At 37.1% G+C, this 71662-nt stretch overlaps 4 protein-coding genes across 7 annotated transcripts; 1 reads left to right on the top strand and 3 right to left on the bottom strand.

Moving 5' to 3' along the window:
- Nucleotides 1–4889: 4889 nt before the first annotated feature.
- Nucleotides 4890–9923, bottom strand: LOC107829859 (cytochrome c1-2, heme protein, mitochondrial). The gene is made up of 8 exons (XM_016657328.2): nt 9785–9923; nt 9473–9547; nt 8343–8563; nt 7136–7415; nt 6989–7060; nt 5631–5747; nt 5477–5542; nt 4890–5394 (listed from the first exon to the last, which is right to left on the bottom strand). The coding sequence occupies exons 2-8, from the start codon at nt 9530–9532 to the stop codon at nt 5278–5280; spliced, it is 933 nt and encodes a 310-aa protein (XP_016512814.2). The 5' UTR covers nt 9533–9547; nt 9785–9923; the 3' UTR covers nt 4890–5277.
- A 6553-nt stretch (nt 9924–16476) lies between these two features.
- Nucleotides 16477–21253, top strand: LOC107829850 (kelch repeat-containing protein At3g27220). Its single transcript, XM_016657317.2, has 7 exons — nt 16477–16963; nt 17455–17640; nt 17757–17986; nt 18856–19026; nt 20020–20125; nt 20239–20445; nt 20838–21253. The coding sequence occupies exons 1-7, from the start codon at nt 16763–16765 to the stop codon at nt 21006–21008; spliced, it is 1272 nt and encodes a 423-aa protein (XP_016512803.1). The 5' UTR covers nt 16477–16762; the 3' UTR covers nt 21009–21253.
- A 181-nt stretch (nt 21254–21434) lies between these two features.
- LOC107829841 (COP9 signalosome complex subunit 3) lies at nt 21435–27618 on the bottom strand. Its single transcript, XM_016657307.2, has 11 exons — nt 27247–27618; nt 26554–26669; nt 26210–26456; nt 25527–25584; nt 25310–25399; nt 24774–24839; nt 23252–23341; nt 22925–23083; nt 22726–22847; nt 21949–22021; nt 21435–21870 (listed from the first exon to the last, which is right to left on the bottom strand). The coding sequence occupies exons 1-11, from the start codon at nt 27441–27443 to the stop codon at nt 21802–21804; spliced, it is 1287 nt and encodes a 428-aa protein (XP_016512793.1). The 5' UTR covers nt 27444–27618; the 3' UTR covers nt 21435–21801.
- Nucleotides 27619–35545: 7927 nt separating this feature from the next.
- LOC107798511 (sister chromatid cohesion 1 protein 2) lies at nt 35546–42221 on the bottom strand. 4 transcript variants are annotated; one of them, XM_075250568.1, is made up of 14 exons: nt 41795–42182; nt 40670–40737; nt 40452–40582; nt 40283–40320; nt 40172–40215; nt 39535–39593; nt 38935–39458; nt 38611–38722; nt 37974–38110; nt 37407–37897; nt 37195–37231; nt 37060–37081; nt 36791–36923; nt 35546–36035 (listed from the first exon to the last, which is right to left on the bottom strand). In XM_075250568.1, the coding sequence occupies exons 1-14, from the start codon at nt 41916–41918 to the stop codon at nt 35913–35915; spliced, it is 2043 nt and encodes a 680-aa protein (XP_075106669.1). In that variant the 5' UTR covers nt 41919–42182; the 3' UTR covers nt 35546–35912. The 4 variants fall into 4 exon arrangements, 2 of the variants coding, with proteins under 2 accessions (XP_075106669.1, XP_075106668.1); XM_075250567.1 differs by having other exon boundaries at nt 40452–40737; nt 41795–42221; XR_012708163.1 differs by lacking the exons at nt 37060–37081; nt 37195–37231 and having other exon boundaries at nt 36791–36953; nt 37392–37897; nt 40452–40737; nt 41795–42221.
- Between the last annotated feature and the right edge of the window lie 29441 nt (nt 42222–71662).

A 71662-nucleotide genomic window follows, 5' to 3' on the forward strand; every position in this document is an offset into this window, starting at 1 on the left:
TAATGAGGTTCTTCTTAGATATAAAAATATTCTTGCTTTTCTTTTTCTAAAAACTAGTACTACTATTTAATAACTTATCTCTAGACCCTAGGAAATAAGATTGTGTCCCTCTCTTCTTCTTTTTTATCTCTCTTAATTTTCCATAGAGTAGGGATTTGAACAGGAGCGGAGAGGGCCGAGCTCAATAACTTTTGCTGAAATAGTGATAATTTTAAAAAAAAAATATTATTAATTATGTACAAATATTTTAGCATTTGAAGTTATTATTTTAAAATTTTAGTAACTCATAAACTTGAAGTTCTGGCTCCGTCCCTGAATTTGATTGGTTAATAAAGGGTGAAAAACAAGGGAATATTGGTACTACTATTTAACTTCCATGTGTAACTCTGGTATGAGATTGAAAAAAGACCCAAAATCATACCCCTCCCACCGTACTAGCTAGCATGGCAAACAATGAAAAAAAGTGTCTGTAGCATACTGAAGCTGGAGAATAAGAGAATAGGCTTTTTCTATATGGAAATTTAATTCGTACAAAGTATCACGAAAGCTGGAAAAACATTGGAAATGAAAAAGAAAGCTCAAAAGCCGGATAGAGTACTCGAGCAAAAGAATCTATAACCCTAATATTATTCTACAAATATAGATAATTAAATGGATGTATGAGTACTTGTTTATTTGTTTCCCATATGCATGTTCTGAATTATAGTTAAAAGGTATCAAATAAATAACATAAATATATGTAGTAAAAGAATGTATATTGCCTAGGCCTCAGTCCTTACCCCGATTTCATAAAATGTAGTCTTAGAGAAGGTTACTTTAATTTTTATTTTTTTTATGTTTCTGCTGAGCACCATTAAATATACGCGTCAGACAATTATATGTTCCTTCTTGTGCTCCGGCTTTTCCCCCACTTTACATATAATGGAAACTTAGTGTACCGGGCTACCGGTAGTTATGTTCTTGTTTGTTTGTGATACTCTATATGGCTTTATGATATCTCGTGATCTGTCGTTGAAAACGTAGGAGTAGAAGTAATGACAGTAAAACATGTGGTTGGGAAGGAAAATTAAAGTATCTGAGGCTATTTTCTACAACAACTAATTGGCTTGGGTTTGTTTCAGATATTATAATAATTGTCCAGTAAAAAGAAATCTTGGTTTTCTTTGGGTTAATTATAGCATGCGAATATCTATATTAAAAAATAATAATCAGTTTTACTACTACTAGTCTACTAGCTACTACAGCTGTCCCTTGGACAATATTAATGGATTGTATTTTAAGGCAATAAGATGTTGACTAAAGACTGTTCCGATAAGTTTCAGCGTCTAAAAATAATGTGAAAGTGCTTTCCAGTTGCGTATATACAAGTCTTCCGACCACCAAAGGATGTGGTGCAGCTGATGGGGTTGCTCCTCCCTAGACCATAGGGTCTCGGGTTTGAACCCTAAGTATAGAAAAATCTTTAGTCGGGAGCGCTTCCCCGAATGGGACCCTACCAGACATGAATCCGGATATAATCGGGCTCCAATGCGGATACCAGGCATCCGGTGGGAAACCAAAGAAAAAATCTTCCGAATCCTTTACCAGCAAAAGAATGAAGGGCAAAATGACATATATATATATATATATATATATATATATATAGGATATGGGAAAAGGTTACGGCGTTATATACCTGAACTTAATGGCTCTGTTATGCTGTTGTGTATTCACTTCCTGAGTTTCTGCTGCTGCTGTCTCTTACTGCATATATATGAGCTTTATGAGTTTCATTCAGGCAAGTATATATGTTGCGTCCAGCACTCTTTGGGTATATAGATATAATAACATGATGCTTCCTTTGAGGTATCCACATTACACATGGCACAATTGTAGTCTCTAGAGAAATGAGCAATTGCTTAACAGTTTTACTTCATCCTTTCTATTTTATATATATTACGTTTTCTTCACTTTAATTTGAAACATTGTACAATCACAAAACTTTAAAAGATTCTCATTAAATTTTAATAATCTTAAATTCTGATATGATTTTTTTTTTTTAAAAAGTGAGACAATAAAATCCAGAGGAATTGCTGGTAAAAGCCTATAGGCTATCTCTTCATATGCAACAACAGGTGTCATCCCTTTCTCAGTTCCTTAATTCTGTGGTCCTCAGAGTGAAGCCATCAATTTAATTTCTCGACGCTCCTTGCGCCATTACCAAAAACTGGAATAGTTTTCAACTATGTGATATAGCACCTTGTTATTTATATATACTTTTACCTAGCTCTGGAATTTTGGTTACATGACTCCTTGAAATCATATGCTTGAGAGTTGTGGGTGGTCAGACAAATACAAATAGTACGCGCGGGTCCGGGGAAGGGTCGGACCACAAGGATCTATCGTATGCAATCTTACTCTGGATTTTTGCAAGAGGTTATTTTCACGGCTCGAACCCGTGACCTCATGGTCACATGGCAGCAACTTTACCAGCTACGCCAAGACTCCCTTTCATCCTGAGTAATTGTTTGCACTTAATGGAGGTTTGAATCTTAATCATTCAGATCTCAGCCGTTAAGTGCGCTTGTTTTTAAAGTCTGAATCTTAATTATTCAGATCTTAATCATTAAGTGTATTTGTTTTTTTTGCTTCACAATCACTTAATGGGTCTGAATAGGTCTGTATGATTAAGATCTATAATAGAGACTTAATTTCATTAAGATGTTATCCCATATTCATTATTAACTACCGCCACTGCCTACCATTATCAATAATCGCCACGCCACCACCACCACCATACTCAACCATCACCACCACTACTACCACCACCACCATCATCATCCTCAATCATAGTCGCCACCATTATCAACAATCACCATCCACCATCCTCACCACTTCGACCACCATCATTCTCACCAACAGTCAATACTTATCCACCTCAACTACCACAACCAACCACTCCATCATTATTAACAACCACAGCAGACACCGCCCATCATTATAACCTATCACCACCTTCCTCAATCACAAACCACCGCTCGTCATGATTAACTAACACCACCCACCACCACCATCCTCAATCATAATCGCAACAACTACCAAACACTACTAGCTACTAGCATGAACCACCATCATCAACCAAAACTACTATCAACCACCGCCTCTAGTCGGTATTCACCCGTTAGCCATCACCATCAATAACTATCATATTTTAAAAACTATATATTTTATTGATAGAATATTAGATTAGTTAGTATTTCATTTGAATTTTATATTTATTATTTTTTAAATAAAGATAAATTTTATGCATTCAAATGTTAAAAATCAAACAGTCTTAATTTTTAGTATTCAAATCTTAATACACATCTTAATATATTCAGATGTGTATTCAGATTCGAATATCTTAATCTTAATACACATGTCAGAAAACAAATGAGGTCAAGTGTGTTCGCACTAATTTCTGCGACGTGTTAACATCCGCCAATGAATTAGCATCTCCATTCAATATTTTTGACTTTTGAGTTACTTGTTTTAGTAAGAGGAGAGAGTCATGTTTTTCTTGAAATTGTGTTGTGGCTAAATTGTGGACGCCAAGTACTTGTCGGGTTGTCGTTTACGAATTATCTAAGATAGGAAATCTTGTTTTATATTAAGATCAAATCTCGTACCCCAAACCTTTAACTAGCCAATCTGTCGATGGCATGTATGGTCCCTCCAGTCCACAATAAACAACTTGTTTTTCCTTCAATCATTCATCGACAGCCAATCAAAATATCTAAGGAAATTCAATTCTTCTCTATTCTCATTTCCATATGATATTGGCGAAAGGACACGTACTTGGACAAATGGGAGTATAATTTTAGTTTGTGGAACTTGGCTATTGGCTAGTTTCTAATTGGTATTGATTGGTACAAGTTCCTTTCCCTTTAGTAACCTTTTCTTAACAAATTGATAGAGAAGAAAAGGACATGACTCACTGAGTTTATTGTAATATATACTTTGAATGTGGTCTCTTAACAACTTGTAAATTGTAATCTTCAAGAAAATCCCATTATTTGGCAATCTCACAAAGTGGGGTCTGAGGAAAGTAGTGTGTACGCAGACCTTACTCCTAACCCGATGAGGCAGAGAGGCAGTTTCCGATAGACCCTCGGCTTAGGAAGACGGAAATAAAACAAGAAGAGATAATACATCAACAACGTCAGCAAAAACCATAGAAGCATAAAAACCATAAAATAGATGACACGCAATAACAATACCGAGTAATTAAGGTCCGGGGCTATGATAATCAGAAGGATAGTGTGGACTCAACATTAACCCCTAACCATATAAGATCAACCCTATCAAACCCGCACTCACCCCCGGTATGAAGTAGAAAAAACTCGATTACCCCCTAACCTACAACACTAATGCTTGACCTCCAAACTTTCCTATTAAGGGTCATGTCCTCGAAAATCTACAGTCGTATCATGTCCTGCCTGATCACCTCACCCCAATACTTCTTAGGTCGCCCTCTATCTCTTCTCTTACCCACCAAAGCCAACCGCTCACACCTCCTCACCGGAGCATCAAGGCTTCTCCTCCGCACGTGCCCGAACCATCTGAATCAATAGTAAATGGCAAAATCTTTGCTGATTAATATATGTTAGGCAAGAAGTACGCCATGTTAATAAATTCATTTCCATTAAATAGAATTCGACGAGAACATAGCCAAGCACTTTTATTTGCCAGAACCAGTTAATAATCTATTGTTCGATAATACATGTAACACACGTAAAGTGCAAATCCGCTAATCCAATAGCAATAGACTTACCATTAAATTTTATTCAATCAATGTTGTTTGTGCCCCTTGGAATAGGATTTTAAGTGCAATATTGCAACTTTGACAAGTTTAGTCGTACAACTACAGATGCAGCAAGGAAAAGTTGTGTAAAATTTCACAAACAGTGAACCACCAAACAAGCTGCATAACATGTGTTACAACCTCCAAAACAATGTCGAAAAAGAAAGATGCCTTTTGGAAAAACGAGGTCACTCAGAAACCTGGGAATATAGCAAAACCACAGGGGAAGTTTGAACAAGGTGAGAATGTCTCCCCTATAAAAGCCAAACTTAAATAACTAAAGTTACAGGAGCTTCTTATTCTAACTCCAAATAGAAGAAAATTTTATAGCCTGTTCGCTTCGCCCAAGAAACAGGCCATTCCAGAGTAAGACGTAAAACAACAAAAGTATTTTGAGAAAGAAAATATTATTTGCCTGCTCAAGTCTCTCAACAAGCATTCGAATAGGGGATGTTCTAATTGACAACATCAAGGACCAGCTTCCGTGATTTGAGAACAGACCACCTCAAACGCCTGTAGTAAGCAGCTTGAAGTAGAGCAAGGGACAACACAAATATCCACTTGAAGCCCATCTGCAATGCAATACAAATATATCAGAAACTACTACCAAAATTAGCACAAATATCATCTGTACAAACACCAAAAACAACAAACCAGTTTTCTCTCCTCCATCTCTGGTTCAGCAGCCCAAGTCAAAAACGACACCACATCTTTCCCCATCTACAGCATAATATAAGGACAAATTAGTATAGCCACAGCTGTGAAACTAGACACAGCCAGCTCCAGTAAAGTGACTAGGAGATCCAACCTGAGCTTCAGTTGCAGGGGTACCATCTTCATATTCAACAGCGCCATCATTAAGCATTTTAGGCATCGCGATAGCCCCACCAGGGAAGTAAGGATTGTAGTGAAGTCCTTCACGAATCTACAGTATAGTTGAATCTTGACAGATCAGTCAAAGAGACAAGATACACCAATTTCCTACTCTAACAAAAGATAGAAAGAAAGCAGAGAAAAAAATGAAAGGGGGAAAGGAAAGGAGGGCAAGTGTGACCAGTAGTCTCTGGTAATTCCAATTATCTTCTAATTAAATGGTTAACTTTAATTAGATAATGCTCGTAGTAAACAACTACAAATAGGAGAGTTAAGTAAACAAATCAACAAATGCATCAAGCATGTTTTTAGAATGGAGATTAGGATCCAGTGATTGGATCATAGTAGGATCGTAAGATCCAAGCAAATATGCAAAGAACAAAATAGTATACATTTTATATTTGATTTTTTATTCTTTTGATACGGCGGTGTCTGAGCCAGCTAGGGTGCACTTGGACTATTCCACCAAATACTTGTTACCTCCCACCAGCACAAGTATCGGGTAATTCTGCCACCTATATTTAGTCAAAAGCTAGAAATGAGGTTAAAAAACAAAGTTGTAATATACACATGGGTCAATTCTTTTGATAAATGGTTTATTTGCACCCATGGTCCTGAATTTTGTCGCACAGCCCGTACAAGTGAACAACATACAACAAAAGACCCATAAATTGACAAATTAGTAGCATCACCGTAATTGCTAAGAAGTTTTAAGATCTACAGTTTAATACAATACTACAATCAAGACCCTAAATTCTCATACAAAAATCGATATGGTCCTATGCAAGTAATTGTGAACAAACATAAATCCTACTCTAATCCTCCCACTTCTCGATTCCACTAGCGATTGGTTAAGTTATACACCCTCCACAGAATGAGAAGCCTAATCAGTGTCAAAGCAGTTCAAACGCCCTGCCCCCCCCCCCAAACCCCCACCGCAGTATCGAACATATCACACAACAAGCGCTGGAAAGTTATCCTACTTCGGTTACAGAAGGAAAGAAGAAAACACTTTGTCACCATATGCGTCATATGTTAGGGGTAACTTCCCTAGAGACAAACTAGTGACTTCAAATGTTATGAGAGAAACATGAGAACAGAGAAGTAATCCCAATTTACATAGTTTCTCAGGCCACTTAGGCCGCAAAATCAGCTACATAAAGCAAAAACAAAACAAAAGGAAGATAGGGAGAAAAACATTGCATATGTAAACCAGTAGCACAAAAGCTATAAAATTTCCAAGAAAAGAAATTAGTGCCTAGAAGAAGATACACAAAGGACACTGATACATACCGAAACACCAGCAGGAGGATCACGATAGCCAGTTAGAAGGGCAAACACATAGTTTTGACCATTATGACGTGCCTGAGAAACAGAATGTAAGAAAGTTGGGGCTGGTAACAGTTATTACTACAAATAGAAACAGAAGGGAGGCAATACTTTTGTAATAAGACTTAAATCCGGAGGGTAGGCTCCCCCATTAGCAAATCTAGCAGCTGCTTCATTTGTATATGGCTGAGGAAAACGATCACTCAGTTTACCAGGACGAGTGAACATTTCACCCTCATCATTAGGCCCATCAACCACCTCAATCTCAGCTGCCATTGCCTTTACTTCCTCCTCTGTATATGCTACCCCAACCAAGTCACGATATGAAACAAGTGACATTGAATGACAAGATGCACATACTTGTTGATAAACCTGGTGACCACGACGAATCCTATTTGCCAAAAGAGAACCCAAAACAATTCAACTAAAATAAGATTATACAGCTCACTATCAACAAAAAAAAAAAGGAGACTGCAGCTAGTTGAATTCTGTAAGCAAGGCTCGACCACTTTCTTTTAATCCCAGCAGTATAAACTTAAGCAATGTCGAATATCTCATAAATGCAAAGATGCAAAAGGCAACTACTATGATGTTCTATAATTGGCGTCTTGAAATTACAGAGACCAGATTACAATAGTCACCAAATGACAAGCAGTAATTTTCATACTTGATGCTGGCAAGGAAATGATGCCACATTTAGAACACAACAGCAATGTGATGTTTGGATCATGAAATTCATAAAAACAATATCGTCACGCTACGTCCTCTTTTCCACTCCTTTGTGTGGGTTGTAAGAAAGAGTAGGAATGGTTATGCTAGGGAAAGCCCTTTCCAGCCAAGTCCTACTATCCTCTAGCCCTCTCAAGGAATGCTCATCCTAATCCTTTGGCATTTTTTTCATTTCATATATGAAAATTCCATGTGTTTGGGCCAAACATGAGAATGGAACAACATTTCCACTCTCTATCTGGGTGGAACAGCACTTCATTTAGAAAGGTCATTCTATGCAATGCCTCTCTCTTCTAAACAAAACCACACATAAACGCAAACAGAATGTAGTGCTCTTTAAGTGATTGAGTCATATAATTGTTGGATTGCACCTGTCAAAATCCCTCTACACAAAATCCACAGAGTCACCGAAATCCTTATCATTTTCTTTAGAGGGATGGAAACACACACTTCACAAAACATTCTTTATCAGAAAAACACGTAGAAGTCTGAAGTCCTTATCCTTTCTTCCGAAGGGACAAGGAAAGAGGGTGAACAAAAAAAGATAACAGAGAGCCAAGAGGGAATAGGAGATTCAGGAGTAACTCACGAAGCATGATCATATGAACTAAGAATGCCTGCGTGAGGCCAAGGATAGCTTGGACATTCCAATCCGTGTTCAGCCTCATCGGCAGATGCTACTGTCGCAAAACCTAAGAGTCCAGATACACCTGCTCCAATTAATGCCAATGATCTGAGGGACTTCATGCCACAAGATCCAAATTCTTCTTGAGCTTGTTTGGAAGCAATGGATGATAAAATTGGAGAGGCCTGAAATTCATGTGGTTTAATGAAAGATTTTGAACATGAAATTTTGATAGGACCCAAGTCTTTCAACTAAATCAGCAACAATCATAAAATCTTCCACATCAGCTATGAGCTTTAAGACAAACACCCAAGATTTCTCAAGCTACCTTTTGGCTTATATGAGACCAAGCAGTACAACACTTATACCTATATAACTTCGTACACAAGCAGGACAATGCAGACCCCATTGGAAAAAAAAAACAATCAAATGCAAGTTAACAAAATGCTTATCCTCTTTCCCATTTGCATTGTCCCAAAATGCTCACCAGTTTGCTCGATTGAATATTTTAATACAATCTAAAAACACTTAAATTTATACATAACCCACTTCTACTAGTCTTAAGAACTTCAATCCACAATTATATTTTATTCTTGTACATACACAAAAGTCAAAACATAAACCAACATCTTTCTTTTTTATGACAGTAGTGTCGGGGCCAGCTTGTGCACACCCCAACCATTCCACCAGCTACCTGTTACTTCCTACTAGCCCGAACACCGGGTTACTCTGCCCACCAAGGTTTAAAAGAAATCATCTAATGTTTTTCTTGTCTCAGCTGAGATTTGAACCTGAGACGTCATGGTTCTTCGTCACACTTCATTGACTACTAAATCATACCCTAGGGTGCAAGAATATGACCCAACATATTCTCGAATAAAAATTAAACAACTGTTTCCAGAATGGCCAATGAAATGCAGTTCAAATACGAGACATCATTGCACAAAAAAATCGGGAGATTAAAAGCAATATTTGAAGATATTAATTAAGGTATGCATTTGAAGGCAATAACGTCTATTTATTTACATAAACCAACAAACAGGAATATATACATCTGCTAAAAAGTAAAACCAAAAAGCAAAGTACAGCCATACCGAGGATTCAGAATGAAATTTCCTGCCTAATAACCGATGGATTGCTCTACCTCCCAACATTTTTAGTCAAGCCCTCTGTCAGTGCACCAAAAAGGTAATAATTTACGAAATAATAGATAAATATAAATCAATGGATCTGATTATTATACTCCAAACTCAATACGCTTACTATGATCTGAATTTGTGTTTTTTTTTTTTTTTTTTCAAATCAACGTCAATAAGAAAGGCGAATCCAAAGATGCTTTGCAAAATGAAACAAGCAGATTCTTAGAGCTTCGAAGTATTTGAGGAGAAACGAAGGAACAAGCTTACCGGACAGGGATTGTAGAGAGAATTGATCGACGGCGATAGGACAGCAGGGCCTGCGAGATCCGGAAAACCAGACTATTCTTCGAAAAAACTCAGAATACAAAGACGAGGTTTGGCTTGCTCCAGTACGAGCTGTTCTATCTTTTCTCGTTGGGCCGTCCGAGAATTAATGGTATTCGGCCCAAATAAGAAAACAGCCCAGCTAATTTGATTCAGTTTGGGCCTTTGGATGATCAAAGGAATTTGGCCCAAAGGAATACCACCTCTTTACGCAATAGCCGGCTGAATTCACTATTACTTTTACGGAATTTTTACATTCCTATACATTATATGAAACTATATTACTCTCCCTACTCAAATTTTATTATAATTATATTTTATATACTCAATTACCATTTATGTACATTTTAAGGGAATTAATAATAATCTTAGTGCCCTAAAATTACTCTAACATATCTTCCACTCCCCACGTTTCTCTCTCCACATCCCACCCCCTCTCCACACGTATCTTGCACAAGAGAGCAGCAATTCCACCATTGACAACCATTAAAAAGCTTTGAAGCTTTGAATTCGAATTTGGGTTTTCAAAAAACATTGTTTGTTTGGATTGGATGTTGTTGCAAAGAATTGAGAATTCTCTCTACGTCTCTCTCTATCTCTCAATCCCAAATTTCAGTAATGTAAAGCAAAGGAAAAGAGAGCAGCAATTCCATCATTGACAGCCATTAAAAAACTTTGAAGCTTTGAATTCGAATTTGGCTTTTCAAAAATCATTATTTGTTTGGGTTGGGTGTTGTTGCAAACAATTGGGAATATGGTTTGGAATTTATAACTCAATTTTGAAGGGTTTTGATGATGATTAGACTTAGTTTTGGCTGGAAGAAGAAGAAGAAGAAGAAGAAGAAGAAGAAGAAGAAGAAGAAGAAGAAGGGAAGAAGAAGAAGAAGAAGAAGAAGAAGAAGAAGAAGAAGAAGAAGAACATGACATACATTATACTGCAGAAATTGTAGTAAAATTATAGAAAAATTATAGAAAAATTGTATTATGTTGATTATATATTTTTCTTTTATTTATTTAGATATTATATGAAAGTTGAACAATATTGTATAAAAATTATATTTAAGTTGTATGATATTGTAGTTGTATATAACTGAGTAGAAATAATGTATGAAAATTGTAGATAAGTTGTAGATGAGTTGTATAATATATAATTAGTTGTATAAAAATTATTTTTACTATGTATAAATTAGATACAAAATATACAAAAGACATATTGTATAAAATTTGTATTTAAGTTGTATGTTATTGTAGTTGTATTTAACTGGGTAGAAATAATGTGTGAAAGTTGTAGATACGTTGTAGATAAATTGTATATAAGTTATATATCATTAATCTGGAATCTGACTTATCATATATATTGTTATTGTTTGAGTCATGGCTTATATTTAAAAGCTCGGCTTATATTCTTACTTTATAGTAAACCATAGTTCATTATTATTTTATTTGAAGAGTTACACAAGGTTTTGAAAGTATTTCCCTTTTGAATCAGCTCTTCATGGTTGCTATTAATGCCTGTGTTTAGACTGACACACTGAGATAGTCTATTTACTGCATGTAATCTCACTTTTCATATCTGTTACATCTGTTTTTACCCTTATACAGTGAGCCTCTAGGTTAAAGCAACATTTAAATATCCATAAGATTTGGCGCCTTGGATGCATTATTCTTCAGTTTCTCTTATTTTTCAGTGAATACTCATTTCTGTCATTTGAATCATCTATGCTTTGCCACTAATAAATTGGACAAGATAAGAAATGACCATCTCAAAATCTGATTACATATCTACAATGTATATAGGAAGATTACTCAAACAGAAACAATATATATAGGAATATTATGTATTTTAAGGCGGAGGAAAAATATGGAAATAGAAGAGGAGAAAAAATAAGAAAAGGGTGTAACTAAATCCCTTAATTGAAGGCACTAATAATAGATTGAGAGCCTTTTAAGGTGGAATGTATATATTTTGTAAACAAAACTTGTGTAGGTAGGGTAATTTACTAAATATGAACATTTAGGGTAATAAAATTTCTAATAGTGTATAAGAATGAAAAAATCCCTACTTTTAATCCAATTATACATATATAATATATTTATCATATACGATTATACATGAATGTTAATTACACACTATAAATTCAACTACAACTATCAATTTAAGTAGTTGGGTTGACGACTATTCAAGTTAAATCTTCATTTTAACGGATAAATAATGTTACAATTCCATCTTCTTGATTATACAATAACAACAACCACCCGGTATATTTTCACAAGTGAAGTTTGAGGAGGGTAGGATGAACGGTAAAAATTACATGTGGCGCCCTATTTGATCGCCCTATACCCATATTTTTAAAATTATTTAACCTATACCCTAATTTTGACAACTTCAGATCTTGCGACTTATGCGCTCATTTTTTCCTCCTCTTCTTTTCTTTTCTCTCTCAAACGTGTTATCCTGTAAGTTACACATGTTATCGTTTCTGTAAATTGGACAAAGGGACAAATCAAGAAGAAAGAAAGACTCGTTACTGCCTCTCAAACATATTACATCCCAACACAAAGTACGTAAATAATAAAATAAGAGTTTATTGTCAAAACTTGAAGAAGCATCAACTGAAGATTGGGACTGCAGGGACAAACTTCAGACATTACCAGGTTAAATTTTGTCTGAAGTTTGCAACTATCATGCCAGGAAAAATTATCTGAAGTTCGAATATAACAAGCTGATTTTGTCTGAAGTTTGCACTACAAACTGAAGAACTTCAGACTAATTTGTCTGAAGTTTGCACTATGAACTGAAGTTTTTTTAATTGTTTTTGCAAGTTAGGCCAAACTTCAGACGAAAGTATCTGAAGTTTTACTTTGATAAGGTCACATTTCAGGCAAAAAATTCTAAAGTTCAAACTTTAGACATAAATTCTTGTTACTTCAGATCCCGTAGGTCTGAAGTTACCCGAAAAGTGGGTACGCTTGCAATTTTTTTGCAAAACGGGTATAAGTTAAACTGTGACCCAAAACATGAGTATAGATGCAAATCCCCGGATGTACGCAGCCTTAACCCTTTTTGATTATACACTGTGGAAAAATAAATACTTAGTATGACTTGTGTAGTTAAATGGTACTCCTCTACTTCATTTTGCGTATTTCTATTTCTTTTTCCTCTGTTTAAAGAGGAAACATGTTTTTATATATTTAAACATAATTTAATTTTTAAATTTCTCATTTTATTTTAGCTATATTTATTGTCATCTGAATATTATGGAATATTTAAAACCATAATTTCAAAATTCTTTCTTTAAAAAATTATTATTTGGATTAAAAAAATAATCTTACAAAATCTCATGTTTATTTTATTGTCGTCTTCTTATGTTTTAGCATAAAATTTTCAGATCATATTACTAAAAAAACATTAAAAATGGACCATATAACTACCTTGACAGATTTTTTGGGGGATTTGCATCTATACCTGTTTTTTGGGTCACGTTTTAACTTGTACCCGCTTTGCAAAAAAAATTACAAGCATACCCATTTTTTTGCGTAACTTCAGCATACGGGGCTGAATGGTTGTTTGTAATTCAGCCCCGTATGCTGAATAGTAGCTGAAGTTTGCTGAAGCAGCAAGTGTGCTGAAGTTTTTGTTTGTAATTGCTCAACTTAAGCATAGTAGCTGAAGTTGTATTCTCTATTTGCTGAAGTTTTTGTTTGTAATTGTTGAACTTAAGCATAGTTGCTAAAGTTTTGTTCTCTATTTGCTGAAGTTTTTGTTTGTAATTGCACTAAATAAGCAGAAATTTTTTTGTTCTGGATTCATTAGTTTTGTCATTAAGCTTTTTCAAAAACTTCAGCAGAAGATGCTGAAGTTATTTAGTTCATTTATAAAAACTTCAGCACTAAATAAGCTGGAGTTTTTTTTGGTCCTGCATAAGCTTTTTCAAAAACTTCAGCAGAAGATGCTAAAGTTATTTAGTTCATTTGTAAAAACTTCAGCACTAAAAGCTGAAGTTTTTTTGTACTGGATTCATTAGTTTTGTTATAAAGCTTTTTCAAAACTTGCTTTTGTTAATTTTTTCTAAATTGTTGTAGATAATATGTATAGCATAGTCAGTCAGTGCTTTGAGAGATCAGCCCATCATACTGCTATAATCTTCTCCTACATTGGAAATTATAATTTCTGGTTATCATCTAAGCATTACATTTGAACAACTCTTACTATTTTATTATCTCTTGAAATCATGTACTTCATAATCCTCTCTTTTTCTTTTATATATATTTGGGTTGGGGGTTTACTAATTGTACAAGTAATATAGCTTTTTCAACAGCAGCAGAAGAAAGAAGACGAAGAAGAAAATGAAGGAGGAGATATAGGTTAAATGGGGGCGACCAAATAGGACGCCCAGTGTAATTTTTCCAATTCTTTTATATCAAGGAAATGATGGATCTTATAACCAATCTACCACCCACAATTTTAAAATTATCATGCACGTGATTTATAGTACTTTTTGTAGGATTGCGTATAGGTGTTCGTAACACACAGCGGAAGACAATAACAATCCTAAGAAGATTTTTTCGTGTTTAAAATTTATTTACATGCCAAAGATCGGATCTAAGACGTACCTGGTAAAGAGTGTCTCGTTTCAAAATTTTTTCGATAGTGCGAAGACTCTATGCGTATCCACACCGAGACCGATCCTTGCTATCAATTCTTTGATCAATGAAACCCGCGAACAAATTAAACGAAATATTTTGTTGAAATTTTTCTCAAAAACTTCAACTAAAATAGAAAGAACAAGAAACTAAGTTTTCTTGTCAAGAATATTTCTTGGTTTTTTTGTGTGGCTTCTTAAAAATTATATCACTTGTTCACCTTTTTTATTTTGGGTGAAGTACGATATCTATATATATATATACTCAAGCACCAAATTATTAATTTATGTTAAGAAACACGGGAACACCGTTGAGGATCAAAAATCAAAATTGGATTCTTATAATTTTATGTTGTAAAATACAAATCCTATTCATAATAGGACAAAGTAGCCAACAAATCCTTTTGACCTTATACATAAACTACTAATCTCATTCTTTGAATTTGATAGCCGACGTGAAGATGTTGTCCAATTCTAAATTGGACTTTTCTTTCCAAAAAAAAAAACGAATCTCATTCAAATGGGATTGTGGCTGCCGAAAAATTAGACTTTGCATATTCAATTCCAATTTGGATTCTAAAATCCTTGTTGGTATTTTACTATAGAAAATGACATCTCATTTTTAAAAGGATATCACGTTGCTGGCGAGTCCTTTTATGGACGTTTACTTTGCTAATCCAATTCGAAATTGGATTCAATCAAAGACTTCCATTAATATTTTATATAAATAAATATTTGTTATATATATCACATATATATTTCAACCAAGAGATATAATTTAATTTTTATTCCAAATAAAAACTTAAATTTGTTCACAATATTAATTATATCCTATGTGCTAGCAAAGAATACAATAATATTTCATTTGGACTAATAACTAAATCTATTTGACTAATTAAATTCCTTAATTTAATTATCAAATAATAAGTTAATTAATCCTTTAGCAAAGATCAGAACACTAGTAAGTGTGCGACCCCATAGGTTCAATACTAAACCGGTAGTAAATTGATCACATCAATGTACTAATCAAGGGTGGCGTCTAGTAACACTCCTTAACGACCGGATAGTATGAAGTATACAATTTACTCTCAAGAACCAGTAGAAGAATAATGTACTAATTCCTTTTGTCCTTATAGCTCTAGATCACCCTAGGATATGGTTCAACTGTCAAATCCTAATAGACGACCAACTATGTGTTCATGTCAAATATAATCGATCATTGAATGACTTAAGAAACTCATTTCTTCTTTCATTCAATGCCCTGGCTAAGGTCTTAATTTGGCCGTTTATAATTCATGACAACATGGAGCTTAAACTCATTACCAAGAGTTGATAGATTCCATCTTGATCCATCAATAATTCTCCAAGTATTTAATCGTACCCAATATCCTTTCAACTATCGCCCTAGGGCCATAGGTGTCTGGTATCAAAGCACAATAAATAACTTGTCAATTACTACGACGATCTCAGGTCAAAGGAAACTGTTACATCACATTCTTCAAGAGAATATCTTATTGACAGTTTATGGTAATTCTAACCATTAGGATTTATCCACTGAATCGGTTCAATGATCATATCTCTATATGCATCATCTATCTATGTGATTTAGTTAATAAGATCAACTAATCTTTATCCCATAAAGACGATCACATAAATATTGATCTAACCGGATTACTAATGTCCAAGTTAATAATCCTATGATCAAGAACAAATTTAGATTAAATTATAAGAGACTTTGCTCTCATTATCATGATCTCTATCACGATGACAAATCTCAAAATTTAATCAAGGACCTTATCAAATTAATCAAACAATTAATTAATAACTATGATAAAAGAATATCAGGTGCCATATATATTTCATATCAAATAATGTTCACAAAAATATGTTCAAATCATCAAATATGATATTGGATCTAGGCATATCTACTATATCCCTAACACTTTCACCTGTGTGGTTTCTAAATATAGAATTTTTTATGTAATAAAGAATAAGATAAATTCTATGGCAAGGAATATTCAGGTAAAAGAGGAAGGAGGAAGATAGGCAGTGAACCAGAAATAAACTAAAGAAAAAGAGAGAGAGAGAGAGAGGCTGTAAACCAACGGTGAAGCAAACAAGCAAAAGAGAAAAACCATTAGCGCTCGCGCTTCTTCCTCTTAAACAATCCTTTACACTAATTATCCTATCAATATATCAATGCTATCATCACAACAAATAATGGCTAATTCCATTCCCTCAGCTTCTATATTATTACAACATAATAATAATAATAATAATGGTAAGATCAGTAGGAGGAAAACACAGTTTCTCAAAACCCATTATTCTTCTTTTAGCATTTGTTGCTCTTCTTGGAATTTCCTTAACAAGGGATTTTCGTTCTGCTTCTTCTTCTCCTTATATTTCCCTTGCTAGCTCTTGGGCTCGTGATAAATACCGTATTGTTACAGCTAATGTCTCCAATAATGGCTCTCCAAAGGTTAGTCTACAAAAAAAATGGCTTTCTTTCTTAGGATTTGGGTTGTTTTTACTTTGTCAATTTTCTCTGTAAATGCCAATATTATAAAAAGCTGTCATTTTTCTGATTTGGGTTTGTCATTTTTCTCTGTAAATGCCAATATTATAAAAAGCTGTCATTTTTATGATTTGGGTTGTTTTTAATTTTCCATGTTTCTATGTGAGTGCCAGTATAGTAAAAAGCTGTCATTTTTGGTGCTTGGTTGAGTTTAATTTGCCATTTTTCTCTGTAAATACCAATATTGTAAAAAGCTGTAATTTTTATTATTTGGGTTGTTTTAAATTTGTCATTCTTCTTTGTGAATGCCAGTATTATAAAAAGTTGTCATTTTTATGATTTGGGTTGTTTTTAATTTGCCATTTTTCTCTGTGGAATGCCAATATTACAAAAAGTTGTCATTTTTAGTATTTGGGTTGTTTTTAATTTGTCATTTTTTTGTGTTTGTAATTCAGGAAGTAGGAAAAAGTAATAGGGATCGTTACCCGGAGAGAGCATTAGCCATGACCTATGCTGATTTGCCTGCTCCTGAATTAAAATGGGAACAAATGCCATCTGCACCTGTGCCTCGTTTGGATGGGTACTCAATTCAAATCAAGAATTTGCTTTATGTTTTTGCAGGATATGCAAATTTAGACCATGTAAAGATTCCCCCTTTTTTTCCTTTTCCTTTATTTGTGGTGAATTGGTAGAGTTAATAGCTTGAAATCTGAGAATTGGGAAGTTAATATATACTATGTTTGTGTGCTTGTTATAGGTGCATTCTCATGTTGATGTGTACAACTTTTCAACCGATTCATGGACAGAGAGTTTTGAAATTCCAAAAGATATGGCGAACTCACATTTAGGGGTGGCTACTGATGGAAGATACATATATATTGTGACAGGGCAATATGGTCCGCAATGTAGGGGACCTACTGCAAATACATTTGTTTTGGACACAGAAACCAGAAAATGGGAAAGCTTGCCACCATTGCCAGCACCGAGGTATGTCATATGTGTCCTCACTGACTATGAGCAGAACACCTATTTTATTGATAGAGACACCCTATGTATCATAAGTTTGTTACCTATGTGTTTCTTTTTTTTTTTGATTTGCACCGGGTGTCTGAGTCTCTAAGAGCCCCGACTAATCCCGGGGGTGCACAGGCCCTCGGCAAGGAGTTTCCCGCAAGTGCACCACGGTTAATTCAGGTTTTACCCAGACCGATGACCCTTAATTCAGGTTGTTACCTATGCGTTTCTTTTGTAACATTAAACCTAGATAGTCCTATCTTTGGTGATCACAATATGACAGTAAATAGGGGTTGTTGATATAATATCAAGGCGCCTAATATCAATCTTATTATCATTTGCACGAGTAAGAAGCTGATGTATTTACACGGATTTCACTCGTTCGGTGTACAAAAATAACAACTATGCCTCGTCTTAAACAAAGTCGTGGTCGGCAATATGAATCATCACTTCTTTCTTTAAGCTCAACTCATATCATCATCATTGCCAAAATAAAATAATAGAAGTGAAAATAAGTTAAATATATATAAAAATGATAGTAAGAATATTAAATAGTCATAACATTAAAGGTCCTCTTAACAAATTTAAAGGCTATTCCTAACTAGTAAGTATCACCTATATGGATCTTTTTCTTCCATTGTGTCCTATTTCTTACAAATTTGTTGATTAGCATCTCGAGCGGGCTCCTTTGTTTAGCATAAAGAAATTGTCTTTGTAGCAACCACTAAACTATATTTCAGGATCCTAATTAGCATCATATCATAGTGATATAATATTGAAGTAATAAATACTTTAAGGAAGTTTGATACTCAAAAATAAAGTACTGAATAGGATATTTTCAGGTATGCACCAGCAACTCAGCTTTGGAAAGGCAGACTCCATGTGATGGGTGGCAGTAAAGAGAATCGTCACACTCCTGGGATAGAGCATTGGAGTCTTGCAGTAGCAAATGGCAAAGCCTTAGAGAAGCAATGGCGCACTGAAGTACCCATTCCTCGTGGAGGACCACATAGGTCTGTTCTGTTGCTTTTTTTCTTACACCTTCTTATGCCAGCAAGTATCACTTAAAAAACTAAGGCTAATGCCCCTTGTTCCATTTAATCACGGATTTTATGAGGAGATTTAAAGTTAATACCATGTTGAGAGGTCAAATGTGTTTCAAGATTGAGTTTGAAAATGTTCAATAACATAAATTTTGGTGGTCAATCATATTGTCTAACAGGTCATATTGGTTCATCTCTTCTTCTTCTTCTTCTTCTTCTTCTTCTTCTTCTTCTTTTTTTTTTTTTTTTTTTGCGTAAAACAACAACGACCCAGCAAAATCCCACAAAGTGGGGTCTGGGAAGGGTAGTGTGTACGCAGACCTTACCCCTGCCTCGATAGGGTAGAGAGGCTGTTTCCGATAGACCCTCGTCTCAGGAAGACGGATATAAAACAAGGGACAATTCATCAGTATCATCAACATAAACTATAGAGATAGTAACAACATCATAAAAATCATAAAATAGATGACATGCAATAACAATAATCAGCAATTAAGACCCGGGGCTATGAAAAACAAAAAGAATAGCGTGGACTCAACATTGACCACAAACCGTCTAAGATCAACCCTGTCAAACCCGCCTCATCCCCGATATGAAGTAGAAGGTATCTATATTAGTTCATTCTCTTGCATAATATCTAGCACTTAGTTTGCATTTTGAGTAAGAACCCTCGTGATTCACTTGGAAAATCTTAGGGATGGAAGTAATGTAAGTTCTTAACATGGAATGATTTGTCTTTGTTTGTGCTATTTTCAATTAGAAGACGAAAATGTGCTATATCATCTTATTGTAAGAGTTTATAACTCGGAACAGATGCTGCAGATATCCATTTGTTCTTATTTTACATGAAAGACATAATTCACAATGTGAGAATCAAGGTCATCAAGTTTTCTTCAAAAATATAAATCCGGTTTCTGAAGTGCAGTTTACTTCAAAATCTGATTATGAAACTATTCCGTACAGGGCGTGTATTGCTGTTGATGATCATCTTTATGTAATTGGTGGTCAAGAGGGTGATTTCATGGCCAAACCTGGCTCCCCTATCTTTAAATGCTCACGAAGGTTCGAGGTATTAAATCTTTCGTATTATTATTTCAGTTTGATCTGCTGGTTTTATCTTCCTGATTTATAGTGAAAGTTTTTTCCAGGAAATCACTTTAATTTCTACATCTGTGGCTTCAGGTGGTTTATGGTGATGTTTATATGCTGGATGAAGATATGAAATGGAAAGGGTTGCCTTCTATGCCAAAGCCGAATTCGCACATAGAATGTTCTTGGGTTATTGTAAATAATTCTATTGTTATTGTTGGAGGCACAACAGAAAGGCATCCTGTGACCAAAAGGATGATCTTGGTTGGAGAGGTGTTCCGATTCGACCTAAACACACTGGTAATATTCACCTGCTTTGTACCACATATAGCGTATGTTCATCATTTGACTAATTCTCATGCAGAGGAGGATCTAGAATTTAAATTTAATGGGTTGAACATTTAAGATTGTCAGCATTAAAGTCATTGTACTATTAAAATTATGGGTTCATATCTAATATTTATTAAAATTTTTAGGAGATATCTATATTGTGTGTCGAAAGTTGTGGGTTCAGATGAACCCGTAGCTAAAGGGCTACATCCGCCCTTGTACTTATGCTCGTTCCCGCCTATACTTAGTCTTACATAATTATGAGAAACATCTTTAATATGTTCATTAATCACTTGGCACACTTACTTGGATAGTAAAATCAAGATGAATTTGTAACATTGAGTTCTTTACTATTTCTACAGACATGGTCTGTCATCGGAAAGATGCCATACCGTGCAAAGACGACATTGGCCGGTTTCTGGGATGGATGGTTGTATTTCACCTCTGGACAGCGGGATAGAGGACCAGATAATCCACAGCCCAGGAAAGTAGTAGGAGATATGTGGAGAACCAAATTGAGATTGTCGCACTGATAACTGATGTGCTACCAATTCCTAGCGGCCATGTCGCTTTTCAATTTTATTGAATGCAAGGGTACCTTCATTCAGTGCTAAAAGGAAATGTTAGATTTGTTGGTTAGTATCATTTTGCCTTTTGGATTTTATGTAATGTCAATGTTAGGCTTTTACCATCGATGAATGTGGGGGATGTCGCGAGTGTAAATCCTAAGGAATTATACTAGGGTTGTTGTTTGTCATTTCAAATTATACGGTTTCCTAAACTTAATCTTTGAAAGAAAGATGTGAAAATCTGGACCTCGAGTTTAAGCCATGAGAATGATTTTTTTTTTTGGTAAAGAGCACTTCCTCGCAACACGACTCATAGTTAGTCGGGACAATTCACATTAACTACCAAATCATTACCCAAAAAAAAAAAAAAAAAGATATGACCTACCCATGTCTGTCGTAACCCAAAATTGGTAGATCTTTAACCATTCAGAAAACTACTACTTGAGATACTAGAACATCAACGCCCACCAGAGAAAATGAATCTGATCCTCCTAGTCCTAGGCTCCCATTGCAAGGAGAGAGTATCCTTCTTGTCAGATCAAAAGAAACTAGAGCAAGCAGTGCAATCTGCCCCAACAAAATGAAACAAAGCGACAGAGCAAACAAGCTTGATACTTGCTAACTGAACCAGGAGTTAACTACAACTATTTTCTCTTACTTTTGGTGAGGGACACAGGAAATAGAATTTGCTTATACTTCAAATGAACAGATCTAGCATCATTTGCCATATTTACTCAGAAGCTGAACTTCGCTTGTCTCACATGGGGAATTTCTGAGGAACACTATCAAAATCATCAAAATCAAATCTCTGTTTCTCCCTACCGACCTGCATAGCAAGTAAACACAAATTAAATTTAGAGAAAATTACAGAGTTAGTGACAGAGGATTTTAACAAAGTCTCTACCTTTGCTAGGTACATAGGATCACATGACATAAGTTCATCCATAGAAGTCAACTTTTTCGACAGCACCATAATTCTGCAATAGAAAACAAAAGGCATACATCACTGCTGTTTCAGATATCTTTGTATAGCAATTGATAAGAACACTAATAATAAGCAGGATTCACATATTGTTGGTTCTTCAAAACATACGTATGCAGGGTGAGAGATGTCTATGACGAAGAGTATCATAAGTCGATAGAAAAACCTCATCCTATGCACTGGATGAAAATTCTTTACCTCAACCTACTATCAGTAAATGATGCAAATTTCAATTCTTCTCCTATGTATACCCACTTCAACTACAAAATTTCAATATCACCCTCCCCTTACCCACTAACTTTAGAAATGCTTCCTTGTGTGGGCGAATGGTGCAGATATACACGTGATGGATGGAAATCGTTATCCCTCTATACACATCATATCATCCAACATTATTACCACATGCAGAAGATTAACCTCATTCCAAATCTATTGGGAAGTTCTGATTAAACTGTATTTTAGATGCCAATCAGTATTCAGTAGCAGTCGCCACCACATTGAACAGAAAAAATGACAGCCTAGTTACAAGAAAAAACATAGACTTGATTCTGAAAGTAATCTAAAAAGGAATATGAGAACATATCAAGTTCTTAAGAGTCATAGGCGTAATTATTAGGATACATCACCTAATGAGCTGCTTAAGGGAAATTAAATTCTTGGAAACTCGATTTCCAATGACCAAAATAACATTAGTCTCACCTCTTGATTGATGAATCGATGTGTTCAATCATTCCACATGTTTTATACTGCTCAGGATCCTCCAGAAATCTAACCATACCATCCTTCTGGTTGATCGTTGCATATATCTCACCATCTTCAATCTGTAACCAAATGCAAAACATCAACATTTCAAGATTCAGCCTTGAAGACTAACACAACCCAGTAGATCTCCACCTACCATCTGAAGCACATGCATTTCTGCCTCTTTAGGGCCTCTTAGCTGGACAGTGTTAGCAATATCATGGAGGGAGAGTGTTAGGTATGTTTGAGTTAACCGCTGAATATTGCGCTTATACATAGAAGACACTACTTGCATCACTAATCCGACATTATTGTCCTGAAAATAAGGAAAGGATTATCGAAATTTACACCTTTCACCAAAGATAGACTCTCATGAGGAGTATGAGCTGAGATACCAGATAAGAGAGCCTTACTATGCATCCATGCTTTCATCTTAACACCTCGAAGATAAAGAAATGCACCAGTGTGACCTCAGAGAACTTACAGTTTCAAACTTTTCCTTGTTTGTCTGAACAAATGTTTCAAGCTCGGCGATTTTACCACTGCCATAACTACTTGCCAACTCCAGGTAGGGCTGCTCAAAAGGGAAAAATAAACAAATAAGCAGATCATACCAGGTGTAATTTTCCCCAGAAAAGCGGAAGACTATTTAGACAGACAATAATTATAAGTAAAAGCCTGCTCCTAGCATAAGAGGTGACAAATCTTAATATAAGAAACAAAAATAGAATTCCGATATCCATAAAGGTTAACAAGTCAGAATTGCAATGCGGAAAGTGAAAACCAACTAAGCAATTTTAGCAGACAAAAAACTTAAGAAAATGTATGCTTACTAGTCCTCCTTATAAGACTTCATAAAAGAAACGTAAGATTCTCCCGATGTCATTAGCAGTTAATAGGCCAGATTACAACAAAAATAAAAATTAATTTAGCTGGTATTTTGAAATACACTCACTTAGGTTTTTTGTGTTCCAAAACAAAACAAAGGCCAGCAATCTATTTTTCTTGCATTAACTGCCTAATTAACATCTTGGTAAAATTTGAATCACACTACAGCAACTAAAATTACATGCAATGAGTATGTCAACAAACCGAATCATTAACTTAAATGTAACATTAAAAGGAAGTGCATAAGCTTGTCCATGTTATATTCTACACAAGAAGAGCATACATGCCAGAGAATTGGCCTAGATCTTGTTGTCTGCTCAATCTCTTTCCAATTATACCCTAATCAGATTTCTACCACTCTCACCTATGATTTTTTTTTTTTTTTGATAAATCAAGTTTTTATTGTATTAATCACCAAGATAGCGCCAAAGCATATGTACTTGTGAACGTAGAATATTCTCGGTCTCCTGTCAAGCCTATCCAAAAATGAGTTATTCCTTTAAAGCAAAAAAATAATTAATAAAACACAAGGAACGTGTTAAAGGTCTTAAGTCTCTCATTTCGTCCAAAAAAAGAATGGCAGACTAGCTCTCCGTGCTGCTTTATTCCCGCTCCCGTTATACCTCACCCTCCAGCTTGCTATAGCTTCTAAGAGACTAAGACTACCTTTAGGAGGGCCACTGACTGTCAAATAGAGAAAAGACTACTGCCTAAAGCTGTTGCAATACCAACTCAATAATGATTTGAAAGGAAATCTCATAACTTGAACTAGCTATACATACAAGCCAGCACAGTTTTCCTAAATGCCATGAGCCACGAAAGGTGCCACTTCTTCAAGCTCCTTAATTTATTTTCATCAGTTTGACTTAATGTTGTTAATTTGAAAGCTCTTGCTGTATGTTCTCGTTTCAATTATCCCCACTAATACCGATTTAAATGCAATGCTTATATTTTGAAACATCACCCAGATCAATACATCATTTCTAATACCAACTGTGTGTGCTCAACAGATCTTGCATTATCCAAAATCAAACGAGGAAAAAACACAAATTCCATTCATTGTGCTGCGAGCAGATCATTGCTACTTGGATCCAATGTTTGCACAATGACATAATTACCTGAGCGTAGGTCTTTAAATTCCTTTGAGCCACGGACGAAGTGTACTTCGGAAAGCTAGTAGAGAACTGCCAGTAGAAGTAAACATCAATTTAATCAGGACAATGAAAACCAGGCAAGATGAACAGCACAAACATGGTCCCTCAGATTCTCTTTCTTTTATTGGTGTGTGTGCGTGTGTGCAGAATGACGATGAGGACGTGAGGTGGATAGGTGGTGTTTACATGAGATTTTCTAAAACATGTTTTCATATCCAATCTAATCACCAATCAGTTCTCACTACATGGCCTAGAGCCCTAGACTACCCTAGGCACCAAAATGATGACTCTTTCTGTTACACCTAAATAAGATACACGAGCAATCGTACCATGTCTTGAAAAAAGAAGGTTATATTTGATGCCTGCTCCATCCTCAGAAAAGAAACCCACATAAATCTTATAAACTGCCCTCCAACAGAGATGTCTCAACAAGATAGTATATTGCTCACAGGAATTATTATACAATTTAAAGCAAGTAAAAACAGTCGCAAAAAATGAACCTGCCCAAGATGAATCAGTGAAACCAAAATGTACTTTTTGTAAGCTTCAACGGCTATTGCATTCAAAGTAGACATAGGTGCTGTCACAACCTAAAAGCAAATATCAGCAAGAATCAGCATAACTAACAGTCATATTCTACACAAGGCAACTTGAGATTATGAAAAAACAAAAGCAAATACCAATAAAAGAAATTGGAACGAGAAAACAATCACATACATTGTGTAAGAGTTCCAATGCTTTGCGGAACTGCTTTTGTCCAATGCAAACCATCCCCCTGTTATTATGTCAAAATTATAAGACATATCGACAACTGTAAGACATAAATCCATAAATATTGCATGAGTAACTAAAAGATCATGTATTAGGGAGCATTAAATTATAAATGTTTTAAGTAACTCCGTGTCATTTTCAAATTGGTGCATTCATTGTGATTCACATTCCTTCTCAAACCCCACAGTCTCCCCCTTGCCATGATGCACTTAAATGAAGGACCTCTAGTAATGGTGACATCAGCAAAACACATGATTGAGGATGGGGGTGTTAAAAGCTTTGTTGTTGAGACTTGTGGAGCTACACAATGTCAAGAGAGACAGAGGTAAATAAGTAATTCCAATATCATAGCACATCCAACACATAATTTAAGTTAATGCAACAAAGCCCAAAGCTGAGAATGACAAACCCATTTTGAGCACTATTGAATTCTTTGGGAGATTGTTGAACCAAAAAATATTTTGGGAGATAATTGACTGAAGTACATCATTTTATCCTTAGTAGACGGGGCCCATTATCCACCGTGTTCAGAACCGAGGGCCAGAAAAGAAAAGGGGAAATTTTAGCAAGAGGGAAAGGACACACGAAGCCACCACAACCGAAATGAACTCAAAGCTGAAGCTACTGACCCGTAGTAACAATAAAGGAAAAAATCCCGTGGCTGATCAATCTCATATATGTCATCCTCCAGCACAGTGATTCCGGTTTTATAGCACTTTGCTAATACGCAAAGAAGAAGAAAATCAGGATGCAATGTCGTCAACTGCTCAGATGAAGATTGCAGTTTGCGAACAGCAGTCAGCATTGAAGCCACACCACGAATTGGAGCTTCCAGCAATATAACTTGATCCTTAAACCTTTTACAAACAGAAATGACTGGAAGCACAAAATAACGGACAAGCCTCAATATAACTCATTCCATAAACAGGAATATTCACAAAAACAACCTATTGCAGAGATCAAAGGAATTTACATTTATCAGGCGCCAAACGAATTTGCTCTGCAGCACATGAATTGATAAATCTTACGACAGAAACAAGCAATTCATTAACTTGCTCCTTTGCAGCTGGGAAAGACATGCACGCCTCCCTGTTATAGTTAACAAACATAACCATATGAGCAAAACACACTGGACAAAGTACAAGGGTTAATTTCACCTATAGTCACTCAACTTTTTGTTTATTGCACAAATATCACGAAACTTTTTTTGGTAACAAACAAAAAGAACAGTCAACTTTGCCCAAAGTATCACAGAAAGTCACTGGACAATTTTTTTGGCAACCAAAGAGTCATTCAACTTTGCCTAAGTATAACATAAAACATCTCTTTTGTTACCTCCAAATGATTTTCTGTGACACTTAGGCATAGTTAAGTGACTTTCTGGTTACATAAAAGTAGTATAGTGACTTTCAGTAAGAACTCTAGTTTTAGCGACTTAGTGCAATAAACTGAAAGTTGAGTGAACAATGCCTGCAATATTGCTGTTAAACACACACTGCGCACTATCCCACAGATGGTTGAATTCTGTGATAATATAGATTACGTAATCAACTAATTAATCAAGTCTGCCTCAAATCCAAAATTAATAAGGGAATCCTCAAACCCTAAAATTTGGGAACAAACACATAGTACTCCTAACAGATAAGGAGGAAAAAGGGAAGTTTACAGGATATAGAGGAAGCCGAGGGAGTGAGTGTTGGGGTCAAGTTCAGCGAGCGAAGAGAGCAGACGAGCGAAGTCGGAATGGAGAAGCTCTTCCGATTGTTTGAGGAAGTTGTGAAGCTGAGTTACGTCTGATGCATTGCTCGATAGCCCTTGGATTTGAGCCACCAGTGATTCTACTGAATTCATGTTCAGATTCATCTCTTCTTACCAACGAGCTATGCAACCAACTGATCAAAGGACGATATCAGCGGATTTTGTTTTTTAACTCTGTGATTTTAAGCTTAAGTACCGAGGCTACAATTGGGCCTAAGAAAGGATTTTTTATTTTTTATTTTTTATTTTTTATTTTTTTATGTCCGGAGTGTTTCACAACAACAACAAAAACAATAATCCAATAAAACTTAATAAGTAAGGTCTAGATGCGTGTATGCAGACGCGAGCGGACAAAGAGCCTATTTTCAAAAGACCCCCGACAACTATAACTTTCAAGAGAAACCCTCGACAACTATAACTTTCAAGAGAATACTACTTGATTGACTATTTTTAAGCATGTACAGAACTTTTATCTTAATAACATAATCTTCAAATGGTAGATTGTTGATGAGAAATGCTAATGAAGTGGTAAGTTTTTTATTTTAATAGAGCAGTTTTGAAAATATCTTCTAGAATTTCCTATAAGAACATCTATACAAGCTTTGCATAACTATCATTTAGAAAATTAACATATACTCATAAGAATTTGCTTCTAGTTTGACAGTCGGCTAATTAGCTTTTAAAAGCACAGCTAAAACTTTTTTTTGGTTAAAAGGGATATTTATATATAACTAGTTAGCAAAAGACATTATACAGATGAGGCATTGTTTGGGTACTGGAGTACTTCTATTGCAGAAATATTTTCTAGAATTGTTTCCATATTACAATCCACAAAAAATCTAACCGAATCAGTTCCTAGGATGTCTGCCCAAAATACATCATTGACAAACATCGGAGGAACTGGTAGAATACTAGATCTGTTCAAAAAGGTTGCCTTTGCTGCTTCCTTAGCTAAAGCATCTGCCACCCTTTTCTGCTCCCGGTAAGTGTGCTTCACCACGACCCTGTCCATCATGCATATTAATGACCTACATTACAAATTATAGGATCATAAGTGAGGTTACCTGTCATTAGCATTTGGATAATTTCAGTTGAGTCAGTATTGATTTCAAGGGGAACCAGGTTATTTTGTTCCGCAAGTTGGAGTCCTTTTAGTAGGGCCTTCAATTCTGCCATAGTATTGGTTGTACGGGGGATATTCTCAATAAACCCCATTATCCAATCTCCATTGTGGTTTCTAAAAACTCCTCCTACTCCTCTTATCCCTGGATTCTTTTTTGCTGCTCCATTTGTGTTCAGCTTGTAGAATCCTCTTTTTGGTGGCTCCCATTTGGTTGTGATTTGATGAGTTATCTTAGTGGAACCATTTTTCGTCAACACGAAGTATTCAGTGGCTTTGGAGATGGTGTTGGAAGAGTTGGTAAGTTCTTTTTTGTTGTTAAAGAGATTGTTGTTTCTAGTTAACCAGATGTGCCAGAAACATACTTTCCCAGAGAATGATGCTATTAAAAGGCATATTCCTAATTGAATTCCAGGTTGTTGGCCACTGGAGGACAGAGAAACTTGCTCTCTACTGTCTATTTTCATTAGAAACTTTGGAGAGGAGGTCATTCCAAAAGAGTACTGCATTAGTACACTCAAAGAAAATATGGTCAATCGTTTCTTGGCCATTGTTGCAGTAAGAGCAACAAGGATCACGGTTGACCCCTATTTTGTGGAGGTAGCTCTTTGTGGGAAGTCTCATATGGGTAAGGAGCTAGATGAAGTTTTTTATTTTATTGGGAGCTTGGAGCTTCCAGATCCATTTGAAGGAACCTTCTTCATCTGTATCAAGGCTGTTGGCTGCCTTGCTTAGGAAAGAGTAAGTAGAACTGTTTGAGAAGTAGTCACTAGAAGTTAAACCCCATATGAGAGTGTCCTCCTTTGTAGGATTTGGGGGAATGAAGACAAAGTTTAACAAGTTTAGGATGCTGGGGGGATCTATTGTTAATGTGGATAAGTCCCAAGCCCCTGAATTGTAGATTGAGTTTACCTTGGCATTTACGTCATTCTGAGTTAGAGGGCCCTCAATCAATTCCCTAATTGCCGGATGGTTGGGAATCCAGGTATCATTCAAAAAACTAACCATATTTTCTTTGTGAACTACCCATCTGCTTGCTTTGCAGCAAGTGTCACATCCCTTTAGAATGCACTGCCAAGTAGGAGACGGGGGTACCTAGGATATCTAGAGGTTCTAGTTATCCAATGAGTGTGGCTCATGTTGTAGTGCTTATGAATGAGGATTCTTACCCATAAACTATTAGTATTTTGGAAAGTCCTTCATGGAAGATTTGTGAAAGCTGCTTTGTTCTTAAGGTCAGCTTTTTGGATCCCTAATCCTCCATCACCCTTCTTTTTGTGACCTTATCCCACTTGATTAGGTGCAATTTTTTCTTTTTAGGGGTGGTGCCCCATAGAAAGTTCCTTTGGATTTTATCAGTTTGTTTGGTAACTTTGGTGGGCAGATTGATATATTGCATGACATGACTAGGAATGCTATTTAAGGAGGTCTTGGCCAGCACAGTTCTACCAGCTATGCTTAGGCAGCTTGTTTTCCATCCAGCCAATTTGGATTGCATGTTATCAATTATTAATTGAAAGTCAACACTGGTTGATTTTTTGTGGAAAATGGGGAAACCCAGGTATTTTCCAAAGGATGTGGTGACTTGAATGGACAGAGAGTTGGTGAGGTTCTCTAGAGAGTCCTGGGATATAATGGAGGAGAAGAGAACTTTGGACTTGGTAAGGTTTATTTTCTGGCCTGACTGATCATTGAAATTTTGCAGAATAGAGAGGATAGTATTGCAGTTTCTGTGGTTTGCTTTAGCAAAGAGGGGTGAGGTCATCTGCAAAGAAAATGTGAGATATCCTAGGGTCAGATCTGCTGATACTTATGGGTTGCCACAGATTGTCCAGGAAAGCCTTATCAATGGACCTGGATAATCTTTCCATACACATTATGAAAAGGTAGAGAGATATTGGATCTCCCTGCCTTATGCCTGTAGTAGGCTTGAAAGATTCAATTTTTCCACCATTAACAAGAATGGAGATGGAGGAAGAACTAATGCAGGACATAATGAGTTTGGACAAGCCTGGAGGGAAATTAAAAGCATGAATAATGTCTCTTATAAAGGACCACTCCAGCCTGTCAAGGGCTTTTTCAAGATCAATTTTGAGGATCTTGTTGCCCTGATTCCCTTTCATTTATCTAAAATGAGTAATGTATTCCTGGACAATGATGGCATTGTCACAGGTTGTTGGATAGGAAAACTGGCTTGGCTAGGCTTAATGATATGAGGCAAAAGTGGTTTTATTCTGTTGACAATAATCTTAGTAGTGGTCTTGTATATTATATTACATAGACCAATTGACCTAAAGCTTTTCAACATTGATGCTTAAGGATATTTTGGAATGAGACATAGTAGGGTTTGGTTCATGGTTTCATTCATGGAGATGGAGGAAAAACACTTCTTGCAAAATTTGTGATAGAGTTTCCCACTATGTCCCAGAATTTCTGGTAGAAGAAAGGGTGGAGGCCATCGGGGCCAGGAGATTTGAAGGGTTTATGGGAAAAGATTGCTCTTTTTATCTCACCTAACTCTAGAGGTATGTCTAGTATGTCTCTTTGGGAGTCAGACAGAGTATAGGACATAGTGAGATGACTGGTGGTGGCCATTGGGGCTTGGGAGTGGGAGGGGGTGTAGAGATCTGTGAAGAAACCCATTATGGCAGTTTGGATATCATGCTGATCATGGAGCCAGTTTCCATTCTCTTCTTTAAGAGAGATTATTCTATTCCTTCTTCTTCTATTAAGGGTGGAGGTGTGGAAGAATCTTGTGCTAGCATCTCCCTCATTAAGCCAATTAATCTTAGATTTGAGCTTCCAGAAATCCTCTTCATTTTTGAGGATTAAGTTAAGCTCACTAGACAAATTGGTTTCTAGGTTTAGCAAATAGCTACTAAAATTAGTAGTTAGGGGATCTCTGGATTCCTGAAATTCTAGCAAGAATTGATATCATGCTGATCATGGAGCCAGTTTCCATTCTCTTCTTTAAGAGAAAGGATTTTGTTCCTTCTTCTTCTATTAAGGGTGGAGGTGTGGAAGAATCTTGTGCTAGCATCACCCTCATTGATCCAGTTAATCCTAGATTTGAGCTTCCAGAAATCCTCTTTATTTTTTAGGACTAAGTTAAGCTCACTAGACAAATTGGTTTCTAGGTTTAGCAAATAGCTACTAAATTGGTAGTTAGGGGATCTTTGGATTCCTCAAATTCTAGCAAGAATTCTTCTCTTCTGATGGAAGATGTTACCAAAGGTGTCTCAGTTCCATTTGGTAACAATATTTTGAAAAAATCAGTGTATTGGAGGAGAGTAGAGTGGTCAGAGAAAGCCTTATTGATGATGTTAGGGAAAGATGAGTGGCTAACCCACATTGACTCAAATCTAAAGGGCCTAGTCAGGTTGTTGGGTGATGATCCTACCAGGCTAACTTGGATGGGACAGTGATTAGAGTGGGTCCTAGGAAGGTGCAAAACAGTAGCCTCAAGGTACTGTTTGATCCAATTTTTATTAGCAAAGCATCTATCTATTCTTTCCAGGATAAAAGAGGCCCTATTACTGTATCTCTTATTTGACCAAGTGTATTTACTCCCTTTGTAACCTAAATCTAGAAGATTACATTCATTTATACAGTTCCAAAATAGGTTACTGCGACTAGGGGGTTTATGGGATTGCCCCCAAATTTATCCCTAGCCTTTAAGACTTCATTGAAGTCTCCTCCCACAAACCAGTTGTTTGTGAGATTTTTGGAGATTGAAATTAAGTTCTCCCACAGAATTTTCCTATTAGCTAGAATATTACTTGCGTAGATTGTAGAGAAAAGACATGGAGAATAATTAGGAACTACATTCACCATTGCATGGATACCTTGGGGAGTGGTGGCCACCTCTTCAACACTCACATAGTCCTATTTTCATATAAACACAATCCTCCCCCCAACATGCCTATTGCTGGTGACTGGATAATCATGTCGAACTGGAGCTCCTATGCCAACTTCTTGTGCTTTGCCATTTTGGTTTCAAGAAGGACGAGCATGGCTGGCTTGTGCATCTTCACCATTTCCATACAATACCGCTTGAATTCAATATTGTTACCACCCCTAACATTCCATAAGATATAATTTATTAAGGGAGGTAGGGGTTGGAGGTGGAGACTCTCCTAAGGGTTCCCTGTTCCTTGCGGACACCTCGATGAAGACGGAGGGGTTTTCCTCTTGAGGCTCAAGACTAGGGTAAAATTCAGAAGAGTTTTGATAGGAACGTGAGTTTGGAGGGACACTAAGATCATTCCACACTTGACCATCGATTTGGGACATAGAACCACTAGCACCTCGCTGGTATTGAGACTAAATTCAATTGTGCTGACTAAGTCTAGTAGGAGCGAATCTGTTCGTAGGGGGCCGTAGATTTCTCCTTCCTCATCTAGCGTGCTTTTCTTTTTGAGGATTTCTAGGGCCTTGGAGACTCCCTTTTTGATGTTGTTGAGGGGCAGAGAGGTTCTTTTCTCTCGTGGTGCAGAAGATGATGATATTTAGTGGGGTTGGGGGTCGAACGTTACAAAGACTGGGTCCGCCGTTGGGTCCTCCGTCGCTAGATCAGGGAAAAAAGGTAGGGATTGGAAAGTTTGAAGCATTTGGCTGTTGAGTGTCTGGGGGTCGATGATTGGTGATGCACTATCTTTGTTCACCATCGTCTGCCATAGGAGAGGACCAAAGGCCGCTAGGGCTTTGTTCAATGCTTCCACAGTAACCCTTGCTAGGTGAGCTGAGTTTTGAACAATCATAGTCACCTTCTGGTTTCCCAGGGTGGAACTGTAGGTAAGGCCCTGCCCCTGAAGAGCTACCTCCAGCTAATAAGTCGGTAGGTGGTCCGGTGGTGGTGGCAAAGAGGTGACGAAGGTTGTCGTTTGATCCTTGTCCATTTTTGTGCTTTTTGGTTTTACTACTTTGGGTAATGGGGGGGTTAACTTAAGGACTTGATGATCCATTAACACGCCATTTAGTGCCAAATCTCGGTTAGTGGAGGGGTTGCTGGTAATTGAGCCTGGGGAATGGATTGGGCATTAATTGTGGATCTATTGGAGTTGACGGTCTGTGTCTTTACACCTCAATGTGGGAGGGGTTCCAGATAGGGCACTTGATTGTTGGTGGTGACTGTTGAGATTTCCCCATTAGAGATAATCTCAGAGGAATTGGTAGGGGAAACGTAGGTGAGAGGATTTGGGGAATTAGATGGGCTGACATCCTCCAATTGGGTAGGGGCCCAGTTGGAAAAACGTGGCTGGCCCCATGAGATCTTGTCGCAGATTGGGGTCTGTGGCCTCGATACTTGGGCTAGAGGTGGTGTCCTGATCTAGGTGGGCGTGATTGGGGTCAGTGGAGCCATCGGGCCCCGGTCCAGCTTTTCGTTGGGTACTTGTATTGAGCAGGGGCCGCGTTGGGGTAGACTGATGACGCGGGGTGGGGCTTAGTTTATTTTTTGGGCCGTTGGGCCTATTTTGGGGTTTTGGGATGGGGATGATTTTTTTGAATTGTACCGTATATTTTGAGTTTGAAGAAATTTACCTGAATTTGCATCGAACAAGTTTACCTGAATATGACCACCTTGTGTATTTTGATGTTGGCTAGTTGGCACAGTACCATTCTTATTGTTCGATCTTGCATGTCATTGCTTTCTCCTTCGTGGAAATGTGATAGTTTTCCGCTAATTCTCTTCCGTTCGTTCTACATTTTTCCCGGAGGTTTCCGGTGTTTCTTGAGGAGCTGTAGTTTAAGAAATCTGGTAGTTGCGTCCTATTGAGGTGTGACCAATTCTGTCGCAAGACGTACAAAGTATCCTTCTTCTTCATAGATCACTGCCTATTTATGGTCTCCTATTATGACTGAGGTTTCAACTGGTGTTTCCAGGGGAACTTGAATGCAAATGCAAGCATAACGTCCCCTAAAAATGGAGGAGGTGCATTGGTCAATTTTTAATAACTTGCCTAGCTTTCTTCCCACTTTTTCAAGAATGTATTTATCATAGAACTCTGTTGGCAATTGCGGGAGGTGAATCCAAATGGCAGTAGATGAAAGGGTAGCCTCTTGTGAGACAAACTTAGGTTCCCATTTCCGCACTGACAGGAAGTTTCCTGAGATGAACCATGGTCCTAAGTGAAGAGCCTTAACCATATTCTCTTCTAAGCTGAATTTGGCTATGAAGAAGTCCCATCCTAGGTCAATCAAAATTAACTGTTCGGATGATTTCCATAGTTCAATCAGTTTAGAGCGAAGATAGTGGTGTGACATTTTTCGTCTAAAGACCTTGATGATTACGGAGTAGTGCCACGGGAGGTAGGGGCGTTATTTATCATCCTGGGAAAGAGGAACTGAACCTTCAATGTTTTTTCCTTTATCCTTCTCTGGATTCATGGGAATGTCATTTTCGTAATATTCGGTTTGTTGGGTTGCCGGTTTGTCTAAAAGCATTTCCTTGTAGGAATGGGTTGGTTGAAGCATTTAACGTCCATTTGATTGTGTTTGTCCAGAGGTTCCGGCGGGATATGTGTTGTGATTAAGGAAGGGTCCATGTTAGGAAAGGGAAAGAGTGGGAGAGAAAAAAGCCTTAACTAAGTCTAAATTACTCTTAATTGGATAATATCTTGTCCCGCTAAAACTTAAGTACGACAAGTTTCGCATACCTATCTAAATATAATAAGAATCTGCTTCTGATTTGATGGTCGGTTAATTAACTTTTTAAAACACCGCTAAAATTTAAGTACAACAGTAATTCTAAATTTAAGATTATGACAAAGTAATATGACCAAAACCTACGAAATGTTTAAAATCTCTACCCAAATTGTTATTTAAGATGCCCTAAAAAACACTAGTCATGACGATCGAAATATTCAAGACTTAGCACACTACTTTGGTGCCACATAACGCCAGACCCCTGCTTGTTCATTACAAGAATCCCCGATTTTTGTTATATGACAATTCAATATACGTAGATCTCGTTCCAACTACTACTAGAACCCATTTTTACTCATTCAAATGTGCACAATAGTTCCACAGTCCATCAGTATTAGTAGGTGCAGTAGCTAGCAGTACTTGTCAAAGCGCTACACAATTATTGACAACAAATTCGAGTGATTTTTGCGAAATTTGCATTCATAAGTTAGAAGTTCCTACACATAATAATTTACAAAAATCTAACTCCACTCATAGAGTAGATCGTTGGATTCATCTGCCAAGTGAAAAAGCCGAGCCCAGAGCACAATGCAATCTCTCACTGTTCCTTTCTCTTTCACTCTATATCCTCCTACTCTCCCTGTTCACCTAACTACAGACTCTAAGATACTTGCAGAAAGGAATATGCAAGTGATTGATCCATCTACACTACTATTTACACACACTGCTCTAAGAAAAGGCGTAAACATGTGATTGTTTCCTGCACTACTATTTACCCACACTGCAACCTATGTTAAGATAGTTACAGATCAGGACTTTGAGTGGATGCCCCCCGCTTCAAATGTCTGCTTTAGTCTAGGAAGTTCTCGCAAAAGAATGCTACTATAGGCATCGTCCTGTCGCACGTCTATCCATCCCCCTGATTTCAGAACCTGCAAGAAAATTCAGCATAGTAATTACACAATATGTCTGTGCATATCGCATTGTGCAGATATATATAGACAAATGTATAAAACACATATAACGAATATCTACGTATCTACCCTATCTGACATTAGCATTTGGTAAGCTGCTACGCCAAGAACACGGACACGCCACGTCAAGAATAGTTAAGAGTAAGTACAGATAAAGAGAGATCCGCTGTGTGTGCAACCCAACGGTGCTTTACATGTGCTCTATAGGTGCAAATCTTTCAAGGATAAGTGGGCAGATGCTTTTTCAACCATAATAGAAATAAGGACATCAGGTTTAAGCATCAGTATGGAGCTCAAAAGAAGTGATCCAAATGGGACTCCCACGACTTCAGATTCAATTACCACCTCAATTCTAGCTATGAATTATCATTTGCTGAATGCTATTGTGAGGATCTTAGCTGCTGGATGACCACGTCACTAAACACCAAAAGATGCAAACAAAATAAAATAAAGAACACTCCAAGAAACCCTTTTCTCCATAAAAGAGGTTAAGAGAAAAGGTTTAGAACAGCTACAAGTGAAGCAAGCACATACAGAGGTACCAATAAACAAGTTAAACGGTTTGGAAAAGTTAAGGAGAGGAACATGAACAGAATGAATGAGTACAGACAACTGATCGACAGAAGGGACACGAACTCCTGCTCGAAAGCTCTTTAATGTATGTACCAAAAGTTGAAAGATTTAAAAAGCTTAATGGATGCCAGAAACAATACCAGTATCTCGTAGAATACCCTTGAACTCTGTTTCTTTGTTTTCCCCTTCAGAAGCGAGGACAAGTTAACAACTTCTACTTTCTCCTTGCCCTTTCGAGCAAGAAAGTTTTCAAGCAGAAATCTGGCAACTTTTCTGCATGCAAGAAAGCAACAGAATGAATCTCTAGCAAAAGCAGAAGAAAGAAATCTTCAGCAAGATTCTGGGAGTTGTAACAAAAAGATAGGGATAAGAGGGATAAACTGGCAGGGAGATCCCCCATTCATCATACCTTGTTCTCAAGGAAAAATTATCTGCAGCCAAAACAAGAACTTATAAGAATGGCATCCAACTAAAGTACTATGATCCACTAGATCATATTACCCCCTACCCTCCAAAAAACCTAAAAAGGACGGTACTGTCTTACATTTTTCTGAGGTATCCCCTTCAGATGAATTTATCTCCTGAAGAAAGAGGGCATTTGCAACAGTTAGCGCTTATTAGCATTAAAATAACAGATATGGACGACAACACATTCTGATGAAACAAACAACAGATTAATCTTTACAATGCACTTCTATAACTCAACACAATCTCCTGCACTCAAGTCGGGAATCGGACTACTCAATCATGTTATACCTCATCCATCAAATCCATCTCCAATTCTTGAACCTCCATTTGGGGTGCTCCTTCTTTTGTGCTTTCAGTTGAACTTGCTGGTTCGTTGTGTGATCTAGAAATTCCTTGCATGTCATGAAATCTCAACGAGCTTGAGCCAGTGACAGGTGTTGCAGGAGCAATAGGTGTCTGTTCACCATCATATCTGAGTGTTTTAGGAGATTCTGGTATACCCACATGCAGAGGTGCTGCAGGAGCAATAGGTATTTGTTCTTCACATCTGAGTTTACCAGGAGATTCAGGTATGTCCTCACGCAGAGATGACAAAGGACCAGTAGGTATGTCCTCACGTAGAGATGTTGCAGAAGCAACAGGCATTTGTTCCCCATATCTGAGTGTATTAGGAGAACCTGGTATTTCCTCATGCGGAGGAACTTCTACTGTTTCAGCAGGCCCATCCCTTGTTGATCTAATTTTGCAAATTGCAGATATAATATCAATTGAATCACCACCTGCATTGCCATGGTTGGTTAGTTAAGTTTCGTAAAACACGGAAATAGCAGTGGCAGCATCGAAAAGCTTACTCACAAGGAATTAAAGGCTCCTCGAAACTCTGAGGAAGTGAGGAAATTTTATGCACTTTCCGTGCAAGATAACTGGTATGAGGGGCTTTTCTTCTCTTGCATACCAAATCATTCGCATCACCGATCCAGCGCTTGTATACCCTGCATGGTTGGATTGTGTCACACCAATCTTTTCTAAATATGCAATGAACTTAACAAGACTTTGTAAAGAAGGTTACAACAAGAAGAATCATCAGCAGAAACCAAAAAAGCGGCTTTCATGGAGGGCATCCACAACATCATTATTTTCATACTATCAATTAAACAGGATTCATTTGAAAACTCTCTTGCAGAACTGCATGACATAAGCACAATAAGATGAATAGTACAAGTGTGAAAAGAGAGCATTTAAATGTTAAGACACAGAACTCAACACGCCACTGGCAACAACTGCCCAGATCTAAAGAAATTGAGAGCTCTAGAAGAAACTATAATGACTGTCCATTATCCTACATGCCAAAATCACTTTCCAAACTGCTACATCTTTGTCAGTTATCGTACTAACGGAACCGCAGAATGAAAAGCCTCATCTCTGCGAATCTATCCTGCATAAGATGTCTTAGTGCAGACCTTGAATAGTAAAAAGATAAGAAGGATCATACTCGTTTGAGATGACGATAGAATCATCAAATATGCACCTCCGCTTCCTTGAAATCCGAGTACGCTCTTTGGTAGCTGGGGTGCGAACAGATATGAAATCTGGTGATGTAGATCCTGAATTGAAAGAAAGTGATGTTGGTTAAATGACAAAGCAGTTTTAAGAAACATAACCTATCTGCTTAAGTATTGAAAGTGAACAAAATTAGATTTGTACCCAACAAGCTACCAAAAAAAATTGAAAAGGGGACTATGGTTCCTTTTTTCCTTTGATATTTTTTTTTTGGGGGGGGGGGGGGGAGGGGGATTCTATGGACCTCTAGCATCACCTGAGAGCTTGATATCTGGGTGTACATCAATACAGAGGGAGCGATCATGTTCAGTCCGATCCTTCCCATTTCTAGAGGAAGATGCTTCAGCATTTTTCTTTTGTTGCTTTTCCACGGAGAATGATTCACCAACGCCTGCTGGTCCTTCATCATCTACATCCCCTCCTGTATCAGGGTGTTTTAAGAGCCCAATTGGCTGACGAATTTTCTCAGATTGTTGACTAATATTGGTTCCTGCTTCAGCGTTTACGGTAATCATTGGTTCTGCGTGTTCTTCCAATGATGACAAATGCTCCTCATTTACCAAGTTCCCAGCATTAGACTCTTTCATCTGCTCATCAGTCTGGTGATCAGCTGTCTTATCAGAGGTCATCTGAAAATCAAGGTCCCCAAATGTCATAGGTTCAAAGCGCTCTTCTAAGGAGAACCTAGTCCCATTAAGGTGCCACAGTGCTGCCAAGTGGCCTGAGCCAAGTGATGGGCGGAAGTGAACATCTTTGTCCATCAGATGAGGCGAACATACGCTACACCATGAAAAGTTAACACTCTTAGCACTAGAACTACAATGTTTATTAAGAGAAGTATAGAATCAGAGCATACTCTCTAACTGGAGTGTGATCTGTGGTCAAAGACTCTGAACGAGAGACATCTTCCTCGTACTGTAAGAAGCAGCTTAATTGTCATGTATGCAAGAAAATCCATAGAAAGGAAAAGGACAAGGAAGTAGTTAAGGAGAAATTCCAAGTAACTCATGACATCATTAGAAAAAACTAATAAAGGTGACCGGCACTAAACTCACTCTTATTCAAGTACCATTAGAAATTAGCAGCTTGATAAATCAAATTATTTCCTCAAATTGAACACAGGCACCACTAACACTTTCCGGAACATGTTCCAAAAAAAAAAAGCAGTTACGTTAATAAATGAAATATCTTGACAAGTACAAATCACACTGACCAGCAGACAACAATCTACAAATAGCAAACTGATACGATAATATGCGCTACACCAATCCAAGTGATCTAGTAATCCTCTAATTTTTGTCCTGGCAATGAGTTTAACAAGAACTACGGAATATCCAAGGAACAGAAGTATTTCTTGCTAAGCATGAAAGTGATAATAGTGAATATAAAGCAGAAAGTGAGGTATTCTGCCTTCTAGAGAAATAAAACCTAGTTAGTAGTCAGAGAAATATGCTTTTAAAAGATCAAAAAGTGATAATAAATTAAACAATTACCTTGCTAGATAAGCCCAAGCGTGTTTGCTCACTTCTCCAAGCATCTGATCATAAAGCAGAAAAGTTATAACCAAGTACCCGCGGATGAAAAAACACAAAGATGTACAGTACCTGAAAGCATAATTTCTTCACGAGATGCCACATGACCACTTCAAACCAGCATATTGCAAACCAAGATTGAAATGATTAACCCCAAGCCAACAATCAGGAAACCGTGAAAGGAAAAAAGAAAAACAAAATATACAAATTGGCACTTGACAGCACAGTATACATATTTCACCTGCTTGCATTTTGATCTTCCAAGACTTCCAATTCAAAAGTATCCAGTTCAAATTTCTTTGGTCGTTTGATAAAGCAGTTAGGAGCACGCAGACCCTCAATCCTTAGAGCTGATAGTTTGCTAGTTGATCTCTTGTGAGTTGCAAAATCACCAAGTTTAACAAGAAAATGATTACAATCATGTAGAAGATATTCTACTTTCTTCGAGTATATTCTCACCACACCCAGGAGCAGGGGACCTAAAATTCTGTAGGTAACCACAGGAGCTCCATCCTTCAGAATTTTATCTGAAAAAAGAAACAAAAGCAGTAAATGAGGCAAAAACAAAATCAGTCAAGTAACTGTTAACACTTTTAAGAACTACTTTTTAGGTGCTACAATTTAGTGCCCCAATCAAACAGCAACAAGAATCTGAAATCAAAAAGATGCAATGAGCATTTGATTACATACAGACACAGCAAATCGTGAAGATGTAAATTGAAAAAAAAAAAACACCATACCGAAATCTCATCCAAGGAATTCTAGAGATTTAACATTTAACACCACCTATCATCACCCAATTTTGAAGTAAAATGTTCACAATACAACGTAAAGCCCGGAAACTTTTTCCCCTGGCTTGGAGAACATGATTATTTTTCGTGTATTTACAATTTTTTTACAATGTCTCGCGAAGTCTGTGTTAGTATAACTATAGCATCGTTGCATCTAAAACATATTAGGTCACAAACTATGGAAATATCTGAATAACCAGTATGCCGCAATTGAATCGAATTAGGCTTTGTGGCAAAATAATAAAAATGAATAGCACTCAATTTAGGAAAACTGCCCAACCCATCCAACTTACTCTGGTAATAGAAGGCTTATTCAATGTACTGATCAACATATAACACAATGGGTACAGAAAGTAACTACTAGCTGCTATTTGGGACAGAAAAACAAATTACACGAGCTGTTCATTCAAAAACAATATAAACAAACAACTTTTTTTAAGAACTAATTCAGCAGAACACCAATTTCCAATTCATCATACTATGGTTAGGATATCTAAACACCGACAGTGTAAAACATATTTACACCATCACGTCATTTAAAAGGTAATTGGAGGTAACTCTATTTAATAACATTGATCTATAACCTAGAACAAATGGTATATAACTTGCTATAACAGCTTAAATTACACTGATGGTGTAAAAAATTCGTTAGACTGTCAGCGTACATGACTTAAATCCTTTACTAAAAGGGTTTAAAAAAACCAGCAATGTTAAAAGACTACTTTTTAACTTCTTTCTATAAATGAAAAGGAGAAAAACGAGAAAGGAAAGAGCAGAGAAAAAGGAAACGTACCAACAGAAGAAGGGATGTTAGTTTGCTGAACTTGGTCCTTCTTGAGGCGTTTATGAAAATGAGCAGCAAACCAAATGGTGCGTAAAGCCCCCTTCTTTGAAAGTAGAAACTGTGAGTAAAACATGTTGTTTGTCTCTTTACCTATCTTAGCTTCTGTAAAAGAGAGAAGCAAATGCCTCCCTCTACAGTTCAAAATTCTGTGAAAATAAATATGTGTAGGAGATGAATCTAAGTGTAGGCTGTTGATATATATTCAAATTTCAAAAGAGAATAACCGCTGCAAAAGGATCTCACACAGAGAGGGAAGAAGAGGAGGAGGAGGAGTTGAGTTTTGAAGAAGGAAACGGTTCCCTTGTAGTGTGTCAGAGAAGTCTCCCAATTTTTTGTTGATTTCATTTTTCGAACCAAAAATCATCAACATGACGATATTGACCTTCTTTCTCTCTTTTCTGTATTTAAGGGGTCGTTTGGTAGGGTGTGTTAGAAAAAATAATGCATGCATTAGTTTTGTGTATTAGTAATGCTTTGTTTGGTATACTTTTTCAATTTATGTATAACTAATACAAGCATTAGTTATACACTCTATTTGGTATTATCCTATGTATAGCTAATGCATAGAAAATCATGACATTAGCTATACAAAGGCTATTAATGCATGCATTTGTATGATTAAAGACAAAATTATCCTTAAAGTCCCTTAAAGACTATGGAGGGTAATTTTGTAAATAATTAAATTTCTTAAAAATTATGCAATGCATTTTAATTTTTAATACACCACACCAAACAATGCATAAGAAATAATCTCTGTATAACTAATGCTTACATTACTAACTCATGCATTACTAACCCCTGCATTACCAATGCACCTTATTTAGCATTATTCTTATACGCCCTACCAAACGACCCCTTGATAATTATCCCTAATACTATTTGATATTCCTTATGTTTTTGGTCGTTTAATAGTAAGTTGATACTCCCTCTGATCTACTTCAAGTAATTTTTTGGTCTTTTTTATGCTCCACGATATTTGATTTTCTCTTACAGATTTTCGAGGACATGACCCTTGATAGAAAGGTGTGGAGGTCGAACAGTAGAGTTGTAGGCTAGAGGATAGTCGAGCTTTTTCTACTTCATACCAGGGGTGAGACGGGTTTGATAGGGTTGACCTTAGACGGCTTGTGGCTAATTTAGAGTCCACGCTATCCTTTCTGTTTTTCATAGCCCCGTGCCTTAATTGGTGGTTATTGTTATTGCATGTTATTTATTTTATGACTTTTATGATGTTGATACTATGTCTATGATTTCTGTTGACGATACTGATGAATTGTCTCTTCTTGTTTTATTTCTGTTGTCCTGAGCCGATGGTCTATCGAAAAAAGCTTCTCTGCCCCATCAGGGTAGGGTTCTGCGTATATATTACCCTTCCCAGACTCTACTTTGTGGGATTTTACTAGATTATTGTTGTTGTTGTTGTTGTTGTTGATGATGTTTTATTTTCTTAGATATCGAAAAAGAATTAATTTTTTCTTTCCAAAGTTGTTCTTGAAGTAAAGAACTTACGAGTAGCTTGTTATATTTTCAATAAGCAAATTACGGTTAATATAGTTAATTTCATTGTTAATTAATGCTAAAAAGTGAATTTCTTAATATGTGTAAAAAGAAAATTACTTAAAGTGGATGGGATGGAGTACCATTTTTAAAAGAAATACTTAGTTAAGAATATAAATTGTTTGTACTTGTTAAACATGTGAGATTAGTACAACAATCTTCACTTTTTTTAATGCAATGAAACTACAACTACTTGTCTTGGGGTACATTTTTTTTTTAATCTAGGCATCTACTTTAATTTTTAATGTTGAAGAGAAAAGGGAAGGTTAAATTTGTAAAGTGACGTTAATTCGCGAGTTTCTTTTTTTAATTTGTCTGATTTATCGGCAGTAAATAAAAAGAGACAGGTTTGTGCTTATCTATTTTGGGGGAAACGGTAACTTCGATGTACGGTGTTTTTCGGGGCTTTGACCCGATTCAAAAATGTTTTTATCCTCTGCTTGCCAGCTCATCCATTTTGACTGCAGTACGTGTCATTTTGACACACCCTTACCCACCCTCTGTCAATTTCTAGTTCACTTCCAGAATTATTATATTATATTATATTATATTATATTATATTATATTATATTATATTATATTATATTATATTATATTATATTATATTATATTATATTATATTATATTATATTATATTATATTATATTATATTATATTATATTATATTATATTATATTATATTATATTATATTATATTATATTGATTCTGTTATTTTAAAACACGCAGTGGCTTCCGAAAGAAGAAAAGGTTGTCCGATATAAGTTTTTGTGGTGATATAAAATAAATTTCATTCTTCTCAAGGAAAAGAACACTAAAATTTTGAGATCGTGGCGAGATAGATAATAAAAAAACAAGGCCGCCTCAAGTAATATTGTCTAAGTAATGTTCAGTTGTTATAAATATATTATATTGTGGATGTTGATTTAATACTTCATCATAAATAATTTTCCTGAAAAAGCCTAAAAAGCCTATTCATATGAGACTCCATCGTAAATATGTTTATTTATTTAGTACTTTATTGGAATAAGCTTCCTGAAGAAGTTTATCACTTCGGTACCCGGTTATGGATAAACATTACTCTAGGTAGAAGATTATCCATACCGGGTATAATAAGCTTATCCATTCAGTACTCCGTTATGGATAAACATTGCTCTGGTATAGTAGCAGCTTACACAGCAACTTGCAGTAACAGCTTACACAGCAGCTTGCAGTAGCAACTTACACAACTACTTGTAGTAGCAGCTTACACAACAGCTTGCAGTAGCAACTTACACAGTAACTTGCAGTAGCAGCTTACACAGCAACTTGTAGTAGCAGCTTACACAGCAGCTTACACAGCAGCTTCCTTTCTTCTATAAATAGAAGAGGTTTCAGTTAATTATGTACATCCGTTTGAATTCGAATAATATATCAGTTTCTCTCTATACTTGTCTTTACTTTATAGTCTTTATTTCATAATACGTTATCAGCACGAGACTCTGACATCTCGAGCAAATACTTTGAAAGTATTAGAGGTAAGAACTTTCTTTTCCTAAATAATGTCAAATCTTTCTAAACTTGAATTTGTAGCCCTGGATATATCGGGCAAAAGCTACATGTCTTGGGTGTTTGATACTGAATTCATCTTGATGTGATGGGTCTGGCAGACACTATCAAGGATAAAAATCAGGCATCAAACCAAGACCGTGCCAAAACAATGATATTCCTACGCCATCACCTTGATGAGGGCCTGAAAATGGAATATCTCACTATTAAAGATCCAGTCATACTGTGGAATAATTTGAAAGATAGATATGACCACCTGAAGATGGTCGTTCTTCCACAGGCACGTTATGATTGGACTCATCTAAGGCTACAAGATTTTAAATCTATCAGTGAGTATAATTCTGCTATGTTCAGAATTATTTCTCAATTGAAGTTATGTGGTGATAATATTACTGATCATGATATGTTGGAGAAGACTTTCACCACTTTTTATGCCTCGAATATGCTCCTGCAACAGCAATATCGAGAGATGGGATTTAAAAAATATTCTGAACTTATCTCACATCTTCTTATAGCCGAGCAACATAATGGGCTATTAATGAAAAATCATGAAAGCCGACCTATTGGTTCTTGTCCATTCCCTGAAGTGAATGAGACGAACTTCCACCAAGCTAAACGTGGAAGAGGTCGTGGCCCCAGTCGTGGTCATGGCCGTGGTCGGGGAAGAAACCTCAATCATGGTAATAATAATGCACCAAAGAAGCCTCCTCACCACCAATAGTGGAAAATGAAGGAACAAAAGCATGAAGCGGTGCAAGCGCCAAATGCAGAAAATGCATGCTATAGATGTGGAGGAAAATGGCACTGGTCACGTACCTGTCGTACACCAAAGCACCTGGTGAGCTTTATCAAGCCTCTCTAAAGAAGACAGAGAAAAATGCTGAAGCAAATTTTATTTCTGAAGATAATTTAGACTTCATGCATTTGGATGTAACTGATTACCTTGCACTCCCAGAAGGAGAAACAAGTCATGTAATCGGTGGTGAATCTATAGAAATTTAAATATTTTAATTTTTGTTGTTTGTAATAGATAGTATGGTTATGTAATTGTTGTACATAAATAAAAGTTATGCTTTGATAATGATGTTTACTATAATATATCTTATTTATGTCATTTTGAAGAATATGGATAATATTATTAGATCAACTTAAACTCTAGCAGAGTTTGCAAGAAATATACAACCACCAGAAGTAGTTTTATTTCATATATCTCATTGTAATTAACCATAAGAAGTGGTATATATCTATGATCACCAGAAGTGATAATTTTGGCTTTCTATGGTTACAATTGAAGATAAGCTACATAAATATTCTCTATATTAAATGCACGCCTCGATTTGCTCCTGAAGCAGTAAATATTTTAAAAGAGATTGAGGCATCACAATTTGATATGATTAATGCGCATTCAGATAATTATGTTCGATTTCCTGAAGGATGAGAACTTTTGATAATATTAATCCATTCTCTAAAGTGAATGTGACAATACTAATAAGTCGGGTAAATATGAACGCGCTCTTGATGTGAATACATTACAATTCACCTCCAGAAGAGTTAATATAATTGAGAGAATATATACTCAATATTTCGTATTTTAAATTTGCTCCTGAAGAAGTAACACAATTGAAATTGCCTCCTGAAGTGGAAAAATATTATAGAGGAGTTTTCGTGTGCTTAAACAATTGTTTTACATTATTTATTTGATTGTGATTTTCTCTCATGATACCAGAAGTGTATGAGAAATATTTGATAGTACAAAATGTATCAACAACTCCTGAAGAGCTAACTGTTTGCCTAAAGGATACATGACACCAGTAGTGCCCGATAAATATTAGATTGTGGATAATAAATGAAGGCTCTCGAAGAGCTTATATACAAATATGTCATTCATATTATATGATTATGGTCAAAACATATGTTGTAGTAAACCTGAAGTTTACTAATACAAATGGCTATCATATTGAGACTACAAATGATTGGAAGATTGATAATCTTCATGTTTCCACAATCATAGGGGGTAAAATAATATGTATGTGAGAAGTTACCCGTCTTATTCTTTAATTTGTACTATATCATGTATCACAGTAAACCAGAAGTTTACTAAAGCAAAAGTTTATGCCATAGTAAACCAGAAGTTTACTAAGAGATAGCACATGACATGATAAACTTGAAGTTTTCATTTTCCATTTTTAAATGAGCTATTTGAGAATTCGGATAAGCATATACTAAAGAACTAGAAGATTCTTCAGGAATTCTCATGTGTTGCTTGTTCTCATAATGAATTGATTATACCAGCTAAAGTTGGGACTAAGACCCCTGATTTTGAAATATATAAAAGGTGAATATGGGCCGTCCACCTATCATGTGAACCACTTATAGATGCATATATGAGATGATTACATGTATAATTATTGTCAACCTGCAGTTTGGCATTTGGAATTGCTTTTCTCGATTAAGAGCATAATTTTCACATTATGAAATCAAGACAGTTCATCTTGATAATGCTGGTTTATATCCAAGTTGGTTTAGCATTGAATACCTCCTATTAGTGGCTAAACCATTGCTTATGAGAACAAAGCTTCATGTGTTGGTCTAAGATTTTCTAAATTGCATATAGCAGCACTTGTATGCATCAGATCAACAATATATGATAAGTCCTCCCTTCACAATTGGTTTAGGATCAGAAACCAAATATTTTTACTATCTTTTATTGCATGAATCGAATTATCATGATCCTCACTTAGAAGATAATTCAAGTTGAATGCCAGAAGCATTTGTTGACCCAAAATTAAATATCATATTTCAGCTGCAAATGCTCCTATTAAAATTAAAGTCCCTGAAGGATAGAGTTTACTGTACGCATGAAGCGTGGTAGACCAATCGGTTCCAAAGGTAACAATCCTTGAAAAATAGTAGGAGCTAATGATCAAAATGAGGAGGAAATAAGCTCTAGAAGAGCCCACGACATAACATTTCATGAAACTCCCGAAAAAGTTCAGGTACTTGAAAATAAAGAATGTGATGAGATCTCCACAAGTTATGTCGCTTTGGAACTGACACAAAATGATCGTCGACGATAAATTTAATACAGTATAGTGCACAATATTGTAAACGATTGTGAGGATCGGACTAGCAGTCCAGACACTTGAAGATGTCATACCATTTAGATACAAGTCTTAATCTATATGACTTATTTGGCTAAATCTATATGAAAATCCTTGAAGAATTGAAAATGCCTGAAGTATATAATTCAAAGTCTTGAGAAATGTACTCGATCAAATTGTAAAGATCTTTGTACGGTTTAAAGCAATCTGTGCGCGTGTGGTATAATCGCCTCAGTAAATATTTGCTGAAAGAAAGTTACATAAATTATGTCCATATATTTTTATAAAGAAAATGTCATCAAAATTTGTTACACTTGCTGTTTATGTTGGTGACATAAATCTTATTGGAACTCCGGAAGAGCTCCAAGAGGGTCTTAAAAATACTTTTACATGGACAAAGTGTACCCATTAAGTACACCAATGAATATTCAATCACTTTAAGTGAATAAGGATCTGTTCCAACCTCTAGAAGAGGATGAGGAGCTCCTTGGTCCTGAAATACTCTATCTCGGTGTAGATGGTGCACTTATTTATCTTGCTAATGCTAACAAAAGTGGTGCAGATCGTATTGGTAAAGCAGATACAAGTTATTTATCTGATACCCATAAAGCTCGATTTCAAACCGGCAAACAGGGAGTGCATATGATTGAGATCAGTGATTCATTCGAGAAACACGTGGGTTGGAATGTGATAAAAGACCCACAATATTATACGAAGACAATGTTTCATGCATATCCCTATTAAAGGGAGGATTTATAAAAGGAGATAGAACGAAGCACGTTTCACGAAAATTATTCTACACACACGATCTTCAGAAAAGTGGTGACATTGATGTGCAACAAATCCGTTCAAGTGATAATCCAGCAGATTTATTCACTAAATCTTTGCCAACTTCAACTTTTGAGAAGATGGTATACAAGATTGGAATGTGGAGACTCTAATATTTGAAACAAGATTTTCATCAGGGGGAGTAAAATATGTGATGCACTCTTTTTCCCTTACTAAGGTTTTTTCCCATGGGGTTTTCCTTATAAGGTTTTTAATGAGGCACCTAGCAATGCGTATTACTAAATATGTGTACTCTTTTTCCTTCACTAGTATTTTTTCCCACGTGATTTTTCCTAGTGAGGTTTTAATGAGACACATTATCTTTTAATGAACATCCAAGGGGGAGTGTTATAAATATATTATATTATGGATGTTCATTTAGTACTCCGTTGTAAATAATCTTCCTGAAGAAGCTTATCCATATGGGACTCCACCGTAAATATATTTATCTATTTAGTACTCTATTGGAAATAAGCTTCCTGAAGAAGCTTATCACTTCGGTACCCGGTTATGGATAAACATTACCCTAGGTAGAAGATTATCCATACCGGGTATAATAAGCTTATCCATTCAGTACTCCGTTATGGATAAACATTGCTCTGGTATAGTAGCAGCTTACACAGCAGCTTGCAGTAGCAGCTTACACAGCAGCTTGCAGTAGCAGCTTACACATCAACTTGCAATAACAGCTTACACAGCAGCTTGCGTAGCAGCTTACACAACAACTTGTAATAGCAGCTTACACAACAGCTTGTAGTAGCAGCTTACACAACAGCTTCTTTTCTTCTATAAATAGAAGAGATTTCAGTTCATTATGTACATCAGTTTGAATTCGAATAATAGATTAGTTTCTCTCTATACTTGTCTTTACTTTATAGTCTTTATTTCATAACATCAGTGAACTTTTACATTTATATCATGTGGATCATAAAATAATCCGTGCTTAAGATTCATTTTAATTCCTATACTTATTAAAATAACTAAAATTGGCAAACAATTAGTAACAGCCGTTATGATTAATTACGTTTCTTACTTTTAAAATACAAAATAAAGCAAAGTATGGGAACCAGATGAATTTTTTGAAGAATCGTTATTAAGAAATTTGATAATATTTGGCACCAAGTACATAGAAAAGATGGATAATTGTATTTTTAATTTAATTTATTATTTGTAAAATTGCTTTCGAAAAGTAGAAGAAATATCATTTTAGTATAATCATTTATAGAGAGCACTGCATTTTACTTTATTTTGCAGTTTAAGTAATAAACATGATTAGATTATTGCTACCGCTACTATATTATTTTCATATAAGTATAGAAATTGATATGAACTTAGCCGATAATTATTTTATGATCCACATGGCATAAATTTAAGGATCCGTTTGGTTATAGATTATGCCAAAATAAATTTGGGTTTTATTTGGCAAACACATGTTTGGCCATAGATTTTGCCTATATTTTGACAAAATCTCAAATCCCAAAACCAGCTCAATGGGCCAAATACCTAATAATACACATTTTTTTTCCAAAATAAATTTGAGAAATATGTTTTGAAAACGTATATCCAAACACATTTTCTTCTTCAAACCAAATTTTATCCAAATCAGATTGTTCAAAATAAATTAGAGAATCTGTAAGCACGTGATTTTTGCCCTAGATGAGAATTACTCCCAGAAAATTCAAAATAAAATGATTTTTCTTGGTGTGCAATTTTGAGTATTTTTGTGATATTTTTGGATTATTATTTGTATTTGTCTATGTTTGCTTACTTGTTAAATTAATAAAAAATACAAAAAATATGTCGCATTTCGCATGTAGGATTTAATTCTACAATTGTTAGTAATTAAATTAGTTTTACAAAAAATTAAAAATTACAAAAATAGGCATCTTTTGCATTTTTAGCATTTAATGTCCAAATGAACAATTTTATGCTTAATTATTACTTAATTGTGCGTTAATTGTTATTGGGAGTTAATTTGCGCTTTTATAACTTAATTTAGTTTTTAATAATAATTTAAGTATTTTTATAATTTAGTTTTAGAAAATAAAAGAAGAAAAGAGAACAAAAATACAAAAGAAAATCGAATTGGGCCACTTCTTCAATTGTAAGCCAAAGGCCCAAAAAATTGCCCAATCTTCTCCATGACCCAGTCCACTTCAGACCGGGTCGACCCGGTCCGCCCCATTAACCCAATACCCAACCCCTTTCTTCATTTTTTGGTCTAAACACAAAAACAAAACAAAGAATAACAAAACAAAAAACCCTAACACTAACATCCGCCTCCCCCCTCCATCTCCTTCTTCTCCAAAACCTTCAACCCAAGATAACCATGGCTGCCTCCCATGGCGTCGTCCAGTCCTTCGACCAAACAGTCCCCTCCCTCGTCGTCGTTGTCCGTCGTCAACACCACCCTAAACAACGACCATGGACGCCTGAACCGCCGGACCCCCGTCACTGCCCTCGTCGTCCAGCCCATTCCGCCATGGATGAGCGTCGACCAGCTGCTTCCGTCGAGCAACTTGAGGCCAAAACAAGCCTCAGCTGCTGCTGTTCTTCTTCGTCTTCTTCAGCTTGAGCGTCGCCATGGAAGCTGTCTCCGAGCTGCTGCTTCTGCTTCACGTCCATGGCGTCCAAACGTGCTGCTGCTGCTTCCCGTTCCACCTTCTTCTTCACTTCCGGCTGCTGCTACTTCTGTTTCAACCTCGCCGTCCAGCTGCTGCCTCATCGAACAACCATGGCCAGTCTCCATCGTTGCTTCTTCTGCCTTCATTTTCTTCGCAAACGAACCAGCTGCTTCCGTTCATCACTTCTCTTTCATTCCAGCTGCTTCCGTTCATCACTTCTCCTTCGTTCCAGCTGTTGTATCTTCAGACGAGCTGCTCGGTTGAGTTTTAGTCGAGGTCGTCGAGCGTCGTTTTGAGTTCATCAAAGTTTACAAGGAAGGTGAGTTCGTCGTTGAGTTCGTCGTCGAATCCGGACAGATTCATTCCCATTCGAGGTTCGTCAAAACAGTCCGTACATATTTCATTTCGATCCGGTTAGTAGTTTTTGAGTTTTATTTTGTCCGTATTTTGCTTTAATATTTTCGAATCTAAAATCGGAAAATGTTTGTTTTGTTTATCGTTTGAATTAATTTTTAGTTCATGTTCATGTGTTGTTTGTTAAATTAATTTTTCAGATTTCAAATGAAAGATTAATCAGTTATTTTTCATGTTTATTTCATGTTTGTATTGTTGTTTAAGTGAATATTTGTTAGTGTAATGTTTGTTAGATTCAAATTGAAATTTAATTGGTTAGTTCTTCAATTTGTTTCATGTTGTTATGTATTTTCCAGAAATTATTAATGTTGTTTGAGTCATGTGAATCCGTCATGTTTGTTGTTAAAAATAGATTTAGTTCATGTTCATCTTTGTTTGAAGTTCATGTTTAAATCCAGTTGTAAGCACGTGATTTTTGACCCTCCCCGAGAATTTTCACATTTTTAGTGTGAATATGTGAAATTGGGTCTAGTATAGCTATTTTAACTATTTTTACTTTATTTCGTTGCAAAAAGAAAAATTTCAAAAAATATATATATAAATTTTAGTTTATGTATCTCTCATAAACTTGAAAAATACAAAAATTGCACTTTATTTTTGTACTTTATATAATTTCGAAAATTACAAAAAAAAATAGTTTTATTAATATTCTATAGTCATTTTTAACTTTGAAAAATACAAAAATATTATCTCATATTTTATCTTAATATTTAAAAACGAAAATTACAAAAAATATAGTTTTATTAATATTTTGTAGCTATTTTAAATCTTGGAAAATATTCAAAAAGATATAGTTTTGTTTAAATACTAGTCTTATTTTTGGTAGTTATTTTGCTTACATAGGACTAGTTAAGCAACGTGTTCCTATTTCTCGGGTCCTGGCAAAAGAATAATCTTCGGGTTTAAACTACCCGGTTTTAGGCCTAATTTTCGGACCGAGCCCATAATAAACCGTGTCCAGGACACGTGGGGAACCCCAATACGCGTGGGGGACATATGCCTTGAACCCCACCACGCGTGGGGCTCATTTTTTGAGGGCAAAACATTACAAATACACGAACAAAACATGAAAGGGAGGGGGATTTTGGGAATTGAAAAAAACGGACTTTGAAAATTTGGTTTTGGAAGATACTGTTCATCTTCTTCTTTGAGAAGAAGAGAAACGAAACCCTACCCCGTGACCCCAACCCAGTTTTCGACCACCGGACTTCCCTCCATTACCAAGCAGACCCCTCCTCCTCCCAAGCTTCCCACCGAGTAACCAGCCCCCCTCCCCCTCGTCGTCAGTTCCCAACGACAACCAAACACCATAACCACCATCCAAACAACCAGTTCCCCGAGCTCCCCCACGCACCATCACCCATCACAGAACCAACCCAAACAACCAGCTCCATCCTGCCCAATACCAACAAACCATCACCTTCCTCCTCCGTTAAACCCACCATGAACGACCACTAAGCTCCTTCATACCTTCCGGGACCCCGTCACCTTCCCCGGCATCCCCCCCAGCGTCCAAACCCAAAGACCACCCCGTCACCAACCTCCTCCTCCCAAACACCACTCCGACGCCATAACCACCACCCCTCACGTCCAAAAACCCACGACGACCTCCCCAGCGTCCAAAACTACAGCCCAGTCCGTCGTCCAACCACCCCTATCGTCAACTGCCCAAACGACCCCTCCAACTGCAGCTTCACGTACACAGGTGTCGCGCCGAAAAAATACAGCAGCAACCAAACAATCCCTGGTCGTTGACAGTTGTGGGTCCGAGCTTTCTGTTCGTCGAGGTCCGGTACGTTGAGGTCCGGTACGTCGAGTTTGTTGTCCGAGGTTTCGTCGCGGGTCCAACGCATCGGACGATAATATCAAGTAGGTCATCTCTGTCCATGTCCTTCATATTTGTTGTTTAGCAATATGTACATGCGTTTGTTGAAATACAATCCTAGTTCATGCGGATAGTACGCGACATTATATACATGGTGATTGCAAATTGCTATATTTGATAATTAACCCCGTATGGTATTGAAATTCGGCCGTGAATGTCTTTCCCGTTGTTTCGTTATTTTAAGTAGCTATTTGACATTTTGTTTCTTCATGTTTAAATTGTTGTTATCCAAATATTTGTCGTAATAGAGGTTTGCACATATTCTGAAATGTGTTAATTATTTAGTTTGTCTTAATAGTTGTTTATACATGTGGTAGTAAATGTTGAAATTATAGTAGCAATTTTAATTCCGCGGAAAAATGCTCGCTTCATCAAATGGGTTCAATCTATAATCTATGATCTCGCGAAGAAGAAAAAAAAACATAGTTATTTTAGCCTTGTCCTATTTCTAAAAAGAGAAAATAAATAAATAAATAAAATGAGACGAGCCTCGCCAAAGAATACAAGCTGCGGGGCCCTCTAAATGTATATATTAAATACTTAGATTCCGGGACGGGCCGTTTAGCAAATTTCACGGCCCTACCCAAAATAATAATGCGCTAGTTGCTTTAGGCGCGCCTTTAATAATGTTATCTCCCTAAACTCGGGTGCACATTTATGTGACCCAAATCCAAATCTCAACGGAGTCGAAATATGTCTCTAGTCACGGGCGCATTGATTGTGGCGTGGCCTGAGATGCATTTCCATGACGTTGCAAATTCTTAAAAAAAAAAATAATAACAATGAGATGAGCCTCGCCGAATAAAAATACAAATTGCGGGGCCCTCAGTAAATACCTGTTTAAAATTACTTAGAATTCAGGAGGGTTGTTTAGCGAATTTCACGGCCTCCGCAAAAATAATAATGCGCTAGTTGCTTTAGGCGCGCCTTTAATAATTTAATTTTCTTAAACTCAGGTGCGCATTTCATGCGACCCAAATCCAAATTCTAAAACATCAAATAAAATATGTTTCGGATTGTGGGTGCATTTCATGTGACACAGTCCAAAGATATATTTTTAAGCGATGTTCACATTTCTTAATAATAATAATTAATAAAGCGGTTAAAAGATAAAATTTGCACATGGTTCATAATTGTATTAAAAATCAGATAAATAAGCCGAATATAACAGTTGAGCGACCGTGCTAGAACCACGGAACTCGGGAATGCCTAACACCTTCTCCCGGGTTAACAGAATTCCTTATCCGGATTTCTGGTACGCAGACTGTAATATAGAGTCATTCTTTTCCTCGATTCGGGATTAAAATTGGTGACTTGGGACACCCTAAATCTCCCAAGTGGCGACTCTGAAATAATTAAATCAATCCCGTTTCGACTGTCCTTTAATTGGAAAAAACTCCCTACGCACCTCGCGGTGCCGGAAAAAGGAGGTGCGACAGCTCTGGCGACTCTGTTGGGGACTTAACCCAGAACCAGTGGTTCAGGGTTAGAATTCGAGCTTAAAATAATTGTTATTATTTGGCTTTATTTATTATCTGATTTTTACATGTTTGAGCCTAATGTGCTAAATGCTGCTTTTACTGCTTTGATATTACGTGAACTGTATATAAACTGTGCCGAAACCCCTATACTTTCTGAGTCTTCTAAATCATGAAGAAGGGCATACTTCGTATGACTTCTTTTCTGTATAGTGTCAAATCCCAATTTAGAACGAGGTTCGGATAAGTTGCTAAGCCGGTGAAGCTTCTGTATTCCCGGTACGCTGCCCCCCCGGCTCGAGCTGTCCGCTCGGGTAAGCCAGGTCTAGAACAAACACCCAGGTTCTGAACCTAGTATAACAAAGCCACATGCCGGATCCCTAGTAGGAACGTTTATTTGCATCATGTGCATTTGACTTAGGGGACTCAACACAGGGGTTGGGTCCGTCTAGGACAAGCAACCTGAAAATAATAGACAATCTTTCGGCATCCTATGTGCTACATGTTGTATTTAGTCAAGGGCGTATGGGTCATTGGGTCATTTCCAGCATGATGTTATTTTAATCAAAGCATGGGGAACATTTGTGGAATCCAAGAAGCCTTGGAATTCCCTATGTCCCCCACGCTTGCTTTTTGGGAAAACACATGGGGAACATTTGTGGAATCCAAGAAGTCTTGGAATTCCCATATGTCCCCCACGCTTCATATGTTGGGAAAAGCGCATGGGGGCATTTGCGGAATCCAAGAAGTCTTGGAAATCGTTATGTCTCCCATGCCACATTTTTGAAAGAAATAATAAATAATAAAAAAAAAATTACAAATAAAACAAAGCATGAAAATTCAGAAAGATTTTGTATGTTTTCATTATTTTTCACAGATTAAAAATAAATCGTGAAAAAAGAGGAGAAAATAACAGCATAGCAGTCCGAGTAGAGTCGAAACTCTGCCGAAATTTTAAAAATGAAAAATGTCTTGTTAGTTTGTTATATTAAAAGCAAAGGAAAAATAAAAAAAATCACCATTGTTCTGTCTGTTTTTAAAAAAAAAAATATTAAAGAAAATAGTTTGTTTTGCCATTAAATGAAAATGAAAAAGAGTTTGTTTTTTTTTTTTAAAAAAAATGTTTTATTTTATTTTATTTTGTTTGTCTATGAAAATGCCAGAAATAAAAAATAAAAAGAGTTTTATTATTTGTTCCAAAAATAGGTATATATATAATCCAAAAAAAGAAATTTCAAAAGAAAGTTCAAGATTCAAAAAGATAAAATAGATAAATATAAAATCCGAAAATATTTTGATTCTTCTTTAGAAAATTCAAAATTCAAAAAAAAAAACATTTTAGAAGCATTTCTTATATTGAAGGTAAAATTCAAAAATATTTTCTTCTTTTCTTTAGAATAAAAAAAAACGAAAATTCAAAAAATATTAGTCTTTCTTTTAAAAAGAAAATCAATCAAAAATAATATTTCCTCGCTTCTTTTAAAGTAGTTCTTTTAAACGAAAATTCAAAAGGGGTTAGTTCATCTGCTTATTATTATTTGCCTACTTATTCTTATTTGACCGAACTACGCGGGTTTGATTCTCACCGGATGTGAGATACGTAGGCAACCCTCATCGGGTCCAACCCCACCTTCTCAAAAAAAAAAAAAAAAGAAGAAGAAGGAATGTTTTATGTTTTTCGTTAATTCGTTTGTTTGTTATAAATGAAAATAATAGAATAATAGTCTATTTGATTGTTGTGAAAATAATAATAATAAAAAAAAATATAGAGATGGAAAAGGGTCTTCTCAAAAATAGCTTATTCGCCCGAACTACGCGGGTTTGATTCTCACCGGATGTGAGATACGTAGGCAACCCTCATCGGGTCCAACCCCACCTTTTGCTAAAAAAGCAAAAAAAAAACAAATAATAATAATATAAAAAAAAAATACATGTCAAATTTTAGTTTTGTCATAAAGAAGTCGGGTGACGCTGTTTTATCAAGACATAGCCGAATGTTCCCGAAAGGGACGCTGGAAGGCTGGTTTTGTATAAACAGCCACTTTTGGGTTATTTTTAAGACTTGGTCCAGTTGACCCCCACGGCCTAAAAATCTTCGTCCCCGAGACGTTGAAAGGCCGTGTTTGCAATATTGAGTTTTCTAATTTGAAAAAAAAATGATAAAAAGAGTCATAAATAAGTCAGGTGTTTGTTTTGTCATAAATAGCCGAATGTTCCCGAAAGGGACGCCGGAAGGCTGACTTTGCATAAATAGCCACCTTTGGGTCATTTTGAGATATGGACCCACACAGCCTTAAGAAAGCTTCGTCTCCGAGACGCTGAAGGGCCGTGTTTTGCAACACCAAGTTTTTATCATAATTTGAAAAAAAAAACAAAGAGTCAACGGTCGGGTGAACGCCGTTTGGATGTTCAGTCAAAAAATATATGAAAAAAATAAAATAAGCCGAGCCAGTTTCGGCCGCGTCTTAAACCGTTCTTGCCGAAATAGCCTTAGAGTATCTTTCAGTTGTCGAAAGGCTATTTTCGTAAAAGAATGGACAAGTTTGTAAAGTGTCAAAATAATCCTCCCCGGCCTCAAAATTCATGTAAAATTTGGAAGGGGCCACATTTGCAAAAATAACCATTTAGTTGCATTTGTCGAACAGAGAAAGGGAGCTGGAATTTTGTTTTTTTTCTGCCAATCTTTTGATTAGAACATGCAGTTTGTTTGATTTTCAAGTTTGCGGGTCATCTTTAAATCTTTGAAGCCCAGTTTGTTTTAGTATGAAAATCGAAAAATTGTTTGTTATTGTTTATCTCTTATTGGCACGAACTACGCAAGGTCTGATTCATGCGGGGTCATGATACGTAGGCAATCTCCATAAGATTCGACCACAACAAAAGAAAAAAGAATGAAAAAAAGAGAATGAAAAAAAAAGAATGAAAAAAAACGAAATGAAAAATGAAAAGAAAAATAATGAAAAAAAAAGAAAAAAAAAAGAAAAGTTGTTGTCAATAATGAGGACCGACTGAGTCCATTCTAACCTGTTTGTTTTGCAAATAAGTTAAGGTGGTTGGTTTGTGGTAAGCCGGACAATGACACCCAGAATCCTTTACTTGCACCTCCTGATGCACACTCTGCGGGGATCAGGCCTGATGACGGAAGCATTCGAGTCCTATTGGGAACTTGTTGACTAAGGGTAATGATATGGAAGCTGGCAATGGTCATTGCAATACTAATGCAAAGCTCAGTGGCTACGATGCCAAGTTTGATAAAATGGGAGGACGCTCCGTTCCTTGGTTAACAAGAAAGAAGCAGTTGGTGGCTTATTTTGTTGTCATTCCTGTTTGTTCGGATTATTAGGATTGTAATTCGGATTTTGTTTTGTGTCAATATCTTTCCGCTTATCTTTCCGTTTTGTCATAGCAGTTTGTTTAAATTTCGTCCAGTTTGTGTTAGGATTTTTGTTTGTTTTGTTATTAAAACCATTTCGCCGGTAGTCTAATACAAAGTCCGGTCTTTTATTATTTCCAGTCATCTTTGTTTAGTCCTTTTATCATTTCATTCAATGCCGATTCTAGGGACATGACATGCGCACTCACTTTGGGCCTAGTCTTTAAAGTTAATCATAAAACCCCGAAAAGGTGATCAAAGCATTTAAAGGAAATAAGAACGGTTTGAGATTATTTGGATCCCGAGTCATGTAGAACTGGGGCAAGTTAAGCACAAAGAAAACCGTTAAAAGAAAGATTCGCCTAAATTGACATGAGGTTTGTCCAAGATAATGAGAGTTAGAGTGTCGCCCAACGGTGCGTTAGAAGTGACAGATGAACAAACAAATGTTGAATATAATTGTCAAGTCCAGCACCCTCAAAAGAGAGTACAAATTTAAATTGTGTTGTTTGCACTTGGCATGTTTTAAAGACTGGAATGACGAAGGCATTTTGTTCTGCTACCTAAACACTTTATCCTTTGTTACCCCTTTTGAGCTTTATTTATTTTTTCTTTCATACCCCTCGTTCGGAATTAGTAGCAACGAATAAAATACGCAAGCATGGCGGGTAAGAGGAAAGAAAGAAAAGAAAACAACAAAATAGGAAAAGAAGAATGAAAGAAAAAGAGAGAAAAAAAAATGACAAAAGAAAAAGAGAAAAGAAAAATGATAACAAAAAGCAAAAAAAGAAAGTCAAATGGAGAAGAGGAATTGGGAACTACGTTTGACCTGATTCCTCAAAGAGGATACGTAGGCGCTTCACGGCTCGGTCATAGTTTTGAAAAATGAAAAACAATCAATTAAAATATCCCCAAGCAGGAAACTGGGGCAAAAAGTTGCGTTTGATGTGAATAAATCTAATTCCGAAGGTTGTAACTAATAACCCAAAATTCATATATTTTTGAGCCTTTTATACCCTTTCTTTCTAGCCTATCCAAAACCCACATTACGGTCCAAAGAAAGACCTTCTGATCAGTCTTCAAAAGATGCCAAGTCAGACAAATGAAGAGTCTTACCGGCGAACATAACATTCTGTTCCACAGCAGAAAGGACTCTAATCTCCAGCAGAAAGAGTCGTACCGGCGACACTCCAAATCCCCAGCTGGAAAGTGATACAAATGAGAGAGTCTTATCGGTGAAAACCTTCACAGGCACCATAAGGCGATGAAAGCTGAGAGAAAACCAAAATGAGAGAGACTTGATAGTGAAAACCCTTCGGGCACTACAAGTCGAATAAGATTGAGAATCAGAGGGGGAATCGCCAATGGAAGATCTTAAAAGATGATTGACGGCAGAGGATAGGCCACATACGCATGTCATGGCCATTAGAGTCGGTATCTGCGTTTGATAGGTTTTTATTTATAGTTTCTTTTGTAAAAGAGTCATCGTTTCCTTTGTCTTTTATTTTGTTTCTGTTATCTTTCTCCTTTCATAAAAAATCTCCCCAATAGAGTCTGTCCGGTCAGAACAAGTATGAAATGACTTCAAAATATGCCATCAGCTTTCCAAGATGAGATCTGACTAGTATATCCAAATGGTATAGTCAGCAAGGAACAAGCGCGAGACCAGTGTCAATAAAGATATCCCCAGCAAAGGGAATTAACAAAAGGATTGACGAGCATCAAGAGGGATATCCTTGCCAAAACCAAGGTTATAAACCTCAAAGACAAGGCCCGTGAACAGAGCAAGGAGAGCAGTGAGCATGATTTGGCGAAATCAATGCTAGACTAAAAGGTCGGGGAAATGCCAGTTTCCAAGCTATGCCACAAAAGAAGAGGGATATCCCCCAGGAGGAAGGGATTATCCCCAGCACATAATATCATCCCCAACAAGTTGTGCAACGCAAAGCAAGGAAGGAAAAAGGAAAAGCCATCCCGTTGGGAGTATCACAACCAACCACCATGTTTTAAACTAACAAATTTTGTCTGATTTGAAACAGGTAAAGGAAATGGCATTGAGGCAGAAACGCATGCCACAAGGGATATTATCAAACTGGGGCAGAAAATTTTCCTTCCATTTAGAAAATTTTCTGGAAGTCAGGTACCCCCAGCTGATAACATTTTACCCCCAACAGGTAAGTAAATCAAGGGAGGTATTCTTTGAAGGGAGAAGCTATGCAAAAACAAAACAAAAATAAAAAAGGGAATAAAAAAAAAAGAATAATAATAAAAATGGGGAAGGTAGAAAAGGAAAAGTTCATCCCAATCCCCAGCAAGTATTCGAGGTAAGACATTTTCAAGTCTTAAAGATCTGTCGGGTTCATCCGCCCTCAAATAGGATCTGTCGGGTTCATCCGCCCTCAAATAGGATCTGTCGGGTTCATCCGCCCTCAAATAGGATCTGTCGGGTTCATCCGCCCTCAAATAGGATCTGTCGGGTTCATCCGCCCTCAAATAGGATCTGTCGGGTTCATCCGCCCTCAAATAGGATCTGTCGGGTTCATCCGCCCTCAAATAGGATCTGTCGGGTTCATCCGCCCTCAAATAGGATCTGTCGGGTTCATCCGCCCTCAAATAGGATCTGTCGGGTTCATCCGCCCTCAAATAGGATCTGTCGGGTTAATCCGCCCTCAAATAGGATCTGTTGGGTTAATCCGCCCTCAAATAGGATCTGTTGGGTTAATCCGCCCTCAAATAGGATCTGTTGGGTTAATCCGCCCTCAAATAGGATCTGTTGGGTTAATCCGCCCTCAAATAGGATCTGTTGGGTTAATCCGCCCTCAAATAGGATCTGTTGGGTTAATCCGCCCTCAAATAGGATCTGTTGGGTTAATCCGCCCTCAAATAGGATCTGTTGGGTTAATCCGCCCTCAAATAGGATCTGTTGGGTTAATCCGCCCTCAAATAGGATCTGTTGGGTTAATCCGCCCTCAAATAGGATCTGTTGGGTTAATCCGCCCTCAAATAGGATCTGTTGGGTTAATCCGCCCTCAAATAGGATCTGTTGGGTTAATCCGCCCTCAAATAGGATCTGTTGGGTTAATCCGCCCTCAAATAGGATCTGTTGGGTTAATCCGCCCTCAAATAGGATCTGTCGGGTTAATCCGCCCTCAAATAGGATCTGTCGGGTTAATCCGCCCTCAAATAGGATCTGTCGGGTTAATCCGCCCTCAAATAGGATCTGTCGGGTTAATCCGCCCTCAAATAGGATCTGTCGGGTTAATCCGCCCTCAAATAGGATCTGTCGGGTTAATCCGCCCTCAAATAGGATCTGTCGGGTTAATCCGCCCTCAAATAGGATCTGTCGGGTTAATCCGCCCTCAAATAGGATCTGTCGGGTTAATCCGCCCTCAAATAGGATCTGTCGGGTTAATCCGCCCTCAAATAGGATCTGTCGGGTTAATCCGCCCTCAAATAGGATCTGTTGGGTTCATCCGCCCTCAAATAGGATCTGTCGGGTTAATCCGCCCTCAAATAGGATATGTCGGGTTCATCCGCCCTCAAATAGGATCTGTTGGGTTCATCCGCCCTCAAATAGGATCTGTCAGGTTCATCCGCCCTCAAATAGGATCTGTTGGGTTCATCCGCCCTCAAATAGGATATGTCGGGTTCATCCGCCCTCAAATAGGATCTGTCGGGTTCATCCGCCCTCAAATAGGATATGTTGGATTCATCCGCCCTCAAATAGGATCTGTCGGGTTCATCCGCCCTCAAATAGGATATTTTGGGTTCATCCGCCCTCAAACAGGATATGTCGGGTTCATCCGCCCTCAAATAGGATCTTATTTTCAAAGTTATTGTTGAAGACAGGCGCCCACCTGAATAACGAGAGGAATACATTTCTGTCTTTTCATTTCTGTTCTAGGTCACCCACCAGTATAATGCGGGTATATCATGTTTCATATCTTTACCACCAGGCGCCCACCTGTATAACGAGAGGAATACTTTCAGTATTTAAATTTCATGTAACCAGGCGCCCACCTGAATAACGAGAGGAATACATTTCAGTATTTGCATTTCATGTTCCAGGCGCCCACCTGTATAACGAGAGGAATACATTTCAGTCTTTTTATTTCAAGCGTTGAAATTGGGAGCCCGCCCAGATAATAGAGGCATACATTCAGTCTTTTTTACTTTAAATGTTGAAGTTGGGAGCCCGCCCAGATAACAGAGGCATACATTCAGTCTTTTTATTTTAGGTGTTGAAGTTGGGAGCCCGCCCAGATAACAGAGGCATACATTCAGTTTTTTTACTTTTAAGTGTTGAAGTTGGGAGCCCGCCCATAATAACAGAGGAATACATTCAGTCTTTACTTTTAAGTGTTGAAATTGGGAGCCCGCCCAGATAACAGAGGCATACATTCCACGTCTTTACCCATAGGAGATGCATTTCCTCCTAAGTTTTAGTTTTACCCATAGGAGATGCATTTCCTCCTAAGTTTTAGTTTTACCCATAGGAGATGCATTTCCTCCTAAGTTCAGTTTTATCAGTAGGAGACGCACTTCCTAAGTTCATTTCACCCATAGGAGACGCACTTCCTAAAGTTCAGTTTCACCATAGGAGATGCACTTCCTAAAGCAAGTTTTATCAGTAGGAGACGCACTTCCTAAGATAAGTTTCACCAGTAGGAGACGCACTTCCTAAGCTCAGTTTCACCAATAGGAGACGCACTTCCTAAAAATAGTTTCATCAATAGGAGACGCACTTCCTAAGTCAGTTTCACCATAGGAGACGCACTTCCTAAGGTTCAGTTTCACCATAGGAGACGCACTTCCTAAGTTCATTTCACCCATAGGAGACGCACTTCCTAAAATTCAGTTTTACCATAGGAGACGCACTTCCTAAGTTCAGTTTTACCATAGGAGACGCACTTCCTAAGTTCAGTTTCACCAATAGGAGACGCACTTCCTAAAAATATTTCACCAGTAGGAGACGCACTTCCTAAGCAAGTTTCACCAGTAGGAGACGCACTTCCTAAGCAAGTTCCACCAGTAGGAGACGCACTTCCTAAGCAAGTTTCACCAGTAGGAGACGCACTTCCTAAGAATAGTTCACCCATAGGAGACGCACTTCCTAAGTTCAGTTTCACCAATAGGAGACGCACTTCCTAAAAATATTTCACCAGTAGGAGACGCACTTCCTAAGCAAGTTTCACCAGTAGGAGACGCACTTCCTAAGCAAGTTCCACCAGTAGGAGACGCACTTCCTAAGCAAGTTTCACCAGTAGGAGACGCACTTCCTAAGCAAGTTTCACCAGTAGGAGACGCACTTCCTAAGCAAGTTTTATCAGTAGGAGACGCACTTCCTAAGATAAGTTTCACCAGTAGGAGACGCACTTCCTAAGCAAGTTTTATCAGTAGGAGACGCACTTCCTAAGATAAGTTTCACCGTAGGAGACGCACTTCCTAAGCAAGTTTCACCAGTAGGAGACGCACTTCCTAAGCAAGTTTCACCAGTAGGAGACGCACTTCCTAAGCAAGTTTCACCAGTAGGAGACGCACTTCCTAAGCAAGTTTTATCAGTAGGAGACGCACTTCCTAAGATAAGTTTCACCAGTAGGAGACGCACTTCCTAAGCAAGTTTTATCAGTAGGAGACGCACTTCCTAAGATAAGTTTCACCAGTAGGAGACGCACTTCCTAAGCAAGTTTTATCAGTAGGAGACGCACTTCCTAAGATAAGTTTCACCATAGGAGACGCACTTCCTAAGCAAGTTTCACCAGTAGGAGACGCACTTCCTAAGCAAGTTTTATCATTAGGAGACGCACTTCCTAAGATCAGTTTCACCATAGGAGACGCACTTCCTAAGTTTCAGTTTCACCAATAGGAGACGCACTTCCTAAGATATGTTTCACCATAGGAGACGCACTTCCTAAAGTTCAGTTTTACCATAGGAGACGCACTTCCTAAGTTCAGTTTCACCATAGGAGACGCACTTCCTAAGTTCATTTCACCCATAGGAGACGCACTTCCTAAGTTTAGTTCTACCAATAGGAGACGCACTTCCTAAGTTCAGTTTTACCATTAGGAGACGCACTTCCTAAGAATAGGTTCACCAATAGGAGACGCACTTCCTAAGTTGATTTCACCAATAGGAGACGCACTTCCTAAGCTAAGTTTTACCAATAGGAGACGCACTTCCTAAGCTAAGTTTTACCAATAGGAGACGCACTTCCTAGATCTATTGTACCAATAGGAGACGCACTTCCTAAGAATAGTTTCACCCAGTAGGAGACGCACTTCCTAAAAACAGTCATCCCCAATAGGAGACGCACTTCCTAAGTTTATTGTACCCAATAGGAGACGCACTTCCTAAGTTTATGGTACCCATAGGAGACGCACTTCCTAAGTTTATTGTACCCCCTGGAGACGCACTTCCTCAAAGTTTAGTTTTACCCGTAGGAGACGCACTTCCTAATCGGGATTTTACTCATAGGAGACGCACTTCCCAGTTCTAGTCACTAAAGTTTTCACCCTTAGGAGACGCACTTCCTAGTTTAGCTCATTCCGATTCAACCATAGAAGACACACTTTCTAGTTTGAGTCATTGAGGTTTTTAGTTTAGCAGACACATTTGCTAGCAAGAGTTTTGGTTTTACTCAGAGGAGATGCACATCCTAGCCCAGTCTTTAGTTTACTCTCATCATTGCATCAGTAGTGTAAGTGAGTTACAATTTTGCTAATGACTCACAAATCTTCCCAGTACAAACTGGGTTAGAAAATTTTGTTTGTTTTGTTTGTTTTGATTGTCAGGGACCCGCCTGTAGAACGGAGGTTGTTGCGTGTAGAAGATAGAAGAAGTCAGGGGTCCGCCTGTAGAACGGAGAAACATGTTTCAAGATCAAGCAGTGGCCCACCGGAAAGCAGAAGGTTACAACAGAAATCCCCAGCATTCAATCCAAGTTAGAAGCTCACCTCAAGAACGCGAATCAATAGTCTGGGACGATCAACAGAAGCTGGTCACAAAAACAAAAAAAAACAAGAAAAAAGAAGAAAAAAAGAGAAAAAAGAGAAGAGCCCAAAATACGGAAGTGGAGAACAGATGAGATCTGCTCAGGAACTAGCGCCTACAACTAGCAAGTGTCAAGGTTCAGATCCAAAGTCTGTATGAAGCACCATTCAAGACTCAAGACCAAGTTTCAGAAGACTTAAGAGATAGGAATCCTTGTAACTAGTAGCTGATAAGCTTAGTTAGTCTTTTTCAGTTTTCATTTTTGTTGTAATGACAGGACCGCGGACCGGAACCTCAACGGAACGGCACCTCGATCGGCTCTTCACCTCGGTACACTTCACTATCTCTCTCATTTCCGAACTACACGTGGCCTGATTCCTGTATAACCAAGGATATGTAGGCAGCTCAGATACCAGGGCTCGGTCACATTCCCTCCCTTTCCTTAAGTGTAGTCCGTCCAAGTAATGGTCGGGTCAGAAAACACGTCCAGTCGTTCTTTGTCGGAAAACTCTTCGTGTTTCCAGTCAAAGAGGGGCAGCTGTAAGCACGTGATTTTTGACCCTCCCCGAGAATTTTCACATTTTTAGTGTGAATATGTGAAATTGGGTCTAGTATAGCTATTTTAACCATTTTTACTTTATTTCGTTGCAAAAAGAAAAATCTCAAATATATATATATATATATATATATATATATATATATATATATATATATATATATATATATATAAATTTTAGTTTATGTATCTCTCATAAACTTGAAAAATACAAAAATTGCACTTTATTTTTGTACTTTATATAATTTCGAAAATTACAAAAAAAAAATAGTTTTATTAATATTCTATAGTCATTTTTAACTTTGAAAAATACAAAAATATTATCTCATATTTTATCTTAATATTTAAAAACGAAAATTACAAAAAATATAGTTTTATTAATATTTTGTAGCTATTTTAAATCTTGGAAAATATTCAAAAAGATATAGTTTTGTTTAAATACTAGTCTTATTTTTGGTAGTTATTTTGCTTACATAGGACTAGTTAAGCAACGTGTTCCTATTTCTCGGGTCCTGGCAAAAGAATAATCTTCGGGTTTAAACTACCCGGTTTTAGGCCTAATTTTCGGACCGAGCCCATAATAAACCGTGTCCAGGACACGTGGGGAACCCCACCACGCGTGGGGGACATATGCCTTGAACCCCACCACGCGTGGGGCTCATTTTTTAGGGCAAAACATTACAAATACACGAACAAAACATGAAAGGGAGGGGGATTTTGGGAATTGAAAAAAACGGACTTTGAAAATTTGGTTTTGGAAGATACTGTTCATCTTCTTCTTTGAGAAGAAGAGAAACGAAACCCTACCCCGTGACCCCAACCCAGTTTTCGACCACCGGACTTCCCTCCATTACCAAGCAGACCCCTCCTCCTCCCAAGCTTCCCACCGAGTAACCAGCCCCCCTCCCCCTCGTCGTCAGTTCCCAACGACAACCAAACACCATAACCACCATCCAAACAACCAGTTCCCCGAGCTCCCCCACGCACCATCACCCATCACAGAACCAACCCAAACAACCAGCTCCATCCTGCCCAATACCAACAAACCATCACCTTCCTCCTCCGTTAAACCCACCATGAACGACCACTAAGCTCCTTCATACCTTCCGGGACCCCGTCACCTTCCCCGGCAGCCCCCCCAGCGTCCAAACCCAAAGACCACCCCGTCACCAACCTCCTCCTCCCAAACACCACCCCGACGCCATAACCACCACCCCTCACGTCCAAAAACCCACGACGACCTCCCCAGCGTCCAAAACTACAACCCAGTCCGTCGTCCAACCACCCCTATCGTCAACTGCCCAAACGACCCCTCCAACTGCAGCTTCACGTACACAGGTGTCGCGCCGGAAAAATACAGCAGCAACCAAACAATCCCTGGTCGTTGACAGTTGTGGGTCCGAGCTTTCTGTTCGTCGAGGTCCGGTACGTTGAGGTCCGGTACGTCGAGTTTGTTGTCCGAGGTTTCGTCGCGGGTCCAACGCATCGGACGATAATATCAAGTAGGTCATCTCTGTCCATGTCCTTCATATTTGTTGTTTAGCAATATGTACATGCGTTTGTTGAAATACAATCCTAGTTCATGCGGATAGTACGCGACATTATATACATGGTGATTGCAAATTGCTATATTTGATAATTAACCCCGTATGGTATTGAAATTCGGCCGTGAATGTCTTTCCCGTTGTTTCGTTATTTTAAGTAGCTATTTGACATTTTGTTTCTTCATGTTTAAATTGTTGTTATCCAAATATTTGTCGTAATAGAGGTTTGCACATATTCTGAAAGGTGTTAATTATTTAGTTTGTCTTAATAGTTGTTTATACATGTGGTAGTAAATGTTGAAATTATAGTAGCAATTTTAATTCCGCGGAAAAATGCTCGCTTCATCAAATGGGTTCAATCTATAATCTATGATCCCGCGAAGAAGAAAAAAAAAAAATAGTTATTTTAGCCTTGTCCTATTTCTAAAAAGAGAAAATAAATAAATAAATAAAATGAGACGAGCCTCGCCAAAGAATACAAGCTGCGGGGCCCTCTAAATGTATATATTAAATACTTAGATTCCGGGACGGGCCGTTTAGCAAATTTCACGGCCCTACCCAAAATAATAATGCGCTAGTTGCTTTAGGCGCGCCTTTAATAATGTTATCTCCCTAAACTCGGGCGCACATTTATGTGACCCAAATCCAAATCTCAACGGAGTCGAAATATGTCTCTAGTCACGGGCGCATTGATTGTGGCGTGGCCTGAGATGCATTTCCATGACGTTGCAAATTCTTAAAAAAAAAATAATAAGAATGAGATGAGCCTCGCCGAATAAAAATACAAATTGCGGGGCCCTCAGTAAATACCTGTTTAAAATTACTTAGAATTCAGGAGGGTTGTTTAGCGAATTCCACGGCCTCCGCAAAAATAATAATGCGCTAGTTGCTTTAGGCGCGCCTTTAATAATTTAATTTTCTTGAACTCGGGTGCGCATTTCATGCGACCCAAATCCAAATTCTAAAACATCAAATAAAATATGTTTCGGATTGTGGGTGCATTTCATGTGACACAATCCAAAGATATGTTTTTAAGCGATGTTCACATTTCTTAATAATAATAATTAATAAAGCGGTTAAAAGATAAAATTTGCACATGGTTCATAATTGTATTAAAAATCAGATAAATAAGCCGAATATAACAGTTGAGCGACCGTGCTAGAACCACGAAACTCGGGAATGCCTAACACCTTCTCCCGGGTTAACAGAATTCCTTATCCGGATTTCTGGTACGCAGACTGTAATATAGAGTCATTCTTTTCCTCGATTCGGGATTAAAATTGGTGACTTGGGACACCCTAAATCTCCCAAGTGGCGACTCTGAAATAATTAAACCAATCCCGTTTCGATTGTCCTTTAATTGGAAAAAACTCCCCCTGCGCCCCTTCGGGTGCGGAAAAAGGAGGTGTGACACCAGTGATTTAATGTGAGTTTATGTTTGTCTTTGATTTGTTAATTTAGTTTGAATCATGTGTTTTGTTGTTCGTATTGTTGTGTTCTTGCTCATACATTCATGGTCTAAATTAACCAGGATTGGTTCCCGATATGGTTAATTCATTCCATTAATTTGAGTTGTGTTGTTCATCGCGTTCATATAATTGTTGTTGAAGATTGTTGAGAAGTTGGTCATCTTGATCATATTTTGGTCAAGTTATGATTAATTGAGTGTTTAGAGCTGATGGGGGTAATTTGGTAAATGACATTGCATTCGGGGGTAGATTTGTAATTTGCAATAGGGTCGGAGGGGTAGTTTAGGAATTGTACATTTTGTAATTGTTTATATGAAGCATGGGGGACAAAATGAAATGGGGTGGGTTGTGATATGGTTATTTAATATAAAGGGGGGACAAGACAAAATTTAGTGGGGGAATCTTGTATTATTTTATGTTAGGCATGTGGGACAAAATATAATGGGGTGGTGTGATATGTTTATTTAATATAATAGGGATGAGTGAGAAGATAATGGGTTGGGTAGAGAAAAAGTATTGATTTTAATTAATTGAAAGATTTATGGGATGAGTTATATATAAAAAGTCTTGAAATCAGATTTTGGAGAGGGACACAGATAAAAAATACAGAGATAGAGAAAAAAAAGAGAAAAAAAAACGGACAGAGAATAAGAGGAAAAAAAAGAGCTGAATATTTAAGAGAGAAAAATTCCGAAAAATATTCAAACTTTCAAATAAAAAAAAAAACTAAAAAATCTTCTGCTTTCTTTCATTGTTTGAAATTAGCATTAATTGTTGTTGTGTCATCAAGGCTTGAAGCTTTGTTTTGGGATTAATATTCCACCGGTTTGCAAACTCTGTTCCTGGGTTGTTACTGTTGCTGGATTGTTGCTGCTGTGTTGTACTGTTATTACTGCTGCTGATTCTCATCTTCATTTTCTTTTGCTTCCAATATCAGGTACACAACTGACACGTTGGTTATTGTAATCCGAAATATGAAGCATGAATACGAAAAAATGAAGAGTTGAAATTCTGAATTATATTTAATTATATTCTGAATTTTATTTGTATGTATAAATTATGTAGCTTGCAAAAAATCAGAATCATGTAGATATTTAATACATATAGTGGAACATTCGACGATAGCTTAACAAATGAACTATCTACATCTATTGCCTAAAAATAAATAAATGGTGTAGTAATTCCGTCGAATCAAAAATCAAACGAATAGGCCATCTAGTAGGAAGTTGGTAGAAATATTGTTTAGTTAAATAATATTGGTTAATTTCAGCATGTAAATGGTCTAGGATTAAAATTAGAATTGCTATGTTTTTTTAATTTGACAAACTGAGAACATGCCTAGTATAATGTAACTAGGTAATAACATGTAAATAAATTAAGATATTTCTCCTTTAATTTGTAGAGACAAATTTCAATAAAAAATGTAGGCATTTTAGGACTGTCCTTTTAAAAATAAAATGAGATGAGCCTCTCCCAATAAAATGCACTAATTGCGGGGCCCTCAATAAATATTTAATTGAGTATTTAGAATTCGGGATGGACTGTTTAGTGAATTCCATAGTCTTACCCATAAATAATAATACGCTAATCGCTTTAGGCACGATTTAATAATAATACATTCTTAAACATGGGTGCACATTTATGCGACCTAAATCCAAGTCCTAAAACATTGAATAAAAATACGTTCCGGATCGCGGGTGCATTTTATGTGACGCAATCCAAAGACATGTTTTTAAACGATGTTCACATTCTTGTAAAAATAATAATAACAATTATGAAAGCGGTAAAAAGATAAAATTTGCACATAAGTTCATATTTGTATAAAATCAGATAATCAAGCCGAATATAACAGTTGAGCGACTGTGCTAGAACCACGGAACTTGGGAATGCCTAACACCTTCTCCCGGGTTAACATAATTCCTTATCCGGATTTCTGGTGCGCAGACTGTTAAACAGAGTCATTCTTTTCCTCGATTCGGGATTAAAATTGGTGACTTGGGACACCCTAAATCTCCCAAGTGGCGACTCTGAAATAAATAAATAAATCCCGTTTCGATTTTCCTTTAATTGGAAAAAACTCCCTTGTACCCTAGCGGGGGCGTAAAAAGGAGGTGTGACAGCTCTGGCGACTCTGCTGGGGATAAAAGTGTTATCTTCTTGGGATAACGTTGTTGAGGATAACGCTGCTAGGGAATTTTATCCCTACAAATCGATGCTTCATTCTTCTGGAAGCTGCTGGGGATGATAATGGCTCTTTGCTTTTCTGAGCACAAGTGTCATCCCTTTGTTTTGTCTGCTGGGGATAACTTCCTCCATTGAACTTATTATGTTGGGGGAAACACTGGTTTTAAAACCACTTCCCTTGAGACTGGCGTTATCATTATTCTTCCCCGAATGGGTACCTGATTTCCAGAAAATTTTCTAAATGAAAGGAAAATTTTCTGCCCCAGT

The sequence above is a fragment of the Nicotiana tabacum genome, chromosome 3 (assembly GCF_000715075.1).
Source record: "Nicotiana tabacum cultivar K326 chromosome 3, ASM71507v2, whole genome shotgun sequence".
Classification (NCBI taxonomy): Eukaryota; Viridiplantae; Streptophyta; class Magnoliopsida; order Solanales; family Solanaceae; genus Nicotiana; species Nicotiana tabacum.

Excerpts from the sequence above, each read along its gene's own strand:
- LOC107829859 (XM_016657328.2), bottom strand. The coding sequence starts at position 9,532 with ATGTTGGGAGGTAGAGCAATCCATCGGTTATTAGGCAGGAAATTTCAT. Across the intron at positions 7,416-8,342 it reads AGTTCATATGATCATGCTTC|GATTCGTCGTGGTCACCAGG; the intron begins GTGAGTTACTCC and ends TTTGGCAAATAG. Across the intron at positions 5,748-6,988 it reads ATCCTCCTGCTGGTGTTTCG|ATTCGTGAAGGACTTCACTA; the intron begins GTATGTATCAGT and ends ACTATACTGTAG.
- LOC107829841 (XM_016657307.2), bottom strand. The coding sequence starts at position 27,443 with ATGAATCTGAACATGAATTCAGTAGAATCACTGGTGGCTCAAATCCAA. Across the intron at positions 23,342-24,773 it reads ATTTAAAGACCTACGCTCAG|CCCTACCTGGAGTTGGCAAG; the intron begins GTAATTATGTCA and ends CCTTTTGAGCAG. Across the intron at positions 22,022-22,725 it reads ATCGATTCATCAATCAAGAG|AATTATGGTGCTGTCGAAAA; the intron begins GTGAGACTAATG and ends TTTCTATTGCAG.
- LOC107829850 (XM_016657317.2), top strand. The coding sequence starts at position 16,763 with ATGGTAAGATCAGTAGGAGGAAAACACAGTTTCTCAAAACCCATTATT. Across the intron at positions 16,964-17,454 it reads CCAATAATGGCTCTCCAAAG|GAAGTAGGAAAAAGTAATAG; the intron begins GTTAGTCTACAA and ends TTTGTAATTCAG. Across the intron at positions 19,027-20,019 it reads CCTCGTGGAGGACCACATAG|GGCGTGTATTGCTGTTGATG; the intron begins GTCTGTTCTGTT and ends TATTCCGTACAG.
- LOC107798511 (XM_075250567.1), bottom strand. The coding sequence starts at position 41,918 with ATGTTTTACTCACAGTTTCTACTTTCAAAGAAGGGGGCTTTACGCACC. Across the intron at positions 40,738-41,794 it reads TAACATCCCTTCTTCTGTTG|ATAAAATTCTGAAGGATGGA; the intron begins GTACGTTTCCTT and ends TTCTTTTTTCAG. Across the intron at positions 40,216-40,282 it reads TGAAGAAATTATGCTTTCAG|ATGCTTGGAGAAGTGAGCAA; the intron begins GTACTGTACATC and ends CTTTATGATCAG.